Below are 71,456 nucleotides of genomic sequence, written 5' to 3'. Positions count from 1 at the left end.
CCTTACACCGGAATACCATACATCGGTGAAGATGAGGAGCCACCATTACATCTAAAGGGAATGAATCTCACCATAAAATGTGAGGAAGTAGCCAGAGACGAGCAGCAGACACGTGCGCTTGTTCATACAGCATGCAAAACCAGGGTCCGCCCTGCTATGCCATTAGAAGCCAAGACAGTGTCTGTCTTTGTGAGGGACAGCCTGGGGTGGCAGTGGAGCGGGGAGATGGACTGGGGAGAGGTGATTTGTTCCATTTCTGGGTTTGGGTTGTGGTTATTGTGAAAATTTTACTAAGCTGTGTGTGTGTGTGTGTGTGTGTGTGTGTGTGTGTGTGTGTTACTGGGGATAAAACCCAGGGGCCTTTTATCTCTGGGCTATACTCCCAGACTTATTTTATATTTTTTATTTGGAAACAGGGTCTCACTAAAGTGCTGAGAGCCTCACTAAGTAGCTGAGGCTGGCTTCGAACCCGTACAATCCTCCTGTCTCAGCCTCCCAAGTACCGGGATTACAAGCGTGCGCCACCACACCCGGCTTTAAGCTGTTGGGATTTATACATTTTTTTTTTTGTACGCAAGTTATATTTTAGTGTGGAGGATGAGGGATACTAGGGGTTGAACCTAGAGCATCTACTACTGAGTTGTGTCCCTTTTTTTTTTTTTCCATTTTTAAATAGGGTCTAGCTAAGTTGTTGAGGGTCTTGCTAAATTGCCGAGGCCGTCCTTGAACCAAGATCCTCCCGTCAGCCTTGCAAGTACTGGGGTTACAGGTACATGTCACGGCACCCGGCTTATATATGTATAATTTAAATGCCAGGGGGAGACAGTCTTGTGCTGTTGGCGCTCTGATCCAGGCTGGTGCGCCGCTGTGGATGCCATGAGAAGCTCCTCTGGTGCTAGCAGTGCCCGGGACCCTCACCCCAGCTCTCGCCATTGCAGCCCAGACAGTGTCCCAGTCTGCCAGGAAGCTGCTGTGCTAATTTGCTTAGCAAAGTCGGAGAGAGCTCCCCTCCGAGTGCACAACCCAGAAAAAGAAAACGGCTTCGGCATGGAAGCAGGCATGCACAGAAGGCATTAACCTGACGAATCCTACGAAGAGCTGTAAATTTGATAAGTGCTTATTAGAAATATGAAAATGAGGCTTCAGATTCGCTTGTTTGCCTGAAACGAAGGCTGAGGCTCCCTCGCCAACGAGGACATCCGAGCGGCCAACAGACGCACACAATTCTAATTGGCTCTAATTGGCTCAAAATTCAGCGAGATGTTCGAACGGAGGCAGACAAGAGACAGCGAGATGAGCCGGGCGTGGTGCTGCACACCGGTAACCTCAGTGCTTGGGAGGCTGAGACAGGAGGAGCCCAGGTTTGAGGCCAGCCTTGGCCACTTAGCGAGGTCCTCAGCAACTTAGCCAGACCCTGTTTCAAAATTTTAAGGGGGCGGAGACCGAGCCGGGCGTGGTGGCACAGGCTTGCAGTCCCAGTACTTGGGAAGCTGAGACAGGAGAATTGCAGGCTCACAGCCAGCCTCAGCTACTTAGTGAGGTCCTCTGCAACTTAGTGTGACCTTGTTTCAAAAGAATAAAATAGGGTTGGGGTGCAGCTTAGAGATAGAATGTCTCTGGGTTCCACCCCCAGTGAAAAGAGAGAGCAAAATTATGCAGATAACAAAATATCCAGAAGACTGTGACCTCCACCAAGGGGCACTGGAACATTCTCCCTAGACGGGAAGGAAAGCCGCTCATTCGTGCTAGGGCTCCTCGCCCCGCTGCTGTCCAGACAGCTCTCCCAGGAAGCCTCGGTCCTGGCCCCCGTCCAGCAGGACACCTGTGTCTCCTCCGCCTTCTACAACCCCTGAGCTGGTCTCAGTTCCAGCTCTGACAATGCCGTCTATGACGAGGGCCACAAGGGTTTAATGGAGCACTGACTACATTCCCAGCCGTATTTCTCCTCTCTCTACCCTCAAACCCCAGGCGTCTGCGGGGCGTGTCTGCAGACCCATTCCACAGGTGAGGAAGCTGGGCGCACTCGTGCCTGAGGGCAGCGCCTGGCCCCTGCTCCTGACCCCGTGATGCAGGCTGCCTCCCCATGGGGACGGAGCCTGCATCATGGGGAAGGAGCCCTCACGCTCCGCTCGGCTTCCCAGGCCCGACCTCGGTGAACAGCTGTTCAGGTTGCTGAACAAGCCCGGAGCGGCAGCGCCCGGCAGGGATAACGAAGCCGTATTCCCAGCAGCAGGAGCTGGAGACGGAAGGGGGCCGCCCTCGGAGAGGGCCTGAAATCATATCAGAAACGTGAGCTCTGATTTTCGCAGAGGCGCCCCCTGGTTACGCTGTTCCCATGAACTCCTGGGTGGATGGGAATGTGGTCCAGAGGTCCCCACGCTGCCCCGGCCTGCCCAGATGCTCCTGTACTCCTGGGTGGAGTCCACCCATAGGTGCCCTGACCCACCTCGGGGGGATCACAGAGGCCAAGAGAGGAGAAGGGGTAGCCTGGCACTTCCTGCAGGGCTCCCTTCTGCACGCACTCCTCCGACAGCCCAGACACCCCTGGAGGGGGACAGGGGGAGGAGGCGCCATCTGGGTGTCTTTGAAACCTGGGCCTGAGGACCCCGCTCCCCCATGCACACACACGCACACCCGCATGCACGGTCTCACTTGGCCTCTCTCCTGCTTGGAGGGTGGGGCTCCTCTCTACACTTGCCCAGGAGATATGACACCCCTTCCCATCTCCAGCATCATTGAAACCAGGGGCGGCTTTCTACCTCCAAGCTACACTCCCAAGCCCACCCCCCTTTTTTTAAAAAAATAGGGTCTTGCTAAGTCGCTGAGGGTCTCGATAAGTTACTAAGGCTGGCCTCAAATCTGTGATCCTTCTCTCTCAGCCTCCCAAGTACTGGGATTACAGGCATGTGCCACCGTGCCTGGCTTTAAACAAGTTTGGTTTCAAAAGCAGAGAACACTTGAAGGTGGATCGCAGGTTCGAGGCCAGTATGCCGAACTTTGGCAAGACCCTGTTTCAAAATAAAAAATAAAAAGGGCAAGCTGGATTACACACTTGTAACCCTAGCACTTGGGAGGCTAAAATAGGAGGATCGCAGGTTCAAGGACAGCCTCAGCAAGTAGTGAGACTCTCGTCAATGTAGCAAGACCCGGCTTCAAAATAAAAATAGAGTTAAGGGTATAGCTTGAAGGCAGAATGCCCCTGGTTCAATCTTCAGTAACAAACACACACACACACACACACACACACACACAGAGCTGGGATTGCAGTTCAGAGAACACCCCTGAGAGTTCAATCTCTAGTTACCCCCCCCCCACACACACACACACAAGCAGGAAAGGCTTTTGAGTTTCTCAGCAGGATTTGGCCCAGACTCCGGTCCAGGGACTGCACTGTGCTTCAGAAAGCGCCCTCCTCTGCAGCCTCTGAGCCAAAGGTGCTGCCCAGGAGCAGAGAGGCTGGCTGGGGAAGGGCAGGCAGAGGGCTTCCCCGGGCTCTGGGGCTGGGATGCCACGGCGCAGGGCTGGTTGGCACCCTGCTGCAGAGCTGTGTTGCAAAACCCTCCACGGCCCATCTTCCAGCAGCCTTGCCCAGAGATGCAAACCTGGAGCCACCTTATTAAGCCAAGGGGATGGAGATTCTAAGAGGACTCCTTGCTAGCCTGCGCCTTTACTCTGCAGAGAGTGGAGTCCGAAGGTGGAGTCTGTCCTGGTCTGTGGCTGCTGCTGTGGACGCCAGGGTCAGGGAGACCGAGGGTGACAGAGTCCCACCTGACAGCTCCTTTGTCCTGGAATTAAGCCGGTTCAAAAGAGACCAAGAAACTGGGATACAGGGGCTGATCCCAGTCGGCTGCCAAGTGATTGCAAATGGCGTGCTGAGGAGCCTGCCCAGCGGCCCTCACAGTCAAGGCCCAAGTTTGGCGGGAGAACTTGGGCCAGCCAGCCCCATAACAGTGACACCGGGTGTCTGAGGCTCCTGCCTCGGGTCCTTACTCCTGCGGACTCCTACGGACTCGCTCCTTGCTCGGCGCCTGGGCAAGCAGGTGTGTGTGTCCTGGGCAGGGGCTTCCTGTCCAGAAGGCAGGGCAGGCTCGGACCTGTTCCTGGTGTCCTCAGCCCATGCCTCTAGGGTGACTGGTGGCCAGAACTTCATCTTTCCGGAAGGCCTGTGAGCAGTCAGGAATCCCCTCCCCTCCTCACCCCAGCCTCCCTCCAGCCATCCTCCTCTAGCTCTTTGTGACGTCACTGCTGTTGCCATGGGAACCCTGCCAACCAAGCGGATGACTTCACAGCAGACCTGTGGACAGGAGGGGCTGGGCCCTGGGTCTTGCCGCAAAGGTTTCTGACAGTTAGCCAAATGGCGGGGGGAAGCTGGGAGCCACCTGAAGAGGTTGTAAGGGGATGGCGTGTCTCCTCTGCCCGAGCTTGGCAACTGGAGGTGTGCGTGTGGGGTCCCTCCTCTTTCTCTATGTAGGTGAGCGAGGGTGAGGGAGGGGCCTGTGTCTGTCCCAGCTGGCAGGAGCAGCTTCAAACCTCAGTCTCCCTTCCCAGAAAGTGGGATCCAGACCACACTGAGGCTCCCTGCTACTCAGTCTCCCAAGGCTGTTGAGCACCAAACACTGACACACGGCGGGGCCATACGGGAGTATGCAGCTCGTCCTGCGTGAACTGTGATCAGAGGGGGCTTTCAGAAGATTCCTTCCATCCTGGAGCCTCTGCCTAGAGGCCCCAATTGGCCCCACCACTCTAGGGAGCCCCTCACACGCCCCCTAGCGCCCACGGAGGTCTCCCAGACACCTGCTCTGCACCTCGCCTCGCCAGCACACTGCTGGGGTTGCCATGGGGACGAGCAGGGGGGGCCAATGTGGATGCACACAGCTGTCTGGAGGAGCGCACACATGTGGGTGTGCACCTTGGTGTGTGTTCACACAGGGCAGGGGCACCACCAGAGGCTTCCACACAAGTGTGTGCATGAATACACCCATGAGTGTGCACATGTTGGTGCATTCTACACCCACACGTGTGCCCACACAGCTGCATGTGTTCTCACACCAGGAGAGGGATGTCCCACTGCACGCACGCGCGTGCACGCGCACACACACAGACACACACACACATGCATGCATGCACAAAGCACATGCCACACACCATTGGGCACAGGAGGCCGTCCCAGCCCACGTTGCAGAATGTGTTCTCAGCCGCCCAGCTCCAGCAAGCAGAGTCCTGCCAGGACCCACGTTTCCTTCCGGGCCGGCACCCCTGCTTCCTGACTTTAGGCTTACTGGGCCCTGAATGAATATAGACCTCCATAGAAGCTACCAGAACCCAAGAAAGTGTGGAGGATTCCAGGGATGGTGGTGCATGCCTGTAATCTGAGCTACTCTGGAGTCTGAGGCAGGAGGATTGCAAGTCTGAAGCCAGCCTGAACGACTTAGAGAGACTCTGTCTCAAAATTAAAAAAAAAAAAAAAAGCCGGGCGTGGTGGTGCACGATTGTAATCCCCGCACTTGAGAGGCGGAGACAGGAGGATCGCGCAGGTTCGAAGCCAGCCTCGCTAGCTTAAGAGATTCTGTTTCCAAATATAAAAAATAGGTCTGGGAGTGTAGCCCAGAGGTAGAAGGGCTTCCAGGAACCCCAGTACCACACACACAAAAAAAATTAAAACAGTCAGGGATATAGTTTAGTGGTGAAGCATCCCTGAGTTTAATCCCCAGTGCAGAAGGAGTTGGAAGGGGAGGAGGAGAAAGAGGAGGAGGAGGAGGAGGAGGAGGAGGAGGAGGAGGAAGAGGAGGAGGAGGAGGAGGAGGTGGTGGTGGAGGAAGTGGTGGCGATAGAAAGAGAAGCTGCATCCACTTAGTTCCCAGGACCTTCCCCTGAGGGTGTTTCTTTTCCTGAGGCCTCTACCATTGAGGAGAGTCGAGATGGGCCTGCCAGTCTAGGGAAGAATTCTCAGAGACATGGTATCAGGGAGGGACTTGCCTGTACCCACCGTACAGATGACAAAACTGAGGCTCAGAGAGCCAGAGCGCAGGCGGCGGAGCAGGCTGCGGACCAAGCAGGCCCCGCCCCCACAGACAGCACCACCCCCTACAGGCACACGGAAGGAAGCCAAAGCTCTTCTCAGCCCCACACAGGCTGCGTTCCACTTCAATTCCACAACTCTGCGAGGTCTGTGGGAATTAAGGAAGCCTCTCCAGTTTCCAATTAAGGAAACAGAAGCTCAGAAAACGAAGGCAACTTGCCCAAGGTCACGGAGCCCTCGGAAAGTTCTAGAGCCGTTGAGGATCAAAAGGAAGGAGACCCTCCTGAGTCAGAACCCCCTGGCCCAGGCCCAGCCCCGCCCCTCTGGCCTCCCTGCAGCCAGAAGCAGCCACAGCCTCAGCCCGGCAGGCAGGAGGGCAGGTCGCAGCCCCCAGCGCCTTGCGATGGAGACCAGAAGCTCACGCAGAGCCATCGTCTGTGTTCCGCTGGAGCGCTACGCGGCAGTGGCCACCTCTAATGACCAACTTTGTATTTCTTGGCCGTCCTTTCCAAGCTCCACGCGGATGCGCCCCCACCCTGATGCGTGGCCGGGCTCCTAGCCCCACACCCTGTCCTCACCCCACCTACCCAGGCTTGTGGGGGTGCAGAGGCGCCCCCCACCAAGATGGATGCTAAGTGGACGTCCAGGGCCCGAGGGAGCCTACACAGCAGCCCAGCCTGTCCCTGCAGTCACACACGATGCTAAACAGTCCCTGGGAGTGTGGCCTTGGCCAGAAGACAGGACAAGGCTACCAGGCCCCAGCGACGCCCAGGAGGGCTGGAGGCTGGAGCCCCGCAGCCTGCTCTCCCATGATGCCCTGGGAGGCTACCGTGCCCCTTGGACACTTTTTAACCAGCCCCTACTTCCATAAAGGAAAGTGTCACTTGGAGTGGGGCATGGTGGCACACACCTGTAATCCCAGAACTTGAGAGGCTCAGACAGGAGGATTCATAGGTTCAAGGCCAGCCTCAGCAGCTTAGTAAAACCCTTCTTTTTCTTTTCTTTCATTCTTTTTCTTTTCTTTTTTTTTTTTTTTCTTTGTGGTACTGGGAATGGAACCCAGGGCACTCTACCTCCAAGCCCTATTTTTTTTAATCCTTTATTTTGAAGCAGTGTCTCACTAAGTTGCAGAGGGCCTCACAAAGTAGCTGAGGCTGTCCAGGAACCAAGATCCTCCTGTCTCAGCCTCCTAAATGCTGGGATTAAAAGCGTGTGCCAACGCCGGGCGTGGTGGCGCACGTTTGTAATCCCCGCACTTGGGAGGCGGAGACAGGAGGATCGCGCAGGTTCGAAGCCAGCCGCGCTGGCGTAAGAGACCCTGTTTCAAAAATATAAAATAGGTCTGGGAGTGTAGCCCGGAGGAAGAAGGGCTTCCAGGAACCCCAGTACCACCAAAAAAAAAAAAAAAAAAAAAAAAAAAGCGTGTGCCATCATACCTAGCTAAGACTCCTTTTCAAAAAAAAAAAAAAAAAAAAAAAAGCTGGGCATGGTCGTGCACGCTTGTAATTCTAGCATTTGGGAGGCAAAAACTGGAGGATAGTGGTTCGCAGACAGCCTCAGCTACTTAGCGAGGCCCTTCACAACTCAGTGAGGCCCTGTTTCAAAAAAAAGACTAGCCAGTGTGGTGGCGCACTCTTGTAATCCCTGCACTTGGGAGGCTGAGATAGGAGGATCGCACAGGTTCGAAGCCAGCCTCAGCTACTGAGTGAGGCTCTCAGCAACTCAGTGAGACCCTGTTTCCAAATAAAAATAGAAAATAGGTCTGGGAGTATAGCCCAGAGGTAGAAAAGCCCCTGGGCTCCACCCCCAGTACCACACACTAAATAAATAAATAAATAAATAAATAAATAAATAAATAGACCAAACCAAGCATGGTGGCACACACTTGTTATCCCAGCATCCAGGAGGCTGAGACTGGAGGATCATGGTTCGCAGACAGTTTCAGCTACTTAGTGAGGCCCTCCACAACTTAGACCCTGTTTCAAAATAAAGAGTAAAAAATAGGGCAGGGGGTGTAGCCCGGAGGTTAGATGCCCCTGGGTTCCATCCTCAGTACTGCAAAAAAAAAAAAAAAAAAAAAAAAAATAGAAAGGGCTGGGAGTGTAGTTTAAAAGTAAAATGGCCCTGGGTTCAATCCCTAGTCACACACACACACACACACACACACACACACACACACCACTTAGCATACAGACCACCACGCAAGTGGGTAATGTGAGGCCTGAATCAAGAAGCAATTATTTATCTGAGGTTGCAGAGCCAGGGAGTGGCGGCTGCCAGCAGGGTCCAACCTGGGGTCAGGTCACAGCCCTCAGGAGACAACAGCGGTACCCTGGAGCCCACCAGCCGCACCCTCGCTCTCCGCCCCAGGCTGGTGGACACAATGCACCAGCCCTGGCTGGAGCCTGGCACTGCCGGGCTCGGCAGGCAGACACCGCTGGTCAGGAATGCAGAATGGGCCTTTAAATACCTCAGCGATTTCATGCGCTGGCGTCTCCCTCTTCCCCGAGCCGCCAGAGGCGCCGGGCCGCGCCGCGCCGCTGAGCCTAATGAGCTGTGAAGGTCCATTTTTCAAAGTTAAACATTTCCTGGGCTCCCTGGCCCAGCCTTTAGACACAGCCTGGCAGCGTCCAGGGCACGGGGCTAAGACAGCCCCTTGGGGAGGCCGTCCTGCCCGCGAATATCCGCCGTGCCCTTGTGTCTCATCACCCGATGCCCAAGGAAAATCTCCCCGAGTGGCCAACCTGTGGGACCCAGAGCTGGGGCATGAGAGCTGGGTAGCAGGAACATCCCAGCACAACGGTGCTCAGGGGCGTGGAGTCCAACCCCTGCCCCCTTTTACAGATGAGAAAGCCCAGGAACCGTAAAACCCTCATGTTTTATGGGACTATCCACTAGAATCCCTCGGGGTCCAACCCAGGGCCAGGCACACGGAGTAACCCACCAAGGCTGAAGAGCCACCCGTGTCTGCCATTCAGGGAGACCCCAGATTCCTGCATCTGTGGCCCGGGCCTGGGAGGCTCAATCTGACCCCATCTGCTGGGGTGGTTGAGTGTTGAGGCTCAGATCCTGCCTCTCTGGGTGGGTGGGGTGGGAAGACCCAGGCAAAGTTGGATCCAGGGACAGCCTAGCTACCGCCTGGCCCTACGAGTTTGGTCAAGCCACTTCTCTGGGCCACAGGGTCTCCATATGCAATTTGGTGACACTGATTCGTCTCTTGATCTGGGGGCTTCTATACTCCTTTCTTCCTGGGTCCTATTATAGCATAGTGTCTTTTTCCAAGTCCCCATAGGGATCTCTACATTCACCATCATTTATCCTACATCTCCATCACTCAGCTATCCATAGATCTATTCACGCTTCACCCAGCTATCTACTCACCCACCCATGCATCCATGCATGCATGCATGCATGCATCCACCCATCTACTCAGCCATCCATCCATCCATCCACCCATCCATTCATTAACCCACCCATCCACCCACACATCCATCCATCCACTCAGCCATCCATCCACTCATCCATCCACCCACACATCCATCCATCCACTCATCCATCCATCCACTCATCCATCCATCCACTCATCCATTCACCCACACATCCATCCATCCACTCATCCATCCACCCACCCACACATCTACTCACACATGCATCCATCTGTCCATCCATCCACCCAGCCATCAACCTACCATTCATTCATTAACCATCCGTGTGTGTGTGTGTGTGTGTGTGTGTGTGTGTGTGTGTGTGTGTGTTGCTAGGTATTGAACCCAGGGGCATTCTACCTCTGAACTACACCCCAGTCCTATTTATTTTATATTAAAACAGGGTTTTGTTAAGTTGCTGAGACTGGCCTCAAACCTGTAATCATCCCGTTTCAGCTTCCCCATTACTGGGATTACAGACAGGTTTGCACCAGGGCACCTGGCCATCCATTCATTTATGAACTGTATGTGTCAAGAATGCAGTGTGCCAGGGCCAGAGCCCAGGTCTCCAACTGCTGACCAAGATCGTTTCCCAGGATGCCAGGTGTTCAGACGGCTCAGGGGCATATCCTATTACCGCAGTGGCTCTGATCTCTGCCTGCTCAGGGAGGAGCTCCTGGGCCTCACAGAGACCATCAGAGGCTAAGGGAATGCCAGGTACGATGGCACACACCTGTAATCCTAGTACTTGGGAGACTGAGACAGTAGGATGACAGGTTTGAGGTCACACTCAGCAACTTAGCGAAGGTTTGAGGTCACACTCAGCAACTTAGTGAGACCCTGTTTCAAAATAAGAAATAAAATGGAGCCGGGCGTGGTGGTGCACGCTTGTAATCCCAGCATTCAGGAGGCTGAGACCAGAGGATCGTGGTTCGCGGACAGCCTCAGCTACTTAGTGAGGCCCTCTGCAACTCAGTGAGACCCAGTTTCAAAATAAAGAATAAAAAATAGGGCAGGAGGTGTAGCTCAGAGGTTGAATGCCCCTGGGTTTCATCTCCAGACCTGCACAAAATAAATAAATAAGCAAACAATAAAATAAAATGGACTGGGGATGTAGCTCAGAGGTAGAACATCCCTGGGTTCAATCCCCAGCACCTCTGCCAAGAGAGAGAAAGAGAGAGAGAGAGGAGAGAGAGAGAGAGAGAGAGAGAGAGAGAGAGAGAGAGAGAGAGAGAGAGAGAGAATGGAGAGAGGGAGAATGCATTAACTATTGATGAACATAACTACTTGTATGAATCTCCAGAGAATTTTGCTGAGTGAAAACGAATCCAATTCCCCAAAGTTGCATACTAGATCATTCCATTTATATATCCTACTTGACATGACAAAATCATAGAAATGGAAAACAGATTGGTGGTGGCCAGGGGTCAGAGATGGGGTTGGATTCAGAGAGGTGGGTGTGTCAGTAAAGCAGGGGTGTTTGTGTAGTAGGAGGTGCTGTGCCCTGAGGGTGACATGATGCTATCACATACAAAATGCTACCACTGTGGGAAACTGGATAATGGGTACAAGGGATTTTTGTATTATTTCTCACAACTGCATGGGACTAGACAGTTACCTCAAAGGAATTACTTTTTTTTTTTTTTTTTTTTTTTTGCAGTACTGGGAATGACCCATGGACATTCTACCTCAGAGACATGCCCCCCCAACCCGTATTTTTTATTCTTTATTTTGAAACAGGGTCTCACTAAGTAGCTGAGGCTGTCCCTGAACCATGATCCTCCTATCTCAGCCTCCCAAATACTGGGATTACAAGTGTGCGGCACCACACCTGGGTAAGGGATTACTTTTAAGTAAGTAAAATAATGCTATTGCAAAGGATGACATTCCTCAGTAAAACATGTAAGATCAACTGGATTGCCAAAGGTGAGGTGAACTGAAACTTGATCCCTACCTCATACCATAGATAAGAATGAATTCCAGGTGGATTGAAGGTTCTGCCGTCAAGCATAAAACAACAAGGCTTCTAGGAAATCACATAGAAGGGCATCTTTGAGATCTTGAGGTAATAAAATATTTTTTAAAGCTAACAAAAAGCACTGGCCATGAAGGAGAACTTGTACTACATGAAAATGAAAGCATCATCTCATTAAAAGACAGGGTTGGCAGAGTGAAAAAGCAAACCTTATTGGGGGGAGATATTTGCAATGCATATAATCAAGAAAGGAAGAGTTGATAAGGAAGTCCTACAAATCCATATGATAAAGACAATTCAGCAGACAATGCATAAATGGCATTTTTAATTTTTCTAACACTAAGGATTGAACCCAGGAGCATTCTACCTCCGAGCTACGCCCCTAGCCCTTTTTATTTTTGATTCTGAAACAGAGTCTAACTTGATGACCGTCTTGCTGAGCTGCTGAGGCTGGCCTCGAACCTGTAATCCGCTTATCTCAGCCTCCCAAGCACTGGGATTATAGATGTGCACTACCATGCCCATCTAAGAGTTCTGAACCCATACTTTACAAAAGAGGATACCCAAATGACCGATAGACTTGTCAAAATGTGCTCACTAGAAAGGCTACAGTGGAAAGGACTGTTGGTAGCCCGTGTTGGCAAAGATGGAGAGCCGTCAGAACCTTCAGGTACTGCTTATGGGAGCGCACAGTCACTTTGGGAAGCCATTTCGCAATATCTACTAAAACCGAACATGGACATAACCTGTAACCCTGCTACGACAACCTCTAGGTGTCTGTCCAGGAGACATAATTGCACACATCCACGAAAAGGTCCAGGCGTGTCTATGCCAGGAAACCAAAACAACCCAAATGTCCAACAGCAGTAGAATAAATGCGTGGACTATATACTGCATTGAAAAAATGCCAGCCATATCTACAACATCATTTACATACACATAAATTGTGTTGAATAGAAGCCACCAGCCTCAGAAAAACACTAGTGCGTGATTCCGTTCAGAGTGATCCTAACACCGTAGCAATGAGCCACAGGGTCAAAATCAGGAGAGTTTCCAGCCGGGCGTGGTGGCGCACGCTTGTCATCCCCGCGCTTGGGAGGCTGAGACAGGAGGATCGCACAGGTTCGAAGCCAGCCTCAGCTACTTAGTGAGGCTCTCAGCAACTTAGTGAGACCCTGTTTCCAAATAAAGTATAAAATAGGTCTGGGAGTGTAGCCCGGAGGTAGAAGGCCCCTGAGTTCCTTCACCAGTAACACACACACACACACACACACACACACACACACACACACACACATCAGGAGGGTTTCCTACTGAAGAGGAAAAGGGTTGGACCATGAGGCGACAGGATGCAGGATTCTGAGATGCAAGCTATGTCTTATTTTCTTATTTCTTTTCTTTTTGTACATGGTTTTTGTTTTGTTTTGTTTTTGTAGTGGTGGTGGGTACTGAACCCAGGGGTATTCTATCTTCAAGTTACAGCCCCAGTTCTATTTTATTTTGCAAAAGGACCTCGCTAAGTTGCCAAGACTGTCCTTGAACCTGCAATCCTGCGGTCTCAGCTTCCCAAGTACTGGGATTACAGGTGTGCGCGGCCAGGTCATGTCTCATTTTTTGACCTGGGTGGTTCTTGTGTGGAACTCACCTTATGATACCTCATGGAGCTGCGTATGTTACTTCTTAACAAGTTTTGTTTTTCAAAAGATAATGCCACCAGCGTGGGACTTCCAGCAGAGCTTAGTAAAAGGTCTCCAAATCCTCTCTCCATAAAACAACTCTAAAACCGGCCAAAATTCTCAAAAACAATCATTGCAGTATCTAGAAACTGACCAAGGGTATTTATTTATAGAGAAATACTGCTGGGCGCTGTGGTGCACACTTTTGATCCCAGCACTTGGGAGGCTGAGACAGGAGGATCACAGGTTCAAGGTGAGCCTCGGCAACTTAGCAAGACCCTATCTCAAAATTAAACCAATAAAAATAAAAAGGGCTGGGGTGTAGCTCAATGGTAGAATGCCTCTGGGTTCAATCCCCAGTAGGAAGGAAGGAAGGAAGGAAGGAAGGGAGGGAGGGAGGGAGGGAGGGAGGAAGGAAGGAAGGAAGGAAGGAAGGAAGGAAGGAAGGAAGGAAAAAGAAAACCCAGGAATACCAGCAACACTTGGAGTTCATGGTCAGAATCCAGAGCCATTACAATAGAGTATCTGAAGCATCCTTTCAACCTAGAATTTTAACACACGCAAAGAAGCAGAAAAAGAGAGGCCCTTACTGAGAGAAAACAAAAATATCAGTCAACAGAAACTGCCATAGAAGACCCCCAGATGCTGATACAGCAGAGGCCCCAAAGCAATGAAAATCATTCCAAGAGCTGGGAGTGTTGTGCAGCCTGTTACCCGGGTAACTCGGTGAGATGGGGGGTGGACACTGAGACAGGAGGATTGCAGATTCGAGGCTATCCTTGACAACTTAGTGAGACCTTGACTCAAAATAAATAAAATAGGACTGGGGATATAGCTCAGAGGTAGAATGGCCTTGGGCTCAGTATCCAGTACCGCCACCACCAACAGCCACCAAAAAAAGGGGATAGTAACAACCTCAATGAAGAGAGAGGAATTATTATTATTATTATTATTATTATTATTATTATTATTATTGTGGTACTGGGGTTTCTGGAAGCCCTTCTATCTCCGGGGTACACCCCCAGACCTATTTTATATATATTTTTTGGAAACAGGATCTCTTAAGCCAGCGCGTCTGGCTTTGAACCTGCGCGATCCTCCTGTCTCCGCCTCCCAAGCTCGGGGATTACAAGTGTGAGCCACCACGCCCGGCTTGAGAAATATATATATATGTGTGTGTGTGTGTATACATATATATATATATATATATATTTTTTTTTTTTGGGTGGTACTGAGGTTCCTGGAAGCCCTTCTACCTCCGGGCTACACTCCCAGACCTATTATTACATTTTTTTTATTTGGGAACAGGGTCTCCTAAGCCAGCGCGTGCGGCTGGCTTCGAACCTGCGCGATCCCCCTGTCTCTGCCTCCCAAGCGCGGGGATTACAAGCGTGCGCCACCACGCCCGGCTTGAGAAATTATTTTTTAAATGGACAATTTGGAGTTAAAAAATAGTATATTCACTGAAATGAAAAATTCACAAGCAGGGCTCAACAGAATTAAAATGGCACTCTAAAAATATTTACCTACCACACAAAAGGGAGCACGGGAGAAAATGACATGAGACATAAAAACTAAGGAAATGGCAACCATATTAAATAAAAATATTAATATGAATGGGCTAAACAGCCCAATTAAAAGGCAAAAGCTGTCAGACTGGATGAAAAGAACAGGATCCAAAAACATACTGTCTAAAAAGACATATTTTCCTTCAAGTATACAAATGTGTTAAAAATAAAGGGACAGAAGAAGATATACATGCAAGTAAAACCAGGGCTGGGGGCGAGGCTCGGTGGTAGAGTGCCCGCCTAGCACCCTGGGCTTCATGCACACAGCACTGCAACAGAAACAAAGAATAACCGTAACAGAGCTGGAGGAGGTCATTTAACTTCAGATTAAACAGACCTGAAGACGAGCCAGGCGTGGTGGCTCATACCTGTAATACCAGTACATGGGAGGCTAAGACAGGAGGATTGCAGGTTTGAGGCCAATAATGTGTGTGTGTGTGTGTGTGTGTGTGTGTGTGTGTGTGTGTGTGCACGCGCACGGGCACGCGATACTGGAGATTAAACCCAGAGGCATTCTACCTCCAAGCTACACCGCCAGCCCTATTTTTTATTCTGTATTTTGAAACAGGGTCTCGCCAAGTTGCAGAGAGCCTCACTAAGTAGCTAAGGCCAGCTGCGAACCTATGATCCTCCTGTCTCAGCTTCCCAAGTGCTGGGATTACAAGCGTGCACCACCACGCCTAGATTGAGGACAGTAACATAACGAGACCCTGTTTCAAAATAAGAAATAAAATAGGGCTGGGGGTATATCTCAGAGGTAGAGCACCCCCATGGTTCAATTCCCAGTACCTACCCCCTCAAAAAAAAAAAAAAAGAAAAAAAGAAAAGCCAGGAAATAGGGCTGGGCATGTAGCTCAAAAGTAGAATGCCCCTGGGTTCAATCCCCAGTACCATTAAAACAAAGAAACAAACAAGCAATAGTACCAAAGATTAAAAAAAAGGTCATTTCATAATTAACCACATGCTGGTACCTCAGAAATATGCAACAATCATCAATGAATATGCCCTTAACAAGAGAGACCCAGAACAAAACACATGAAGCAGACACTGACAGGATGGGAAGGATAAACGGGCTCTTTAGCAATAGCAGCTGAGATTGCAACACTGCCCACTGGGTAACAGGAAGACCGACCAGACGGAAGCCAGCAAACGTGTGGCAGAGTCAGATGGCCCTCCACCAATACCACCCAACCCACACTACAGAGGTTCCACCCTGGCAGCCACACACGCCCTTCTAAAGCACGGAGAAATAGAAAAGACTATTATTACAACTTTCTGACAACAGATTAGACAATTAAAACGGAGTAGGCAAATTCCTAGAAAGACGCAATTACCAAAACGAATTCAATAAGGCACAAAAAATCTAAATAGACTTAAAATCAGAAAATAAAGACCAATTAATTTAAGATATCTGCATAAAGAAAAGCTCAGGCCCAGATGGTGTTAGTAGTAAATTCTGTTAAATGTGTAAAAAATATATATATATCAGCTGGATGTGGTGGTACATGCCTGTAATCCCAGTGTTTTGGAGGCTGAGACAGTAGGATTGCAGGTTTGAAGCCAGCCTCAGCAACTTAGCGAGACCTTCGGGAAATGAATGAGACTCTGTTTCTAAATAAAAAATAAAAAGGGCACAGGGTGTAGCTCAGAGGTAGAATTTCCCTGGGTCCAATTTCCTGTACCAAACAAAACAAAATAAAAATATAAAAAATTTTAAAATAGCTGGGGTGTGTTTCAAAGGTACAATGCCCCTGGGTTCAATTCCCAGTCACAATAAATAAATTAAATATCAAACCTTCAAAAAACCTTCAGAAAAACAAAAGAAGGAAAAAGGAAACGCAAAACCCAAACAAACAAATAACGCTTTGCTACATATTCTATGAGCTCGGTGTTTTCTCTGATACCGAAACTAGACACCACAAGAAAATAACAGACTTGTCTGTCTCATGGACGTTGATGCAAAAATCTTTAACAAATGTTAGCAAACCAAACCCAGCAACGTACAAAAAAGATTATATGGGTGAGAATTTCCCTAGGAATGCAAGGTTGGTTTGATATCTGAAAATCAACCCATGTAACATACCACAGTAGTAGATAAAAGGACAAAAGCCATATAATTTCCTCTATCCATACAAAAAAAGCGTTTGAGCTGGGTGTGGTGGTGCATGCTTATAATCCCAGTACTTGGGAGGCTGAGACAGAAGGATCTGGGTTTGCGGCCAGTCTCAGCTACTTAGTGAGGCCCTCTGCAACTTAGTGAGACCCTGTGTCAAAAATAAAGAATAAAAGCCATGCGTGGTGGCGCACGCTTGTAATCCCAGCACTTGGGAGGCTGAGACAGGAGGATCACACAGGTTCGAAGCCGGCCTCAGCTACTTTGTGAGGTTCTCAGCAACTTAGTGAGCCCTTGTTTCCAAATAAAATATAAGATAGGTATGGGGTATAGCCTGGAGATAGAGGCCCCTGGGTTCCATCCCCAGGACCACAGAAAGAAAGAAAGAAAGAAAGAAAGAAAGAAAGAAAGAAAGAAAGAAAGAAAGAAAGAAAGAAAGAAAGAAGGAAAGGAAGAAAGAAAGAAAGAGGGAGGAGGAAAGGAAGGAAGGAAGGAAGAAAGGAAGGAAGGAAGGAAGGAAGGAAGGAAGGAAGGAAGGAAGGAAGGAAGGAGAAAAATAGTTCTGGGGATGTAGCTCAGAGGTAGAATGCCCCTGGGTTCAATCCCCAGTATTGCAAAAAAAAAAAAAAGCATTTGAAAAATCTAACACTGACATCATCCGTGTGTGTGTGTGTGTGTGTGTGTGTGTGTGTGTGTGTGTGTGTGTGAGTGACTTGAAATTGAATCCAGAGGTGTTCTACATCTGAGCTACAGCCCTGTTTTTAATTTGAAGTGGTTCTCACTAAATTGCTAAAGCTGGTCTCTAACCTGGGATCCTCCTGTTTCGACCTCCCAAGTACTAGGTGGGATTATAGGCATATGCCACGGAGCCTGGCTTTGACTTAACGACTCCTTTCTATGGGGGCTTGAGCCTGGTGCATAAACAGGGTCTTGCTAAGCTGTTGAGGGTCTCATTAAACTGCCAAGGCTGAGCCGGGCGTGGTGGCGCACGCTTGTAATCCCCACGCTTGGGAGGCAGAGACAGGAAGATCGCGCAGGTTCGAAGCCGGCCACACGCACTGGCTTAGGAGACCCTGTTTCCAAATGAAAATGTAAAAATAGGTCCGGGAGTGTAGCCCGGAGGTAGAAGGGCTTCCAGGAACCCCAGTACCACCAAAAAAAAAAAAAAAAAAAAAATTGCCAAGGCTGGCGATCCTCCATTTTCAGCCTTCCAAATACAAGGATTACAGGTATGCCCTACTATGCCTGGCTTGACCTCATTCTGAACAGTGAAGAACTGAACAAGTTTGCCCAAGACCAGGAACAAATCACCATACCATTGGTACTCAACATTATCTCAGAGGCTCCAGTCAGTATAATAAAGCAGGAAAAAGAAATAAAATGCATCCAGTTTGAGAAAAAAATGCAAACCCATCCTTATTCGCAGATGGCATGGTTCTGTAGATAGTAAACCCTAAAATATCCTCAAAAGTCTACTAGAACTAGCTAGTTAATAATTGAATTAAGCCAAATGTGGTGATGCATGCCTGTAATCCCAGCACTTGAGAGGCTTAGGCAGGAGAATCACAGGTTCAAGGCCAGCCTCTGCAATTTAGCAAGACCTTGTCTCAAATTTTAAAAAATGAATAAAAAAAAAAGAGCTCGGGGTGTAGCTCGGAGGTAAAAAATGCCCCTGGGTCCAATAAAAAAAAAAAAAAAACTGCATTGGCAAGGTCAAAGGACAAAAGGGTCAATATACAAGACTTCAATTTTGTTCCTATGTACTGGTAACAAACAATCTAAAAGTGAAATCATGGGGGAAAATTCCATTCACAGTAGATTTTAAAAACCAAAATACAACCAGGGGAGGCAGCGCAAGCCAACACGCAGGAGGCTGAAACTAGAGGACTACAAGTTCAAGCCAGCCTCGGAAATTTAATGAGGCCTTCAGCAACTTAGTGAGATTCTATTTTAAAATGAAAAGTGAAAAGAGGGCTGGGGGAATAGCTTGAAGGTAGAACGCCCCTGGGTTCCATCCATACTAACACAAATAAATTTTTTAAGGGCTGGGGGTTGGGTATAGCTCGAAAGTAGAATGCCTCTGGTACAAAAAAAAAAAAAAAAAAGACATGTACATTGAGGAAATAGAAATAAGAATCTAAAAATAAACCCTTAAATTTATGGTTCCAAGAAAAGTTTAACATAAGGAACACAGTATTTATTTATTTATTTATTTATTTATTTATTTATTTATTTATTGCAGCACTAGGGATTGAACACAGGGGCATTCTACCTCCAAGCTATACTTCCAGCCCTATTTTTATTCTTTATTTTTGAAACAGGGTCTCACTAAGTTGCAGAGAGCCTCACTAAGTAACTGAGGCTGGCCTCAAACCTGCAATCCTTCTGTCTCAGTCTCCCAAGTACTGGGATTACAAGCCTGGGCCACCACACGCAGCAAAGACAGTCTTTTAAAAACAATATGTAGGCCGGGCGTGGTGGCGCACGCTTGTAATCCCAGCATTCGGGAGGCTGAGACCGGAGGATCGCGGTTCACGGACAGCCTCAGCTACTTAGGCTCTTCGCAACTCAGTGAGACCCTGTTTCAAAATAAAAAATAAAAAATAGGGCAGGGGGTGTATCTCGGAGGTTGGATGCCCCTGGGTTCCATCCCCAGAACTGAAAAAAAAAGTAGAAAAATGAACTTTGATCCTGATGTACTCTATACAGACATATCTGGAAATGGCCAGTAAATGCAAGTATAAGAGCTAAAATTATAAAACTCCTAGAAGAAAACAGGAAAATCTTTACAACCTTGGATTAGGCAAATAAATTAAAACATAACCCATAAAAGGAAACAACAGTCCTCCCTCTCTCTGTGTTGCCCGGAGGTAACCATACCGGGCCATACCCTTCTACCGTGATGTTTCTGCCTTGAAGCCAGCAGAGCATGGACTGATCTCTGAAACCGGGAGCCAGGATAAATCTTTCTGTCTTTCAAACTAGAAAGAAAGCAACATTTGGTAAGATGGACTTTATTATAAATAAGAATGTATGTGCTCTACAAAGATACCATTAGCATACAGAAAGATGAGCTACAGACTAGGATAAGATATTCGCAAATCATATTTCTGATAAAAGGACTTGTATCCAGACTACATACAGAACTCTCCCAATGATTTTGAAACTCAGTAACAAACCCATTAAAAATGGACAAAAGATTTGAATAGACATTTTTATCAAAGAAGAAATGCGAAGGCCTGATGGACATATGAAAAGAGGTCCAACCTCATTGGTCATTTGGAAAATGCAAATTAAAACCACCATAAGATACCACAACACACCAGATCTGCAATAATAATAATAATAATAATAATAATAATAATAATAATAATATGCAATAGCAAGTGTTGTGAGAACTTGGAGAGGCAGGAGCCTCATGTCTTGCTGATGGGAATGTACGATGGTCCAGGCCAGAGCTGGGTGTGGTGGCGCACGCTCACAAGTCCCAATACCTGAGGAGCTGAGACAGGAGGATCGCAGGTTCGAGGCCAGCCTCAGCAACTTAGCATGCTCTCATTTCAAAATAAAAAGGGCTGGTAGTGTGGCCCTGGAGGTAGAAGTCCCATGAGTTCAATCCCCAATATTATTAACACTTAATAATAAGAAAAAGAATGATATAAAGGACAGCGCCTGCTGAGCCTTCACATCTGGAGTGTGGAGCCCAGGCTCAGAGCATCCTAACCTGTGACTGTCTTCCTGGTCAAGAGCTGCCATGGGCAGGCTCCCAAATGCACCTGTTCCAGCCTCTGTCTACACACTTTCTCTCCCCTCCAGAGGCCGCTGAGGGCGGGGCCTGGTGTTTGTGGGAGTGGAGAGGAAGCCCAGGCTGGGGGCTGCACCTTTAGGGCTCCTGGGCCTCTCAGAGAGGTGGGAGCCACCCGTGTCCTGGGCACACAGACCCCTGCTCAGGAATGGAGAGAGTGGGGGCTGGAGGTGATCTTACCCCAGGCAGCCTGCACCCAGCCAAGCGGCTCCTCCCTCCAGCCCCTCTGGCAGGACAAACCTGTTCTGCGACCAGGACTTAGGGCCAGCTCCAGTGTTACCAAGAACTGGCTATTGCTTGGTTGGGTGGTGGTGCACACCTGTAATCCCAGTACTTGGGAGGCTGAGACGGGAGGAACGCAGGGTGTAGGCCAGCCTCGGCGACTTAGTGAGGTAGAATGCCCCTGAGTTCAATTCCCGGTACCATTTAAAACAAAAAACAACACCCAGCTATTTGGTTTTCCCTTCCCCTTTTAAGGCTCGGCTCTTATCAGTAAACTGGGGTTGGGGTTCAGAGAGGCGGAGCTGGGCTCTGGCCATGTGTGTGTGGACCCGGGACAAGTCGCTGCTCCAATCTTCAATCCAGTCCGTGAAATGGGTCGCGGCACCTCCCTCCCGGCTCTGCTGAGACACCAGGGCGCTGGGCCTGCCACTCGGGCGCAGGTGGGGTGGGCGTGAGCTTCTGTGGCTATGAGTGTCTCGGGTGACAGTGGAGGACCGGGTCAGAGGGGCCCGTCTGGCAGTGGGCTGCGCTGCAGGACAGCAGTGTATATTTGTGTGTACACCTTTGGCCATAGATGGCTATGTGCGTGTGCATGCCTCCTTGGGTGTGTGTCAGGGCGTGTGTGGCAAGCACACGCACACTCCAAGGATGTGCCCCTTCCTGTCTCAGGGCAGCTGCCCGGTGCTGGGAGCTGCCTGTTTTGGCCGCCTCCCGTTAGATCCCCAACTTGTATGGATTAGGCTGGCTGGCCACCCTGGATTTCTGGTGAGCTGTTTTTCTAAAACGCTGTCGCTGGCTGAGCACATCTTTCAGATCTAGCGTGTTCTTGCTCTGTGGGGACACCACAAGGAGGAAACCAAAATAAGCCTAGGTGCCTGTTAGACGGCAAACGCCTCAGAGGCCTGAGCCTCCTCCCCAAGTCCCTCCGGGACAGGGGAGCTGGCCAATTCCCAGACCCAACACCTTCATCTTATGACTTCTGTTCTCTCTATTGAATTTGAAAAGAAGAAAAAGGAAAGGAAAGGAAAAAAGCAAACCGGGTGCAGTGACACATGCCTGTAACCCCAGTAATTGTGAGGCTGAAACAGGAGGATCCCAGCCTCAGCAACTTAGTGAGACCCTGTTTCAAAAGAAGCAATTTTTTTTTTTAAAGGGCTGGGAGTGTAGCTTGGAGATAGAATACTCCTGTGTTTAATCCTCTGTACTAAGAAAAGAAAAAAGAAAAAGCAGACAACAAACTCATTTGGCAGAACTGAAGCCCTCAAGCCAAAGACATTTCACCTCTGCCAGGACTGTTCAGAGGTCACATCCACTACCTGCTCTGGTCTCAGCAGTGGAAAGCAGGTGTGCACTAGGGAGGTGTGCACATGCAAGCATCCATGAACGCATGCACCTGTACGTGCACGTCCTATATTCACCCAGACGCTGATCTACACTCACAGCCACTGGCAGCTAAGATCTGACAGCCACGTCCCCGGAAGGGAGCCGGGACGCCAGGATTCCCAGGAGGTGGGCCCTGAGCGCCACCTTCACGGCACCCCCAGGGGTCCCTGGGGTCTCATCTCCCCCAGAAACACATCTATGAAACGTTAGAGGATGTCAAAGGGGAAATAGAATTTGCTTTATGAAATCTTACTCCCCACAGCTGTATCGCTCATTTCCTAATGGAAATAAATGGGAAAATGGGTTTTGCTTTACCGAATATTTCTCTCCATAGGAGTGTAGTTCCGTTTTTTTTTTTTTTTTCTTTTTTCTTTCAAGCAATGTCAAAATAGGAGTTTCACGCCCTCTGCCTCTCCATCCCCAGCCTTGTCAACCCAGTTCGGGCCACCTTCCTAGACGCCAGCAATCCCCTAATCAGGCCCTTGGGCCCACCACCTATGGCCAGGGGGATCTTTCAGCCATGTACGTCGCCTTCCCGCTGCTGCAGACCCCCACAGCTTCCCCCAGGTGATTAGAAAACAGGCCCAACTTGCCAAGCACCGCTGCGCATGCCTGTAATCCCAGCACTTGGGAAGCTGAGACAGGAAGATCACAGGTTGGAGATCAGCCTTGGCGACCTAGCAAGACCCTGTTTCAAAATAAAAAATAAAATAGGGCTGGGGTGTAGCTTAGAGATAGAATGCTCCTGGATTCACATCTCAGGACCACAAAACAAAAACAAAAAGAGAAAAAAGAAAAAGACCACTGTCTCCACAAACTCTGACACCCAGGCAGCCCTGACCGCATGGCCTCTCCCAATGGCCTCTCAGCCCGGTGTTTCTCAGCTTTGTCTTCCTCCAGCAGGCCAGCCTGCTGCGCCGCTGGGCCTCCACACCTGCGCTTCCTTTCCCAGGGTCCTCTTTTCCTGCCTCCTTGCTCCACAGGGGAAAAGAGGCGCTCCCCCTGCTCGGACCCCAGGGCTGCAGGGCTGAGTGAGGGTCCCACAGGGCAAAATCCAAAACACCAGGAATTCTGCAAGTAGCTTTTTCTAGAACTTTTGTTGATTTTTTTTAATGGTGCTGAGGATTAAACCCAGCTCCTTGTCCACGGTGAGTAAGTGATTTTCCACTAAGCAAAATCCTTCTAGCTCTCAGGGTACAGAAGGGAGGCCAAGGCTCAGGGAGGGGAAGGGATGGGCCCCAGGCACACCTCACATCAGAGACTCCAGGAACTGGGCTTCCTTGCCCATCCTCATTCAGGATCAGGGTACCCGCCTAGCCCAGCACTGACTTAGACCCATCTGACGGATGAAAATACCAAGGCACAGAAAGGAACGGGCCTGCTCCCAGGTCACATGGCTGTTGAGAGACAGTGCGGCCACTGGGCCTCCCTGACCTGCAGCTTCCCCCACCCCCAGAGACTCCCGTGGGGTCGTCAGACCTGAGGGACACACGGGGGGGGGGGGTGATTAAGGCCCTGGTGTAAGCTTTCAACAGGAAGAGCCAATAAATGGGTGTTAGGGCTCCCATCTCCTGGAGCCACAGCAAACCAGGAAGTCAGAGATTCCTGGGGACACTGGACGGGATCCAGGATGCCCTGGCCCTGCCGGAGATGTCCCCTGGAAAGGCAAACACTTGACAAACAGTGACCTCCCCCGGGATGGTCAGAAACCAATGCCCACTTCTCCAGACCTGTCCAGGGGCCCCTAAGTGCTTCTCATGGTCAATGTTCTGAATTCCCAGACAGGGGCCTCAAGACAGGAACACCAGCTCGGGGGTCCAGCTCCCTGGAGGGACGTCTGCCTTGGCCATGCCCAGGTCACTGGTGGGGGCCCCTCCCTGGCAGATGGGGTACAGCAGGGCACAGGCCCATTTCTCCATCACATGCCCCACAGAGCCTCTCTTCAGCACCCCTGGGTGTCCTTGGCAGGGTGGCGTGGCCCCTTCCTTACCCAGTTCTCCTCCGGCCCCAAGGCCATCAGAAGCCGTCCTGCTCCCCACGTGTGGGGTGGGCATGTGGCTGCCTGGGTGTGTGTCTCTGTGTTTATTAAACTAGAGGAAGTTAATGACTAAGAGGTGCCTGAGTTTGATCCTGCTGAAAATAAAACTCGGATCTGTCGGTAAACACGAGGGATCCTCAGCTGTCAGTCATCTCCCGGGGTTCCCAGCACAGGCGGGGGTTGGATCCGGCTATATCTGGCTGCTTCCAAAGGTGGGGTGGCATTGGCCAGGTGTGCGCCCCTCACAGGGACAGACCCCCCCCCCAGCCTCGTTAGCCCTCCCTTATCTTCATCCCCTGCACGGGTGGAAAGCTCTCAACTCAGCCCCGCTCCGTGGCACGTGCCTTCATCCCAGTGCTTGGGAGGTTGTGACAGGAGGATCACAGGTTTGAGGCCACCCTCGGCAACTTAGCAAGACCCTGTCTCAAATTTAAAAATAAAAAAAGCTGGGAATGTAGCTCAAAGGTACAGTGCCCAAACCAAACAAACAAATAAAAATAAATTTAGCTCAGTCAATACTCCATAAATACTTATGATCCCACCACACTTTCTAAAAATAACATGGGAAGGGACAGACAGCAGAGAGAAATGCCTCTGAAGCCTGGGCTTGTACAGGGGCTGGGCCTGGGGGCTGCACACGCTCACTTCTATGCTAAACGTTGTGGGCAGGGGCTGCCATCCCCATCAAGAAGCAGGGGGGTCTGAAAGGACCCTGGATCTTTCCAAATAGAGACAAGAGGCCAAGTGCAGGGGCGGAGGTGGCCTTGGAACGGGACTAAGCCTGGGTACTTGCCATTGCTCTGCCCCTAGCTCAAAGCCACTGGGTCTAGCTTTGCACAATGGTGTACACTTGTAATCCCAGCACTTAGGAGGCTGAGACAGGAGGATCGCAGGTTCAGGGCCAGCTTCTGGAACTTAGTGATAGCCTCAGCAACGTAGTGAGACTCTGTTTCAAAATAAAAAATAAAAAGGCTGAGGGAGTAGCTTGGAGGCAGAATGCTTCTGGGTTCGATTCCCAGTACCAAACAAACAAAACAGAAGGCCTCAGTTTTCCCGTTTGTCGAACAGAGGTTCTATCAGCCCAAACACCCGGAGCTGCTGGGCTGGGCTGACAGGTATTGCTCAGCCTAGCCAACCCCGTCCTTCTCAATCCCAGCCTTGGGATGCTGAGCACTGTAGAGAGGCCAGGCCCTGCTCCCACCTCAGTCCCTGAACCTCCCCGCAGCTGCCAGAGTCTATCCTGGGGGCTGGTCCAGGGAGCTGCCTGGAGCAGAGCCCCCCCACCACACACACACACATGTACCCAGGGCAACAGCTAGTACCCTCCAGCCCCAGTGGCTGGCCAGGTTGCCTCCTCCACCCCTCCTGTTTCTGCCTTAAGGGCAGGGAGACCCCCTCCTCATTAAGCCCCCACATTTGGGGCAGAGGAATGTGGGGTCAGCTCACAGGGTTAGGAAGCCCTGAACACATAAGCTAGACATGGTGGCGCACACCTGGAATCCTAGTACCTGGGAGGCTGGGACAGAAGGGTCGCAGGTTGGAGGTCAGTCTCAGCAACTTAGCAAGACACTCAGGAACTTGCAAGACCCGGTTTCAAAGCAAAACATAAATAAATAAAAAGAGCTGGGGGGATAGCTCAGAGCTAGAACGAACCTGGGTTCAATCCCCAGGAGAGGGATGGAGGATGAGCGAGGCGGGGGGGGGGGAATATAGAAAGAGATAGAGATAGAGGGAGGGCAGCCATAAGTTCTAGGGGAGCTCAGGGCCAGAAGAGAGGCTGAGTCATCAAGACTCTGCCCCCCCCCCAGAACAGAACGGCCCTGAAGTCCTGGCCAACCCAGCAGTGGAAGGGCTGCTTGGAGGGGCCTGTATGCTCAGATGCCAGGCCAGACTCTGTGACTCAGTTTCCCCACCCACTCCTGCTCATCCTCCAGGGCATAGAGGAAGCAGGGAGGCATGGCCCATTCCACATCCTGCCTAAAAAGACCCATCAGGCCCTGCTGGGCCTCCTGCCCCACTCCATCTTGTTCTAGAGCTCCAGCAGTCACCTGGGGAAGGACCTGTGGGGAGGGGGCGAGGCCTGTCCGGGCCACCAGGAGGCTTGAAGTCCGAGCAGCAGCTCCCCTTCTCACCTGCCCTGTGAGTTCCATCGGCAAGGAGCAGGTGTGCCTGTGTCTGTGGCCTCCCATCTCGGCTCTGGACTTGTTCCCAGGCTCACAGCTCCCATCACTCTCCCAGCCCCAAGCTGGTCTCCCCAGCTCCTGCCCTGCCCACCCCTCCCAGGGGTCAGAGCTCGGCTGAGCCTCGGGTGCCTGAAGCAGGATGTCCAGGCGGGACTCTAGACAGGCGCCCTGCGGCCACAGCTGCCGTCTCTCTTCCCGTTCTCTTGGCCATCAAAGAGTACACGGTAGAAACAGGTGTCCCCGCAGCCCAGACAGGCAGCCACTGCCCTGCTCAATCCCCCAACCTCACAGAGCGGAGCAAGACACGGCCACACCACCACGGCCAGCTCTCTGCCCCAGCTCACTGTGCACCCCCAGACAATACCCTACCCCACTCTGGCCTCAGTCTCCCCATCAGTACCTTGGGATAGACAACACCCAAGTACCGCGGCGACTCCACCACTAGTCACCCAACGGAGAGCCACCCAAGGCCAGTTGACACCCGAGGCTCCTTTAGAAGAAACTGAATCCACAGAGGAGAATAAAAAGAAAAGGGCGGGGGGGGGGGGATGACGAATGGATCCGGTGTCCGACACGACACCACCACCCGCTCCAGGTTCACGCCCGGAAATTTATGGCCCCGTCACCCGGCCCTGGAGATCTATCTCCTACCTGTCACTCACTGGTATTTCTCATCCTGCCGTCCTCTCTCTCGGTACACATTTAAATACCACCCACCCGGACATCTTATGGGGTCTGCCTGTTTGTTTCTGCAGAGAAATATGAACATTCCTGGCCCGTGTATTTCTGCTCGTAAATTTCTCTTGAAGCTACGGTATCCTAGTCTGGCCTCTCAGAAACAGAGTCCCCCCTTCCTACTAATGGGGACTGGGGATATAGACTGTTAAGCTGGGGGCGGTGGACCAGGGAGACCTGAGGAAGAAGTTTTCCTGGGTTAAGTGAGGATATTTTATGGGCATCTGAAGCTGGCGCAAGTACCCACGTGTGCGTTGGAGACAGACCGAGACAGACGCGGGCCTCAGGCGGGGCAGAGGCTCTGACTGCGTCCCACTGTCTAAGTCTGTGGTAGTCTCAGATGCACTGCTTTCTCGCTCTCAGACTCGGGTCCAAAGATTTCAGGGTTCAAAGACTTAGGCCCAATGGTTCCAATGCCAAAGTCCAAGACTGAGATCAGTCCGAGATCTCTCTCAGCCAGGGTCCAAGCCCTGGTCTCTCCCGGGGACCTCAGCCACCTGTTTCCTGGCGGGGATAGGGAAGTGGGGGCCCGGGTAGGAGCAGCCGGCTTCCCGGGCACTTTGGGAAATCACTTGTGTTTTCCAGAGAGATAGATAGATAGATAGAGCGCGTGCCCTGTGGGTACGGTGGGGAAGGCTGGGGAAGGGACTCCACCTTCTCTCCCCTCCTCTGGCCCCAAGTTCGGAGCCCCCACACCTCTGTCCCCTCCCCAGGTCTCTCAGCCTCAGGAACGTGACTCTGGTTAAAGTGCCCATCCCAGTTTTCCTCAGAGTCACGAACTGCCTGCCTGCGCTTGGCCAGCTGTATCATCCTGAAAGACACGCAAGCAGCAGGCCTGCTCCCGGGGCCGGGGGACTGTGCTGCCACCCGAGGGGGGTGAAGAGGTGGACGAAGGGGCGGACACGGCGGCCAGCCTTCCTGACCCAGGGACCCGGAGGTCTTTGCCCAACCCAGGGGTGGTCAGACCTCCTTTGCCTACAGAAGGGACCAAAGTGCTGGGATCCTGGCCAGGCTCCAACTCCCTCAAATCCAAGGGGCAAAGGGGTGTTGTCCCCCCCAAAACCACTAAGCCATCTGGAGTTTGATGGAATGAGGGACAAGGGCTTATTCAGTGAAAAGCAAGAGGCTAACAGAGGAGGCCAGGGGCTTGAAGCTTGGCAGAAAAGATGAGATTGTTTGTGATTTAAAGAGGCATAAACCCCATTCAGTCAGTTTCCTCTCAGTGCTAGGTAGAGGCTAGGGGCCTCTGTGGAGGCTCCGAACCATCTCTAGGAGGCAGCTCCCAACGGAGACAGAGGTTCATCCGAGAGATATATATATATCCATCTGCTTCTAGCTGCCTGCCCACCTAGAGCTCTCGTCCCCAATCTCCCAAGAGCTCCTGGAAACTTCCGGCATAGCACCCTGTCCAGCATAGCTGTCAGGAGGCAGGAGCAACCAACTGGCTCTGCTCCAGACAGGCAAGAAGACAAGATGCACACACCTGAGGCTTGGCTGAGAGGGGCTCACCTGGGCTGCCCCCCCACACCTGAAGGAAAGGCCTCAGGTTGCTCAGTCTTCTTCTCGAAGGGCATTATCATTATATTCCCATTTTACAGATGTGGAAACTGAGGCTCGGATGTCACCTACCCCGAGTTTGCGTAGCCATACCAGGAAGAACCCGATTTTGATCTCAGAGGCTGTGGGTCATTATTTTTTTTAATTTAAAGGGGGGGGGCTGCAGACAGGGCTCCAGGGTGCCACCTTGAGCGACAAGCTCATTGTCTGCAGGTGAGGACCGCCTCTCTCCACCCCACGGGGACGGGTCCCAAGGGAGTGTCAGTCCACAAAGTTCCCAGGGAAGCCCCCCGACTCCCAGGCCAGGGATTCAACCCTTTGGTCTCCAGTGCGGAGTGCCGTCCCTCCGGGAATGTGGCTGGTCAATCCCCGCTGCCCAGCGAGAGGCTCTCCAAGTCGTGGGGGAGGGCAGGGGGGGCAGGGATGGTGAAGCAGGCAGGGTGGGGTTAGGGCTTCAGGGTTCCCGGGAAGCCCGGGGGCTTCGGGGGTCGACGGCAGGTGGCTGTGGCTCCGGGGCGAAGCAGGGCGGCAGAAGAGGGTAGGGGTGCTGGGGAAGGGGCAGCTCCGGGCTGCGGCGGCGACTCAGGGCGACGGTGGGGCCGGGCCAGCGCCGGCTCTGCCGCCGCCACCGCCAAGTTCCTCCAACTTTGCCCGCTGCGCTGGATGGATCGCACGCGGGGTCCCGGCACGGGGTCTGGGGGCGCACGCGGGGGCGGGGGCGGGGGCGCGCGCAGCCCCGGAGCGGCCCGAGCCCCGCGACCCCCGGGCTCGGCGCCCCGCGGAGCCCCCCAGGCGGGCTCGGCGAGCTCCGCGCTTACCTGCCCGGCCCCGCCGCGGTTCCCGCTGCGCCCGCCGCCGCCGTCCTTCAGCCTGCAACTTCGCTCCGGGATTGAAATTCCTCCCCAGCTTCGCCCATCGATCCGCGCGCGCCCCGCCCCTCGCCGCGCGGCCGGGGGGGGGGGTTCGTCCTCCCGCCCTCCCCCCGCCTCGCCGCCCGCGCTCCTCGCCCGCGCTCCTCCACCCTCCGCCGCGGAGTCCGGCTCTCCCGCCTCCCGAGCCCCTCTCCTCCGCCGCCCCCCCCCCCGCCGCGGGCCGGCTCGCGCTCCACGCCCAGCTGCGGGGTGGGGGTCAGGAAGCGCGGGGGGGGGCACCCCCGCCGTCCCTCCCACCCGTACCTAAGTGGCGGGGGCCAGCCGTTGCCGCGACGAACCGCGCACGACCCCCACCACGTTCAGTAACACCCAGGGCGCGCTCGGGACCCGGTTCCTCGGGTGGGTCGGGAGGAAATCCTGGAGGGCTGGGACCTGGGGGTGGGGATGCCCAGCGCCGGCCTCCTCCTTCACACACTCACCCCAACCTCTGGGGTGACTTTTGGGGCACTCGTCTGGCTTAGTCTGACACTCACAACCTGCTTGTGCGGAAGCCCCTGGTCTTCACGTTACGGGCGAGGAAACTGAGTCAGGAGAGGCCCGGAGGGTTTCCCAGGCGCGCAACCCGGTAGAGACGGAGCCCGAAGGGCAGTCCGAGGCACGCCGGACTCCTCTTCGTCCAGCGCAAACGCGGTTTCTTTGCGGGCCTGCCCGAGCCTCGGGGCTCCTGTCCCCCCCGCCCCCGGCTGTCCCCAGCAGACGCCCCCTCCCCGTTTCCTGTCCCCCGCCCGCCTAAGCTTCCCGGCCTCAGTACCCCCGGCACGCTCTCGCTCCTCGCCAGCAGCTGGGCAATTCACCGAGCATACAAAAGAGTTGCCTCAATTCAAAGGCAGCAAATCAAGATAAATCCAAACGTGTGTGGGGACCGGAGAGGGAATGTGAATGAACGCCACAGCACCAGCCACTCCCACGGGGACCGGCCGGAGGAGCAGGGCTCCACCTGGCCTGGAGGGCCTGCTCAGAGCCCGGCCAGAAGACAGGAGGGGCTTTGGGCCGCCGTCCAGAGTCCTGGAAGGAATTTAGGAATTTGGGGCTTTGTGACCCAACTGGGTGGGGCTCCTCCGAGGGTGCCGGGCAGTGTGCCTGCAGGATTAAGTCTCGGGGGAGGGGGCGTCTTGAGAATACACGCAGATCCAGGGCCTGATGAGGCGTAGGGAGGGCCGCTGGGCCTTCCAGGGCATCTGAGCTGTGGCCTTTCTCCTTCAGCTGCCCAGAACCTGGGCTCCAGTCTCAGCCAGGCGCCAGGCCAAGGGCAGGCCCTTGCTCGTCCACCAAATAGAACTGGAAGGTTGGGCTGGGCCAGCCCTGGGCCGCTGGACCCTGGGATGGGAGGAGACAGGGCATCCTTTCCTTCCTGCTAAGAGGCCTCAAAACTGCAGGTCCACCTAGGGAAAGGGGGGTCACCCCCAAGAGCATACCTGGCCTCTCGTGTAAGGTCCGCTGGTCTGTGCAGCCCTGCGCGGAGAACGGATAGTAGGGACCTGAAGCACCAGCCCACCACCACCCCGAGAGGGGTGGCTGGCTCCCCCGTTCTGGCGCACCCCCAGGCTGGCGCTGGCAAAGCACAGTTGGGGTTCTGGAAGGAGCCCTGGACATTTGATGGGCGTCTCCTGTGTGCCAGGGACTATGCTCGGTGCCAGGCTGGAGCTACACCACGACCTCCTGCGACACAACGTCGGCGCAGGGCTCTGAGCCCCTTTCTACTGAGTAAAATCCGAGATGGACGTCCAGAGCCCTCTTGGCCGGTTCTGCGGCCCCGTAGGCAATTGCGTGGCCACTCGGGGTCAAGGATCCGCGGGGGAGGGGGGCAGAGGTCAGCCAGAGGGGCAGGTAGGGTCCCCCGCGGGAAGGTTCCCAAGCCCACACGGGTGCCCAGCGCCCAGCTCTGGGGGGGGGGGGAGGGATTGGAGGCGGGGCCGACAGCCGGGGGGTCGGATCCTCGGGATGGCGCCCCCACCCCGGCGGAGGCTGTGACCGAATCCCGGGAGTGCCGCCCGGCCGCCCCTCCCCCGTGGCCGCGCGGATCGGCGGCCTGCGTGTAAGTCATTAATTCTGTTACAGAGGCGCCGGCGCCGCCGCCCGGAGGACATCTGTCAGGGACCCAACGCCGCTCTCCACGCCCCCTTCCCCTCCCCCAGACCCAGAGCCTCGGAAAGGACGCCTGGCTCACCGAGCTCAGATTGCCCGAGCCGGCTCGGGAGCGCTGGGGGGCGTCGGGGTCCCGGAGTTAACCGGGAGGGGGGCGGGGCCGGCGGCCCGCCCCAGGGACAAGGATCCCCAAGCTGTAGAGAGGCTGGTCTCTGCAGACTCGGAGACGGAAAGAAGCACCCCGTATACGTCTCCCAAATCCTAGAACCCCCTGGATCGCTGACCTGAGGGGTGGGGTGGGGTGGGGGCGGGAGCATCGGGACCTTCCTGGGCCCTCTGGGTGCGCAAAGGCGACGCTGGACAGGGCGACACCAGGACACCGCCTCCTTCCCACACAGACAGCTGTAGCTACACCCCCCCCCAAAAAAAAAAAAACCTCCAGGAGCTTCGCAGGTCCCCTCTGCTCTCCGCGTCCCCGCCGTGCCCCCAAGCGCCTTAGATGGGGGGGCACGGGCCTCAGGGGGTGAGTGGGTGGCGCGGGGGCGGCGGGTGAGAGGCCCCGAGGCAGGTTGCGGACGATCCCGGCTCATCCCCGGCAGGCTGGCCCCAGGGCCCTCACACCCGTCCCGTGCAGGAGGACTCGGCTGGGAACGGTGCTCAGAGTCCGCGAGTCCGGGCCCCGGCCCCTGACCGGTGGCCACAGGCCAGACCGTGCAGTTTGGGATGAGAAAAAGTTAAGGGGCGAGGAGACACCCCAAGATCGGATAGGAGCGAGTGTGGGGAGGGAGAGCAGAGGGCGGGAGGAAGGAGCGACAGAGTGGGGGATGTGAGCGCTGGGGAGGGGTCCCTCCGCCTGGGGTCCCCCCCAGCCCGCCGCGAAGCGGTCCGCGCAGGCTTCCGGGCCGGAGAGGCTCGGGTCACCGGCGCCTATTAATAGCCGCTGGCCGGGTCCTTCGCGCGAGCTCGGCCGCGGCTGGCAAACCCGGGCAACCGGGCTGGGGCTGGAGTGCGGGTCCTGAAACACCCTTGCCAGGGCTCGGGCGGCGCGGGGCTCCTCCACACCCACTGCGCGAGGGCAAGACCCCACCCCCAGAGCCCACTCCCTCTCCGCCTCCGGGTTTCAGACCCGGGGACGGTCCCTGGGCCAACTCGGGGCTCCGCGGCTACCCCAGTGCACTCGGAGGCAAGGCAACCCCTTCTCCGCTCGCTACCCCGCCCACCCATCGCTCTCAGCACGCTCCGCAAAGTTTCGGGGTCCCTGCGGTGCCTCCTAGTCCGAGGGGGTCCCCGGCCCCGGCCCCGGGAGCCGCGGCGTCGGGGAGGGAAGTTTGTCCGGCCAGAGCTCGGCGGCCGAGAACTTCGGGCGCGCCCGCCTCCGAACCCGGGAAGGTGGGTGGGTGGGGGGCGCCCGCGAGCCGCAGACTCGACGCACCGCATCCACAGCCCCGCGGGCGGGGGGACCCGGGGCAGGGCGCAGGCTGGAGCGCCCGGGGCGGCCAGAGCCGCTGGGGATCCCGCGCCGCCCCCGCCGCCACCCAGAAAGCATCCTCCCCGCCCCCCCCGGGGGGGGCCTGCCGACCCCGCAGCTGCAGCAGGGGTCCCCGCCCTTGGGCCCCCTCCCCCGCGGGCCCCTTCCTACCTGGGCCGGGTGCGGGCCCGGGGCGAGGGGCACGGTGGCCGGGGAGCCCCGCGCGCGCTCCCTGCTCCCCGGGCGCGGCGGCGGCGGCGGCGGCGGCTTCCTCCTCCTCTTCCTCCTCGGGGTTCGCTGGCTCCAGACAGACCTCCTCCCCCTCCCGCCCTGCCCGCCCCTCCCGGAGCCCGCCCGGCCGGGCTCGGCCTGCGCCCGGGAGCCGAGCGGGGCCGGCGGGAGCCGGGCTGCGGCGCTCACTGCGTCAAGCGCGGGCCGGGCGCTCGGGGCCCGGGGCCGGCGGGGCGGCGGCGCGGCGGGGCCGGGCGGCTCGGGCTCGGGCTCCCGCTCCGGCGCGGGCGCGGTGGCGGCGGCCGCGGCAGCGCCGAGGTTGTGGCACATTCTTTCCGAGGAAGGTTTCATGTGGGAGCCCGCGCGGGGAGGGCCGGGGAGGGGGCAGGGGCGGCGGCGGGTGTCGCTGGGCGCACGTCGGTGGACCTGGGCGGGCGGTGTCCGGAGGGGCACGCGCGAGGGAAGTTGCTGCGAGCCCTGGGGGTCGTGTGGGGAGCCGAGAGGCAGCCGAGCCCCCTCCTCCAGACCCTGCCCGCGGCCCCCGCCCCCGCCCCAGGCCGCCGAGCTGCCGGGGTGGGGGGGCCCTCTGCGCCCCCGATGATCTAGGGGTTGGGACCCTCGGTGGCGGTGGCGGTGGCGGTGGCGATGCGAGGTGGATGAGCCGGGGACGTGCACGCGCGTGCGGACAGGGCTGTGCACACACACACGCGCGTGCACACACACACACACACACACGCGCTGAGGATCCGCGTGGAAGTTGACCCGAAGTCAGCCCCCGTGTGGGCGCGCGTCCGCCAGTGCCAGTGCACGGCTCGCAGGGGCGCGCGTTTCGTGGGGTGGAGCGGGCTGGGCATGTGCAGGGGGTGGGGAGGTGGGCGAGACGATGGTCAGGCCCTCAGGGCCCAACGTCCGCGGGGACCAGCTCCTCCGTAAAGTCGCCCGCACCCCCCCCCCCCCGTCTGCCCTTCCCCTCGCCTCGCCTCCCCATCGCTCGTCCCCACCCCCTTTCATCTGGGAGAAGCGGGAGCGTGAGATCAGCCTGGCACTTTCCGATTCCCGGAAGGTTCGGTTCAGCGGATTTCCCTCCCACCAAACCTCTCTCCCTCTCTCTCCCTCCTTTTTCTTTCTCCTCGGGTTCCCCGGGGATCCGGTGCGGGCCCCCTGGGTCTCTGAGCCGAAGTGCCCCCCGCAGCTCCCCGATGCCCGGTCTCCTCGGGCTTCCAGGGCGGCGCCCACTCCCCACCTCCCCTTCCCCAGCCGGCAGCTTTTGCGTTGGGTAAAAATTCCAAATGAGGCTCGGGAGCGCCCTCGCGGGGTGCGGCCTGCGCGCAGCGTGCCGGGCGTTGCGAGGGAAGCTGCGGAGCCGGGGACCCCGGCCGAGCTGGCGCCACTCTCTGGACTCGGTTCCCAGCGCCGCTGGGCCGGGCTGCCCGGAATGGCCCGGAGAAGGCCGGGAGAGGCGGCCGGCCAGGCTGCGCGCGCGGGAGTGCGCACGGCAGCCGGGAGGGGGCTGCTGGGTGGTGGAGGGCGCTACCCTCTTGGGTGTCTCTCCTGCGAGAGGGCTCCCGGACAGGCGTGGGAGCGGCGCAGGAGACTTCCAGCAGCGCGGCCACAGGGCAGGGAGAGGTGCTCCTGGGAGCCCCAGTCCCGGAGCCGCTCCAGCCACTGCTCCGCAGCCCATAAACCCCATCCTGCGGCTCCAGGCTGCCCAAGCTCCTCTCCCCAGGCCCTGCACCTTGCCAAACTTCTCGCTGGGGCGAGACTAGGGGAATGAGACCCCAGTCGGGGGGCCGGGGTGGAAAAGGGCGCGCCACGGTTCCCTACTCCAGGACCGAAGGGTGATGGTCAAGGACGGAGCCACTGCCTGCGGGCTGTGCGGGCCTTATATGTGCGCAGGGAGCGCAGATCTCCAGGGAAGAGAACTGAATCCGGGAGGACGCAGAGCTGGCCTTGGGGTCTCAGTGGCCAGGTCCCTTAGGGAGGGGGCTGTAGGAGCCCAGGCCTTCATGTGGCCCCTTTCTCTTCCCACTTCCTGACACTCCGGGCCCAGCTTCCCAGGAGGAAGCCCTCCTGGATGCCCAGGTTCCTGTATTTCACCCCCAAACTCCCTTTGAGGTCTTAGATGTTGAAATATGCCCTTGTTTCTTTTGAGAGGACAGGGACTGTTGCACCTGGAGGGCTAGGCTGCGCCCCCCACAGAAGGCCCCACACCCCTCAAGCTGGAGATAGAAGACCCCCAGCAAAGCCCAAGGGTTGGAGGGCAGGGAGGAGACCACCTCTCTCTTGGCTTTGTCCCAGCCCTCCCTTCCTCCCTCTTTGTCTGGCCAAGGGCTCTAGTGCAAATAGGGTCTCTCTCTCTCTCTCTCTCTCTCTCTCTCTCTCTCTCTCTCTCTCTTCCCCTCCCTCCCTCTCTCCCTCCCCCAGATGTGGTGGCACACACTAGTAATCCCAGTATTTGAGGTGCTGAAACAGGAGGATTGAAACAGTTTTGAGGCCAGTGTCAGCAATTTAGTGATAACCTCAGCAACTTAGCCAGACCCTGTTTCAAAAAAAAAAAAAAAAATAGCCGGGCCTGGTGGCATACACTTGTAATCCCAGCATTTGGGAGGCTGAGACAGGAGAATTCGGGTTCGCAGACTACTTAGTGAGGCCCTTTGCAACTCAGTGAGACCGTGTTTCAAAATATAGAATAAAAAATAAGGCTGGGGATATAGCTCAGATGTAGAATGCTCCTGGGACCCATCCCTGGTAACACAAAAAATAAAAATAAAATTTAAAAAATGAAATAGGATTAAGTCGGGCGTGGTGGCGCACACTTATAATCCCAGCATTCAGGAAGCTGAGACAGGAGGATCACAGTTCACAGCCAGCCTCTGCTACTTAGTGAGGCCCTTTGCAACTTAGTGAGACCCTGTTTCAAAATAAGGAATAAAAAATAGGGCTGGGAGTGTAGCTTGGAGGTAGAATGCCCCTGGGTTCCATCCCCAGTACTGCAAAAATAAATAAATTAATTTAATTAAATGGGATTAAGTTGCATTACAAAAATGCACCAATAAAATATAAAAATAAAAAATAAGGCTGAGGGTATAGTTCAGAGGTAGAATGCTCCTGAGTTTAACCACACACACACACACACACACACACACACACACCACAAAATGCAGAGAGCCAAGCTCCAAAGCCTACTGCACTTGTGTTTGCTCACAGATCACATGCAGTACACACCCGTGCTCAGGCTCCTTTTTGAGGGTGTCTCCTGGGAGGGGCCCAGATGTTGGAATCATAGCTGTTTTCTGGGAAGCATTCCCAGTACAGACCTAGAAGGTTGGGCTACAGGGCTCACCCTGCCCTCTGGACATGCAGAAACTTCCAAGGCCCAGCGAGCTCCACCAGGCTTTCTGATGCCCACAAGCTCCTCGATTCAGAATTTTAGGACAGAGACCCCACGTGAGAGTTGAGGCAGGGTCGGGGGTGGACCGGGATTCTCTCACACTCACCTGAGCCCTCTCTTGGCAGATGATGGTTAGCACCACCCCGGTGTCTCTGCCCCTAGGGTGTCCTGAGATTCCTTGCCAAGTTCTTGCCATGTTAGACTCTCAGCATCTGTGGCTGTCTAGACCTCTTTCCCCAGAGAGTGGGTTTGAGAGATCAGGATGGTCCCAGTGTCCACTCCAGACCAACAAAAGACTGACCTGGTGACTTCACTTTCTCTGCACCTCCACAGGTGGCTCCTATGTCCTCTGTCCACTAAAGATGGCCTGGTTAGGAGTAAATGACCCAAGCAGGGCAGTTGCCAGAGGGCATTTGTAGAAAGGAGAGGAGGAACACAAGTGTGGGGGAATAATGTGGAGAAGACTCCATGGGACTCAGCCTGAGAAAATGGTACCCAGAGAAAAATGATGACAATCTCTTCCTATACCCAGAACTTCACAGTGACAGCAACGTGCGCCCATAAATCTCAAAAGCAGTAAAAAAAAGTACCATGTCCAACTTATATCCTGGGCAAAAAGCCAAATTTCCCCATATATAAAGAGTTCTTACAAATCAATAAGAAAAATAGCCAAGAGAAAGAAATGAGCGGAGGTTGCAGAACAATGTCCAAGCAAATTAAAAAGCGACCCACTCTTAACAGAAATGCAAATTCAAGCTACCCTAAGATGCTTCTCCACTCACCAGACGGGCAGATTAGAAAGTTTAATGACAGGTCCTGAGGCAAGAGTGTCAGGCAGCAGACATTCCGGGAACCATTAAAACCAATGTAGAAATTCCAAATGCACACGCCTTTTGGCCCAGCATTTCCTTCTAGGAATGTGTCCTCCGGATACAGGTCAGGAATGTGAAAAGTGATATATTACCGCGTACAAGGTTATAGGCCGAAGCACTCTGTAATGGCAGCAGTTTAAGAAGTGTCCTAAATTCCTAAGTGCACAGACAAGGGAGGGCTCAGATGTGTCATGGCACAGCCAGCCATAGAAAAGTAGGCTGATTTGAGTCTGTGTCCAAGATTTTCTTTAGGGAGAGAAAAGCAAGGGAGAGACCAGGGTATATGGTAGTCCCCGTACCCCCCCACCCCGCCTGTGTACAGAACTGGGATAGCAAAATAACATTTGATTTGCTGCGTGTGCATAGATGGACATCTGGAGGATACCCAAAGAACTAGACATGGCAGGTGCCTCCTATGGGGAGCTGCCGGGAGAGGGTCTAAGAGAGACCCTTGGAAGGGGGGGTTGCTTTTTCATGTTTAGTACTAGGGATTGAATCTGGGGGTGCTCTACCTCTGATCTACAGGGGGTTCATTGGGGAAGGTAATAGGGATTGGATCAGAGGCACTCTACCTCTGAGATATATCCATCCCCAACTCTATTTTGATGGTTTGTTTGTTTTGAAAACAGTATCTCACTAAATTACTATACCTGTGATTCTCCTGTCTCAGCCTTCCAGGTACTGAGATTATAGGCATGTGCCACCATACAAGGCTCCAAGCTCTTTCTTTTCTTTTCTTTCTTTCTTTCTTTCTTTCTTTCTTTCTTTCTTTCTTTCTTTCTTTCTTTCTTTTTTTCTTTGTAGCACTAAGGATGGAACTCGTGGGCCTTTATATCCAGACTACATTCTCAGACCTATTTTAGTTTTTATTTGGAAACAGAGTCTTATTAAATTGCTGAGAGCCTCACTAAGTTGCGGAGGCTGGCTTTGAACCTGTGATCCTCCTGTCTCAGCCTCCCAAGTACTGGGATTACAAGTGTGTGCCACCATACCCAGCTCTATGTTCACTTTATTATTATTTTATTATTATTTCTTTGGCAGTACTGGGGTTGGAACCCAGGGTCATTCTACCTCCGAGCTATGCCCTAGTCCTATTTTTTATTCTTTATTTTGAAACAAGGTCTCACTGAGTTGCAAAGAGCCTCACTAAGTAGCTGAGGCTGTCCGTGAACTCAGATCCTCCTGTCTCAGCCTCCTGGTACTGGGATTACAAGCATATGCCACCACGCCTGGCTAGGTTCACTTTTTTCAATATTATGTATTAAGCCAGGCGAGGTGGCTCACATCTATAATCCCAGTACTTGGGAGGCTAAGACAGGAGGATCACAGGTTGGCCGCCAGCCTCAGCAATTTAGTGAGGACCTCCGCAACTTAGTGAGACCCTCTTTTGTGTGTGTGTGGTACTGGGGGTGGAACCCAGGGGCTTTTCTACCTCTGGCTACACTCCCAGACCTATTTTATACTTTATTTGGAAACGGTCTCACTAAGTTGCTGAGAGCCTCACTAAGTAGCTGAGGCTGGCTTCGAACCTGTGCAATCCTCCTGTCTCAGCCTCCCAAGAGGATTACAAGCGTGCACCACCATGCCGGGCGTGAGACCCTCTTTTAAAATAAAAAAGCAAGCCAGGCGTGGTGGCGCAGGCTTGTAATCCCCAGGCTTGGGGGGCGGAGACAGGAGGATCGTGCAGGTTCGAAGCCAACCGCGCGTGCTGGCTTAAGAGACCCTGTTTCCAAATTAAAAAGTATAAAAATAGGTCTGGGAATGTAGCCCGTAGGTAGAAGGGTTTCCAGAAACCCCAGTACCACCAATAAATAAATAAATAAATAAATAAATAAATAAATAAATAAATAAATAAAAAATAAATAAAAATAAAATAAAAAAATAAAACAGCCGGGTGTGGTGACGCACGCTTGTAATCCCTGTGCTTGGGAGGCGGGAGACAGGAGGATCGCGCTGGTTCGGAGCCAGCCTTGCTGGCTTAAGAGACCCTGTTTCCACATTTAAAAAAAAAAGGTAAAAAAATAGGTCTGGGAGTGTAGTCCATGGGAGTGTACCCCAGAGGTAGAAGGGCTTCCAGGAACCCCAGTACCACCAAAAAATAAATAAATAAAATAAAATAAATAAAATAAGGCTGGGGTTGTAGCTCAGAGGTAGAATGTCCCTGAGTTCAATGCCCAGTATCTCACACACACACACACACACACACACACACACACACACACACGCATGCATAATTATGTATTATTTATGGAAGGCAAAATGCAGAGCTCTTATATGCTATACAGTTCTATATATAGTTGTTTACACATCTTGTGAGTTTTAACAAATGTATACATTCGTTGTAATCACCACCTTGGTCAAAATATCGAGTCCTGCCATCACCCCCAGAAAATGAGACTGACCTTTCCCCGCATGCCCATACGCGCCCTTTATGTTTTGTGCAATGTACAGACATTTCCCCTTACAATAAATTTGAACACAAGAATGGAAATGAAAAATCGTTTCCCAGCTGTCATTTAATCTCATGCCTACGGTAACCCAGGAAGGCGTATCTTTTTCTTCCCAGCTTTACAGGTGATGAGGCTGCGTTTCATGGGGTGATCGTGACGAGATTAGGGGACCTCACAGAGGAGTCAGGGCTTGAACTCACAACTGGTGTGTGTGTGTGTGTGTGTGTGTGTGTGTGTGTGTGTGCGTTAATGGGAATCGAATCCAAGAACATTCTACCACTGAGCTACACCCTTCGATCCTTTTCATTGTTTATTTGGAAACAGGGTCTCGCTAAGTTACTGAGGGCCTCTCAGTCAGTGGCCAAGGCTGACCTTCAACCTGCAAGCCTCCTGTCTCGGCCTCCTCAGTACTAGGATTACAAGTGTGTGCTACTGCACCCGGCTTCATCAACCACCCCGACATAGGCTGCAGATGCCAGTGCCCTTCTCTACCTGTGAAGCTGGTAGAACTGAGGCCACCATCTCTGTCTGACCCGTGTGTGTCCGCTGCATGATGGGAGGGAAGAGGAGCCGGAAGGCAGAGTGGCAGGTGGGTCCAGGCCTGCGCTGGGCCCATCCCCCTCTGGTGCTCCCAGCGAGGGCCTCCTGCCTGGCACTGGGGGTGGGTGGGGCGGGGTCGGCTGGGTACCCTCTTCCTTTCCCCTGACTCTTGAAGGCCGGGCTATTCTCCTTGGTGTGGAAGGCGAATGGCCCAGAGCCCAGGCCTGCTCCCCTGTGCCCTGTGATTCATTCTGCTTGAATCTGACTAAAATGGGGCTTAATGAGGAGATAACAAAAATGACATTTTGCAAGCTTTTAAGTGGGCCGTGCCCAGAGGTACTTTATTTCTTAAAAATTGTGTCAGCCACGAGAATGTTTCACTTGGAAAGAGATTCGCGATGTCCGGGAGCTCCCTCCGAGGCAGCAGAGGAGGTTCCCAGCCTCGTGGCCCTCAGGGTCCCTTAGTCCTTCCGGAGGAAGAGGGGCTGCGGCCACCAGCCGTGAGCATGGCTCCTTCTGCCCCTTCTGACGACAGAGGGCCTGGATGTCTATTTCCCCAACTGCTCGCAGGGAGCCTCTCAGGTCCCACCGTTCTGAACATTTTTGCTCTTGCATACAGTAGGTGCTCACAGTCAGCACATCAGAGCTGAGCTGCAGGCATGCCCTTCCTCAAAGGCCCGCAGCCAGCCGCCTCTGCGCACAGGCGGGGCCCGACTTCCCAGTCCTCTGGCCCTCTCCCAGAGCTCAGCAGAACAGATTGACCCAGGTCTGGCTCGCTGCAGCCAGGTGCTGGGCACAGAGGTCCCTGGCTCCAGGAGCTGGAATGGGCCGACAGGGTGGGGTCTGGTGGGAAATGGACCCATCTCTAGGATGGGGCTAAACCGAGCCCACGTACAAATGTATGTAAGCCTGTATGTATGCACACATGTGCTGTGCATGCCTGAGTGCATGTGTGTGCCTGCATGCATGTCCTTGTGAGCATATGTGAACCTGCACTCATGTGAGCGTGCGTGTGCCAACATGTGTTTCCATGTGCATATCTTTACACATATCTGTCTGGTGTATGCATGAATGCACATGCATGCATGTGTGCATGTGTACCCTTGTGTGTACATGTGAGTCTGCATATGCACACATGTGCATGCATGTGTGCATGTGGGTGAATGTGTGCATGCCTGGATGCATATGTTCATGTGTATAAGCACATGTGTGTCCGCATGCATATACATGTGTATGTCCACACTTGTACACATGTGCATACATACCATATGTGTTTGTGCATGCACATTTGCATATAATACATGTATGTGCAATGCCCGAGTGCATATGTATCTGCATGTATGCATGCACATGCATGTATATACCCTTGTGTATGCACATTAGTACTTGAACGTGTGCGTGCATGTATATGTACATATGTGTACATGCATATCTATATTCATGTGTAAATATATGCTCTTTTGTCATGTGTGTGCATATGTAGGTACGGGGAACCATGTATGTCTGCATCTATGTGTGCACTTATATGTACATGTGCATGCTGTATGCATATTCACTATTGTGCATGTTTGTATGTGCATGTCTGAGTACATGTGTGCATACTTGTAGGGATGCATGCATGTGCATGTATGTGTGCCCACATTCATTCCTGTGTGTACATGTTCCTGGGTGCATGTGTATGCATGTGTGTATGCATGCACACATTTGTGCATGTTTGTGTATGCATATGCCTGGATTCATGCATGTTTCTGTGTGTATGCCTATGCGTGCATGTTCGTTACCTATGTTGCATTGCATGCATGTGTGTGCATATATATATATATGTGAGTGCTCCTGTCCATGGGCACTCGGTTTTACTATCACCTACCAGCACCTCCAGGCAGCACCGAGGGCCAGCGGCAGGACTGGTTGGCATGTGTTCCAGGGCTCCGGGCGGGATGGAGGGAGGCCGTGCAGGCAAGCTGCTAGGATGCCGCCACGGGAGCTCACAGCCTGGTCTTTCCCCAGTGAGCCACACTGACCCCCGCTTCAGCCTCCTGGGGCCCCGGAGCAAAGCCCCACACACTGGGGATAGGGCTCAGAACCACGCAGGCTTATCACTCCTAGCTCTGGAGTCTGAAGTTAAGATCCAGGTGTGGCCAGGGCCAGCCATCCAGGGCTGGGTGGGGGTAAGGCCGTCCTGCCTCTCCACCCGCTGCCTCCCAGCAGCTCACTGTGTCCATGGCTTTTAGACTTATCGGCCCACCTTCTCTCTGCCTGTTCTCCTGGGTCCAGATTCCCCCTGTGATATGGACACAGTCGTCTGGACTAAAGGGCTGCCCCATCGACCTCATTTTACCTTGACCTTCTCTGTAAAGACCATCTTTCCAAGTTAAGTCTCATTCTGAGGTTCTGGGCATTAAGGAACCCAAGTGTCTTTGGGAGACTCCATTAAGCACACGAGAATCCCCCTTTTGGTTACTTTAGCAGACCTGGCTAGTCCCATTTTATAAAGAGGGAGGTGAGGCCAGGTGAGACTCAGAGGCGCCACACCCTTTCCCCAAGGTCACCAGCCTATTTCCTATAGCAAGCAGGTGCCGCAAATGCCAAGGAGGAGATGAAGTTTGTCCTGGGCAACCCGAGTGGCTTCCTGGAGGAGGCAGCATTTGTTTTGGGCATTGTCTAGTGCAAGTTTGTTTGTTTGTTTGTTTGTTTTTACTGGGGATTGAATCCAGGAGGATTCTACCTCTGAGATACACCCTCATCCCTATTTTATTTCATTTTATTTTAACTTGGAAACGGGGTGTCACTAAGTTGCAGAGAGCTTCACTAAGTTTTTGAAGCTGGCTTCGAACCTGTGATCCTCCTGTCTCAGCCTCCCAAGTACAGGGATTACAAGCGTGCGCCACCATGCCCGGCCCAGGCTAGGATTTGTGTTGCCTGAGAAAAGTGCTGAGAATCAGCTTTCCAGAAAAGTCCTCCCCAGTCTTGGGGTGCCCCTCCAGCCTTCCCTCCCAGTCTCTGAGCAGGGCCTCCCACATCCAGAGCAGGCCAGTGCCCTTGCTTGGGCACAGAGCAGACCTCCGGCCAACCCTTCTCTGTTCCTGGGGCTGCAAAGCCACTTCCCTTCTCCCTCCCGTCTGTGTCCTCTAAAAGCTGGTCCCTCCTCCACCTGGACGATGAACGAGCCTGTCTCAGCCCTGAATGTGCCCCAGTCTGCCTGCCTTCCTCCATCTGCACAGTCCTTGCGCTCGCCTGGCCTGAGGACAAGAGCTCAAACTCCCTTCAGATGATTAGAGTACATTTGACATTTGGAAATTTCAGGTGGTTGCTACAGACACCCAATACCCCTGGGCACACCATTCCCACCTCCAGCGTGGGGCCCTCCTTAGGAAATTAGGCACCACATGGGACTACCACCGTCTGTGGACCTCTGGGACCCCCGCGCCCTGGAGACACCGCACACATAGATCCAGCCAGACTGGGCAACCCCAGTGGTTTCCTGGAGGAGGCAGCATTGGTTTTGGGCGCCGTTTGTTGCAAGGTTTTGTTTTGTTCTGTTTTGTTTCAGGTCTGGGGATGGAACCCAGAGGCATCTGACCTCCGAGCCACATCCCCTGCCCTATTTTTTTATTCTTTATTTTGAAACAGGGTCTCACTAAGTTGCAGTGGGCTTCACTAAGTAGCTGAGGCTGTCCCTGAACTGCTATCCTCTGGTCTCAGCCTCCTGAATGCTGTGGGATTACAAGCATGTGCCACCACGCCCAGCTTTGTTTTGTTTTTGTACTAGGGATTGCTTCTAGAGAGCCTCTGGGGAAGAGAGAGGAGGTGGGGTGGCCAGTGTGCCTGGGATATCAGCTGCCTGGCCCCTTCTCCTGCTGGGCCATGAAGCCCCTCTGGACCTCCAGTCCTGCTGGTTCTCATCAAGCCTCTCATGATGTGGCTGGAGGGAGCCTCCCAAAGTTCCACATCTTAGCACCCTCATTGTCCCCAAAAGGAGCCCTGGTTTCCAAGGCCCCAGTCCTCTCTGCAGCCTCCAGCCACCACCCCACCCACACTTTGCCCCAGGTGGTCCAGTATGACCCCCCAAGGCCTTCGCTCAGGCTGGCACCTCTGCGAGCGGGCCTTCCCCATCCCGAGATGGCTTCCTGCCCTTTGTCCTCAAGTTCAGCCTCCTCGGGGCTGGCTGAGGCTCCTGCACAAGATACCACTATGGGGGCAGTCCCCGGGATTAGCATTGCATGCCTGTCATCCTAGTACTTGGGAGGCTGAGACAGGGGGATCACAAAGTTGAGGCCACTCTCAGCAACTCAGCAAGACCCTGTTTCAAAATAAAAAGGGTTGGGATTGTGGCTCAGAGGAAGAACACCCTTAGGTTTACTCCCCAGTACCAAAAGAAAGGAAAGGAAATTAAGAGAGGAGAGGAGAAGAGAGAAGAGGAGGGGAGGGGAGGGGAGAGGAGAAGAAGGAAAAGAAGTTACCTGGCTGGGGCTGAGCAGGTGGAGGAGGGCCGGCAGGTATGTTGGGAGGGGCCCTGGGAGAGCATCTTTGCAGCCTGGAGGACCTGCCTCCTTCTGCCTCTGTGCCTCTCTTCCTCTGAACAGAAAGGCTGCTCACCCCAGACCCTAATGCTGGACCTCCAGGCTTAAGCAGAAAATGACTGATCGCCCCCCCCCACCCCAATACTGGAGCCAGCACCTCCCCTCCTTGGTGGTCAGGCCTGATCCCTGCATCAAGGGCTTGCTCAGGAGAGTCCAGGCAATGGTCTATACCCACAGTATCTAATCCACCCGGCTCCAGACACATTGGCCCGAGGACCACCCCAGGGTTGGCACAGTTGGGCTTTCAGGGCGGGGCTCCAGCCTCTGGGGTCAGGATCTACCGGGGCAAAACTCCACCTTCCAGGACCCAACTCCAGACAATTCACTTCCTCCAGAGCTGCAGGCCTGTGGCCCCGGCGCCCACCTGTCCAACCCCAGGGCCATCTCCATTCCTCCCTTCAGGACCCTACCCCCAACTGCCTGTGGTAAACATGAAGTCCTCCACCCATGGCGTCAGCTCTTCTGCATCCCCTACCCCAGTCTCTTCCCCCAGAGGGCACCGTATGTACTCGATTTCCTCTAATGACCGGAGGCTCACTACTGCTCGCCACAGCTACTGCTGGCCTGAGGCACCTTAACGTGTCCACCAGGTGAGCTACGCACCCGCTTCCTGCCCCAAACAGTGTGGCTCGCTCTCGGGGAAGCCTGTGTGGGTCCCCCTCACCACTGTCCCCCAACCTCATCCCCTCTGCAGTATCTCTGTGAAGCCCCGCCGCGCCCTGGCCACACAGCCACCAGCATCACCCTGCTGGGGCTGATCTCTCAGGGTGTCCCTGTGGGGCAAGCTTCCTGACAGCCCCTTGCTGCCCACAGAATTAAACACAAACGTTTCCCTCCAATCAGCACCGCCCCCTCCTTCAGCCCACACAGCGCTCTCCAGGGGCACACAGCTCCCTCCCATTGGTCCAAACCCTGCATAAGCCAGGCCAGAGAGGTTAAGTAACTCATCCTCAGTCGCACAGGTCCAGGGCTGGGATCTGAGTGCAGGCATCAGACCCCTCCAGCCTTCGAGACCACCAAATCTCCGCTGAGCTGATCCCTCTTCAGTGCTGTTCCACGACAGCCTCAGCCGTGGTGCCTCCTCGGCCGGCTCTGCTCTCCATCTCTCTTCTCTCTTCTCATTCACGGTTTGCACAAAAATGGTCCTGACTCTTCCGGGCGCGGTCCCCAGTGTCCTTGAGGGTCACGGGTGGGTGCTTGGGGAGGGAAGGGGCTGGCTCAAGTCACTTGGCAAGCAGTCCGGGTGATACTGGGAAGAGGACTTCCCAGGAAGAGAATCAGGTTATGGGCCCAGCTGTGCTCCCCAAATTCATGTGCTGAATGAAGCCCGAGTCCCCAGAACCTTACAACCTGACTTTTAAAGAAGTGATATGGTAAAAATGAAGTCACTGGGGTGGGCCCTAGTCCAGTACAGGTGGAGTTGTTTTGTTTTGACGCTGGGGATTGAACTCAGGGTCATTTTACCCCTGAGCTACACCCTCAGCTCTGTTTTATTTTTTATTTTGAATTTTATTTTATTTTATGTGGTACTGGGGTCCCTGGAAACCCTTTTACCTCTGGGCTACACTCCCAGACCTATTTTTTTTTTATATTTTTATTTGGAAACAAGGTCTCTTAAGCCAGCGAGGCTGGCTTCGAACCAGTGCGATTCCTCCTGTCTCTGCCTCCCAAGCGCGGGGATTACAAGTGTGCGCCACCACACCCGGCTTATTTTTTATTTTGAAGCTAGGCGTGATGGCACACACTTGTAATCCCAACATTCGGGAGGCTGAGAACGGAGGATCACGGATCTCAGACAGCCTCAGGTACTTAGTGAGGCCCTTTACAACTCAGTGAAAGCTTGTTTCAAAAATAAGGACTAAAAAATAGTGCTGGGGGTGTAACTTGGAGGTACAATACCCTTGGGTTCCATCCTTAGTACCAAAAAAAAAAAAAAAAATTAAAAGGCTGGTGGCAGAGTAGCTCAGAGGTAGAATACCCCCAGGTTCAACCCCCAGTACCATATGATGATAGGTAGATACAATGATAAATAAATAGATGATAGATAGATAGATAGATAGATAGATAGATAGATAGATAGGGATAGATAGGGATAGATAAGCTGAGGGTATAGCTTGGATATACCTGGGGAAAGAAGGAAAGGAGTATCTTTCTAAATTAACATGTGCTAGCCTCAAACCTGTGATTCTCCTGTCTCGGCCTCCCAAGTATTGAGACTACAGGCATATGCCATTGTGCCCTATTTAGCTGGGTCCTTATAAAAGAGAGCAGGACACAGATGTACACACAGGGCTGGCCCTGTGAGGATGCAGAGAGAGGATGGCCACAGGCAGGAGAGAGGCCTCAGGAGGAGCCAGCCTTGTGCCTCTCCATCTCAGGCTTTCAGCTCCAGCACCCAGAGAGAACAAACTCCTTCTCTTTAACCCCTCAGGCTGTGGCTTGTTGCTTCTAGGGCCCGGGCAGACTGTCACAGGCAGGGTCTTTCCCACCGCATGCCAGGACGCTGGAATCACAGCTTGCGATGAAGCTGGGCCGGAGGGATCCCCTTGGTCCTGTGCCAGGCGCTCCCCTCGCAGACTGGCCAGCTCCAAAGAGCTTGGCCGGCCAGCTGAGATGGCTGAGCCCCACTATATGGCAAGCTGTCAAATGAGCAGCAGATAAGATGCCCATCCCACGTAACAGGCTTGAGATATAAAAGCCTCCAAGACGCTCTTTATCGACTGGAAATCTTGTGTTCACATGCCACTATTTCCCTGCTGACCAACCACACATTCAAGCCAGGAACTCCATCCTGTCTGGCAGGGACACGCAGCCCAGGGCATATCGGTCCTTCCAGGTGCCCTCCACCCTGGTCCATCTGACCAGGCGCCCCTTTTACCCCAGTGCAGGTTTGGTTTTGTTGTTTGGGGTACTGTGGATTGAACGTAGGGGCATTCTACCTCCAAGCTACACCTCAAGCTCTTTTAATTTTTTTTTTTTTTTTTGCAGGTCTGGGGATGGAACCCAGGGGCATTCGACCTCCGAGCTACAGCCCCTGCCCTATTTTTTATTCTTTATTTTGAAACCGGGTCTCATTGAGTTGCAGAGGGCCTCACTAGTAGCTGAGGCTGTCTGCAAACCGCGATCCTCCGGTCTCAGCCTCTCGAATGCTGGGATTACAAGCGTGTGCCACCACACCCGGCCTCAAACCCTTTTAATTTTGAAACAGAGTCTTGTTAAGTTGCTGGGGGTCTTGCTAAGATGCGGGGGCAGGCCTCCAGCCTGCAATCTTCCCGTCTTAGCCTCCCAAGTGCCAGGAATTCAGGCATGTGCCACCACATCCAGCTTCCCAGCGCCCTTTCTGCTCCCCTCTTAGAGGGCAGGCAGGACACAGTTACTCCTTAGGGTGGACCTAGAGTCCACAGAGGACCAGCCACAGACCGAGCTTGGAGCAGTGGTGCCGAGCTCTGGGTGCGTGCACAGACAGCAGGCCCCGGGCAGCGGTCCCTGCCCACAGTCTGCAGATGGGAACATGAAGCTGGAGATGGGAAGAGACCGACCCATCCTCCATGCAAGTTGGAGCAGGTCTGGGCCTAGGACCCAGGTGTGTGGGCACTAGGGCACCCCAGGACAGGGTGCCTCTCCCCGCCAGCCCCTCCGCCCAGTCTCCTCAGGCAGCGGCAGCTGTTGCTTCTTCTTGCCCTAGCCCGGTCCCCCAGGGACCTCACTGAGCCAAAAACGTCCGTGACCTCAAAGGAAGCCGGGAGGAAAGACACGTTGTGCTAAATGAGGGGCCGCTTCCTCCTTCCCGAAGAGCTGGGACCTCGCGCGTCCGAAGAGGCTGAGCTCGGGAGCCAATCGCGGCTCGGGAGCCAGTAATTAATAAAAATGGGTAATGATAGACCATCTGTCCCAGCCTGTGCTCCGCGGCAGGGCCACACGAGCCCTCATTAGCATTCCTCTGCCGTTGTCCCCACAGATGTTGGCGGTGGCCGCGCCAGTCCCGTGGGAAGACGAGGTTGAACGCGTTTAGGCAAACAGCACCGAGCAGGCTGGGTCTCAGCCATGCAGGCCCAGCCTATGCAGGGGTCCCACCAGGCAGGGACCTCTATCCGTCCTCCACCCTGGGAGGGGGCTCCAAGCACAGGCTGAGTGAGATGGGCGGGGCCTGGCGGCCTCCCTTCCCGCACTGTGTGACCTTGGGCCAGCAACAGACCTCTCTGAACCTCCACACCCACAGGGGTGAGGTCCCAGTGGAGCACCCCAGAGAGTCACTGCCAGCTGGAGGAGACAGGAAGAGAAGTCAGGACTTATCAGAGCCTTTAGTTTACTAGGGAGCAGGGAGGAGCCCAGGTTTACATGGATGCCCTGGCCGTGCAGAGGACCTGACCACACTCCCCGCATGTGGTGCTTACTGGACAGGAAGGACATGTGGGAACAGTGTGCCAAGGGGCCCAAGTGCCTTGGAACTTTCTAGAAGGTATTGAACAGGCCCTGTTCTCCTTGACAACAAGTTGGCTCCTGCTGGGTCCCTCTGGACAGGACCTACAGCCCTTCCTATGGAGGAGGGTCCATCCTGTAGGGAGGTGGGGCTGGGCTTATCTGACAGCTCGCAGGCCCATAAGTCAGATAAGCAAGGTGAGATTTGGGACTCTGGGACAGAGGAAAGCAGAGGGGTGCTCTTGAGCAGCTCTGGGGGCAGCAGCGGGGTTGGCCTCCCCACAGCACCCACAGCTTTGGGCGCTGGGAGGGGGTCCCTTCTGGACGAATGGCTACATGTTCTCAGAGCAGGGTTCCTGGCCGCTGAGCAGCCACACAGGCACCGGGCTTTGAATGTGGCAGGTGAAGGATCCACTGAGAGGCACCCTGAGGCGGGAGCTGAGGTCTCCCCCCAAGGACACACGGGCACGAGCAGCGGACCTCGCCCCTTCTGTGCAGTCGGGTCCCAGTGCGCTGAGGTCCTGGCTCATCCCGACCCTGAAGGAGGAAGGTGCCCCAACTCAGGGCTCCCCAGTCCAAAAATACTCTCTGCCGTACCTATAGCCTGTGTGCCCTACCCCTGTGAGTGACCTCAGCCCACCCTGGCCTTGCGGGTCCCAGGGGACGGTCTCTGGGCAGCCTGGCTGTGGCCAGGAAGGCAACAGGGACACCTGACCCCAGGCATCTCCGGTTACTCAGTTACTCTCTTGAAGTCCCACCCGGCACGAGTGGGAACCCAAGCTTCCCGGCTTTGTCCCAGCACAATGGAGCGCTTGGAAAGCAGAATTGGAGAGGACCTGTCTGTTCCTGGAGCCGCCAGCCTAGCCAATCCACCCCCACCCCAGGGTGGGGGGGGCAAAAGGGTCCGTGAAGGTCAGAAGGGAAACCGAGGCCCCGTGAAGATTCCCACTTCCCCAGGAATCAGGGTCAGAGCTGAGGTGGAAGCCGGGGCCTCCCGAGCCTGGGGCCAGCGATCTTCCCACCCTGGGGGGCTCTGCAAGGTGGGGCCTCCAGCAATCCCCTGTCCACTGAAGGAGACACCTCGCCGACTCACACGCAGGGGTCAACAGAGACATGCGGGTGTGGGGGCCTAGCAAGCTATGGAGGTGCCCAAGGGCAAGAGGATAGCAGCATTCATATGGTGAATATTCATGTGAGGATTATGAATATTCATGGTAACCTCTTCTGCCACTGACAGGGAGAGGCCGGGCTTTGAGGGAGGACAGATCATTCCTCCTGGGCCAGCGTGAAGGCCAGAACCGGCCGTGGCCCTGGGCTTTGGCGTCCCCCCGCCCAGATGACCTAGTGGAGGCCCCTCTTCAAGGATCGCTCAGGGAGGGCTGGACCAGAGCCAGGAGGACATGCGGCCTCTCCCTGACCTGGACAGAGAGCTTAGAGCCCAGCTGGCTAGACACCTGGGCCCAGCAGGCCGAGGGAAGAGCCCGGAGGGCCTGGCTTCTCCTGGTGACTGGCAGGCAGCCGCTGAGGAGCTGGGCCAGGCTACAGCTGCTCAGAACGGCATCACCTGGGGATGGCGGGGAAGGCAACTGTGCAGCCAGGAGCAGAGATGCCCGGCGCCCATCCTTTTTTCTCATAGATGGAGAGAGAGGAAGGTTCAGAGAGGGTCAGGACTCTGGCATGTAGGTAGGTAAGGTTACACCTGAACAGCTGAACAGGTTCCAACCCTAGGACTGGTATGTGGTTTTTCCTGGAACATAGAGACCTTTGCATAGTAATTTGTTGTATGAATAAATGACGCGCCCAAGTTTGTTTCTGTGTGGGGTGGGGATGGGGGCATTCTACCACTGAGCTGCATCCCCAGCCCTTTTTATTTGTTATTTTGAGAAAGGATCTCAATATGTTGCCGAAGCTGACCTCAAACCTGCAATCCTCCTGTCTCAGTCTCCCAAGTAATAGAAGTACAAGTGTGTGCCAACCGGCTTCACCGTCTTTAAATAGAAACAAATTTGCTGGGTGCAGTGGTGCATGCCTGTAATACCAGTGCTGGGGGGGTGGTGGGAGGGCTGAGACAGGAGGATCGCAGGTTCGAGATCAGCCTCAGCAACTTAGTAAGACTCTCAGCAACTTAGGGAGACCCTGTTTCAAAATAAAATAAAAATAAAAAGGGATGGGGGGTGTAACTTAGAGGTAGGATGCCCCTGGGTTCAATCCCCAATGCCAATAAATAAATGAGTTAATGAAACTGAGGCTCGGAGATGAAGGGGCCTGACCCAGATCTGGCAGGAAGAGTGTGCTAAGAAGGCAGGGCTGGAGAGATTCACCCAGAGGTGGAGAAAGCCCAGCACGCCAAGGCCACCTGAGCATAGAACATGGGGGCTGATGGAGAGGCCTGGAGGAAGGCATGGCAGGGTCCTGGGTCAGGGGCTGGGGGCTTGTGGCTCCAGAGCAAACCCTCAGAAGAGGCGCCCAGATCCTCCCCATCTGTGTCAGGGACACGGGAGAAGGGAAGTTGCATGGATAAGAGACCAAATGAGGACGCTGACAGTGAGTGGGGAGGGAAAATAATCATAAATGATGGCTTTTATTAAAAAATATCACCAGAAAAATGTATGCTTATTCCAGAAGCCCCAAAAAAAAGCCCAAAATGCAATAAGGGGAAAGAGAGGAGATGGGGAATGGAAAATTAAAATCATGAAAATAGCCCACGAAAACCCTCCTGATATCTACTGGGAGGCCATTGCACAGGAGAGAGGGAGGGGAGGCGGGAGGGAGGGTGTCACTGTCGCGTGAAGCGATAAACATTATTCTGAAATAGCAGGAGCGGCGGGCAGGAGGAGGGATGGACAATCCATCATGGAGCTGTGATGGATTGTTCCTGCCGTGGCCAAGGAGACCAGGCCAGCCCGGCCCCGGGGACCAGAGCCCCAGGGATCGTGAGGGTGGGTGGGCTCTCTGCCTGAGACAGGGGTCGTCTCTGGTGGCCCTCGCTGGAGGTGGCCATCCACCTAAGGTTCCCCATGTCTGTGCCAGCACAGCCCTTGGATGCATGGGATCCCACCCCAAGATGAGAGAAGGGAAACCGAGCCCCAGAGAGGCGAGGCCTGTAACCACTTCGCACTGTAGGCGACCCCTCAACCGGGCTTCCCCTACCCAGAGGAGGCAGGAAGAGCTGCCTCGCGGCTTCTCCTTGCCATACCTGGACGGCCACAGCAGCACCCCCTCCCCGGGGTGGGGGCTGGGGGGTCAGTCTGGCTCTGAACCCCACGTCTGCTCCTTACCAGCTGCAGGGACCTGGGCAGGCTCCCAGCTCAGGGATCCAGCCCCAGGTGGAGGGAGCTGAGTGCCTGGTGCCTGGCAGGTCCCCAGTGTACCCACAGCTGACAGGGAGTGCCAGGAGCCTGCTGTGGTACCTCCGGGGTCTCATGGGGATGCTAAACCTTGACCAGCACAAAGGACCCAGAGTAAGAGACCCTTAGAATCTCTTCAGCAATGAGGTCAATGACAGATGCTCTGACTGGCTGGGAAGCAGAAACAGATGACTTCCAGCTGTGGCTGAGGCTGGAGAGGCCACAGGATGGAGAGTGAGGCTGGGGCCTGTCCTCAGGGAGCCAGGGACTGTGCCTCTTGGGACTCCGGGGAACTCGGTGACAGCGCCCATGGCTGGAACATCAGGCTCCTTGGCGGGAAGAAGCAGCTGGACCAGCTCCCTCCCTGACAGGTGGCCACGGGGCACCTGCCCAGTACACCATGATGGGCAGGTGGTCGAGCATCCCAGCCAGACCCTGGCCTGGCCTCCATCACAAAGGGCCCACCAGCTCCCTCCAGCCCAGCTATATGCCCTCAGGGGCCCCGGCTGCTGCTGCTCAGTTGAGACCCCGAGGGAGCAGATGGGGACAGATGGAGAGATGAGGAATCAGTGATAGACAGAAAAGCAAACAAAAATCACAGAGACAGCCAAGCGCCAAGGCGCACACCTGTAATCCCAGTACCTAGAGGTTGAGACAGGAGGATCCCAGGTACAAGGCCAGCCTCAGCAACTTAGCAAGACCCTGTTACAAAATTAAAAAAAAAAAGGAATGGGGGAGTAGCTCAGAGGTAGAACACTCCTGGGATCAATCCCAAGAAAGAAAGAAGGAAAGAAGGATGGAAGGAAGGAAAGAAGTTAGACAGAGGGCAGACAAAGATGGTGTGGCACAGAGAGAATCCCCAGCCCCACCTGCCCAAGACGCTCACCCTCCCTCCCTAGGAAGCCCCGGGCTTGCCTCTCAGGGACCCAGCTAGCTTAGCGCCCCCTCCCCCAAGCCACCCTCTTCCCAGGACTCTACCTCCTGAAGCCTCTTCCAGGCGCTGGAGTTTCATTGTTGAAAGAGGAATTTTTCATCCCATGCAAATGATTTCCTTCAGAAGAAAGGACCAAGTCCTTCTACCTGCAGACGCCAAGAACACCGGGCAGGAATCCTGAGCTTTCCAGCCCCCCTTAACCTGCAAGTCAGCCCCACATCTGGGGCCACCCCAGAGCCGGCCCCCAGCTGTGACCCTTCATCTAACCTGATGCCTTAGAGGCGGGCAGGTGGGGTGAGGCCAGAGCCCAGGGCCTGCCCTCCAGGCCGTCACTGACTAAATTAGGGCGCTCTGTGGCTGAGCTCCTCCTCCCGGCCTGCCAGCCCCTTCCCCAGACCAGGGCAGCTCGGTACCCAGGACCCCGGCTCCCAGCTCCCAGCCCCCTTCAAAATGACACCAAAGCCTTCCCCGTTCCTAGCATTTCCCGAGGGTCAATTAAGATGTCTGGAGTTGATTAGACTCTGACACTGATGAAACCCAGAGGTAATTAGCAAAAGAAAAAAAAAAAGTTTTGATTAGTCCTCAGCATAATTCTCTCCAATTATTCAAAGTTCATGCCTGCAGGGGGTGGAATATCTCCAGGAATATTTATTTATATCTCGATTTTTTTTTCATCAACTTTGTGAATCTAGTTAATCATCAGCCCCTGAACTTGTTAACTTGGAGAATTTGGCCGAGGGCTAGGCCTGTCTGAGACTGAGGCTCAGCTGAGGATCACAGGGTCCCCTTCTTTCTCCCCTAGAAGAGAGCCTAGGGTCCCTGCCAGCACTCCACTGGGGGACCCAGGGGCTTTGTGGAGATGCATTCCAGCCCCTGCCTATTTTCACCATCACATGTGTCTATACATCCCTTGGGAGGTAGAGGAGGGGGTGTCATTTTTTTTTTACAGTACTGGAGATGGCACCTAGGGGCATTGTATCTCCGAGCTATACCCCAGCCCTATATTTTAGTCTTTTTATTATTTATTTATTTATTTGCAGGTCTGGGGGTGGAACACAGGGGCATTCGAACTCCGAGATACACCCCCTGCCCTATTTTTTAGTCTTTATTTTGAAACCAGGTCTCACTGAGTTGCAGAGGGCCTCATTAAGTAGCTGAGGCTGTCTGTGAACCATGATCCTCCAGTCTCAGCCTCCCGAATGCTGGGATTACAAGCCTGCGCCACCACGCCCAGCCCAAGTGTTTTTATTTTTGAAACAAGGTCTCACTGAGTTGCAGAGGGCCTCACTAAGTAGCTGAGGCTTTCCGGGAACCACAATCCTCCAGTCTCAACCTCCTGAATGCTGAGATTACAAGTGTGTGCCACCACTCCTGGCTGGGGGTATCTTTTTTTAAAATTTATTTTGGTTTTCCGGGCGTGGTGGTGCATGCTTGTAATTCCAGCATTTGGGAGGCTGAGACAGAGGGATCAAAGTTCGTGGACAGCCTCAGCTACTACTTAGTGAGGCCCTTTGTAACTCAGTGAGACCCTGTTTCAAAATAAAGAATAAAAAATAGGGATGGTGGTGTAGCTTGAAGGTAGAATGCCTCTGGGTTCCATCCCCAGTACCATAAAATTAAAAAATCATCTTGATTCTGGGGATTGAACCAAGGGGCATTCTACTTCTGAGTTACATCCCCTGGCCTGTTTGTTTGTTTGTTTGTTTGTTTATTTGGTGGTACTGGGGTTCCTGGAAGCCCTTCTACCTCCGGGCTACACTCCCAGACTAATTTTTACATTTTTATTTGGAAACAGGGTCTCCTAAGCCAGCGCGAGCGGCTGGCTTCAAATCTGCGCGATCCTCCTGTCTCTGCTTCCCAAGCGCGGGGATTACAAGCGTGCGCCACCACGCCCGGCCTTATTTATTTATTTTTGAAATAAGGTCTTGCAGCCAGGTGTGGTAGAACATGCCTGTAATACCAATGTTTAAGAGGCTGAAACAGGAGGATTGCTAGTTTGAGGCTAACTTTGGCAACTTAACAACACCCTCTGCAATTTAGAAAGACCCTATTTCAAAATACAGTCTATAAGGGGCTGGTTGTAGTTTAGAGGGAGAATGCCCTGGGTTCAATTCCCACCACCAATAAATAAATAAATAAATAAATAAATAAATAAATAAATAAATAAATAAATCAATCCTAGGTTTTTCTAAGTTGCTGAAGCTGGCTTTGAACCTGTGATCCTCCTGTTTCAGCCTCCCAAGAATTAGGATTACAGGTTCAGATCATGTGTCCTTTTTATAGGTAAGGAAAACAAGAAGGAGGAGACTAAGGTCAGTAGGGCTGGCCTGGGCTGACCCTCTGGGTGGAGTCTCCTCTGGAGTCAGCACAGGGGCAGCCACACTGACCCTCAGATCCACTGGGCCCTGCCTGGGCCTCCCTGCTCTGCTCAGGTGCCCAGGACCGGGATCCTCCCCTCTTCTCCAAGGTCCACAGGCACCTGCAGACCATACCTCCCTCCAGTGGTACAGAAACCCCTGCTGTGGCCTGAGGCCCTGCCGGGCCACTCCTACCAGAAGCTTTGATGGTCTGCAGAGTCAGGGAGAACCACAGTGGACAAGTGATGTGTCCAGGGCTCAGCTGCATGTTACAGACAAATCTGTCTCCCACTCTGAGCCTCAGCGACTCTACCATAGGATATGGAACTCTTTGCCATGGGGGTATGGTGGGATCCTGGTAGGTCCTGATGTTTTGGAAAAACCCCAGGGCATGGGGGACACCATGGTGACCTCAGCTGACAGTGACATTTAGGGGCCATTTCAGCCCCAGGCACCTCCCAGCCTGGACCACAGACAATCAGGAACGTTGTGGGGTGAAGAAATGAATGAGAGAGGGTGGGAGGAAGTTAGTGAAAGAAGAAATCAAAGCCGAAGGGAGGTTTCCCACAGTCAGAAAGGTGCTGCAGTTCCCCCCTCCTCCCCTCCTCCTCCCCTCCTTCTCCCCTCCTCCTCCTCCTCCTCCTCTTCCTCCTCCCCTCCTCCTCCTCCTCCTCCCCTCCTCCTCCTCCTCCTCTTCCTCCTCCCCCTCCTCCTCCTCCTCCTCCTCTTCCTCCTCCCCTCCTCCTCCTCCTTTTCCCTCCTCCTCCTCCTCCTCCTCTTCCTCCTCCCCTCCTCCTCCTCCTCCTCCTCCTCCTCCTCTTCCTCCTCCCCTCCTCCTCCTCCTCTTCCTCCTCCTCCTCTTCCTTTCCTCCTCCTCCTCCTCCTCCTCCTCCTCCTCCTCCTCCTCCTCTTCCTTCTTTTGTGTTGGGGATTAAACCCAGGAGCATTCTACCTCTGAGCTACACCCCCAGCTCGATTTTTATTCTTTATTTTGAAACAGGGTCTCACTAAGTTGCAGAGGGCCTCGCTAAGTAGCTGAGGCTGCCCGAGAACCTGTGATCCTCCTGTCTCAGCCTCCCAAGTACTGAAAGTACAAGCCGGCACCACCATGTCCAGCTTGCAGTTTCTGATCAGGAGGCACAAAACCCCTTTGCTGGACCAGCTGCCATCCCCTCCTCTTACCACCTCTCTGGGAAATTCAGGGCTGGACCAGCCAGGACCCTTTCTGATTTCAGCATCCGCGGTCCATGCACATGGCAGATTATCTCTCTCAACATGGCTACAAAGCTATCGCCATCCCACATGCCCTTTCAAAACTAGACCACTTCCTTATCAGCAGGCAGAGCCGATGTCCCTGTCCCTTGAATCTGAGCAGGTGTTTGCAACAGCCTGGACCAAAGCAGTATGGTGGACATGATGCCGCGTGACGAGGAGTCAGGTCGCAGAAGATGACGTGATGGCCACCTGGCTCTCGCAGGGCAGGGTCCCTGGGGACCCAGACACACTCTTCTGAGGATGCCCAGACCACAGAGAAGGCCCAGAGCCAGCACTGGCCTGCTGGCAAGTGCAGAGTGAACGAATCATGGGGAATGGGGGTAACTTAGCCCCCCAGGGAGCTGCCTCCCGTGAGGACACACGGAGCAGAGTCAAGACTTCCCTGCTCAGGAGGAATAGATGGCTGAGTTGGGGATGGTTTGTTAGACCATAATATACTCTGCAAATGAGAGGGAAACCTGTTCAAACAGGCAGCCAAAGCTGTTCACCTCCCAGCCCTGCCCAACCCGCAGCCACGCCCACCTCAGTCCTGCCCACCTTCCAGCCACGCCCACCACCCCTGGTCCCCAACCCTGCCCACCTCCCAGCCACTCCCACCATCTCTGGTGCCCAAACCCGTCCGCCTCCAGGCCACGCCCACTTCAGCCCTGCCCACCTCCCGGCCACACCTACCATCCCAGCCCTGCCCACCTCTTCGCCACGCCCACCCCCGCCGCGTCGTGCCACGCCCACTGTCCGGTCACGCCCACCTCCACAGCCACACCTGTCTGAGTCTTCCACCTCTCCTAGCTCTGTCCAGATCCCAGATCTGATTTGGGAAAGGCAGTGATGGAGGCATGGAGCCAGAATGGAGAGTCCAAGGAGAAGAGAGTTTATTAAGCTACACGGGGCTGGGGTAACAGACGCAGAGATGGGGATGAGGATGGGGATAGGGATGGCGTCTAAAGAGAACTTCAGCTGCCCACTGTTGGAGGAGTGCAGTCTTTATAGGGCAATACTGGAACAACTAACAGCTATGCAGGGATGCGGGGAAGCAGACATTATTAGAACATCCGAAGGTTAGAAAACAAGAAACATTCCCAGCATGTGGGTGGGGTGGTCCCGTCAAGGCTGCAAATATCTGTGGGCAGAAGGTCCCCACCAGGGTTGTAATGGGCCGGGAAGGGTCAAGCATGAAAGGGTGGGAGAAGAGGCTGGCATTACACTTCCTTACACTGCCCACCGCCCAGCCCCAGGCCTGAGTGGCCCCAGGGAAGGCAAGACAGGATGGGCCTGTGCCTCCTCGTAGCTGGAGCGAGGCTGTGCCTAACCGCCCTGGCTGGGGAACTCAAGGCCTCAAGTTTTCAAAGCAGGTGGATGCTCAAAGCACTCCCTGCTCCTCTGCCACCGTCTTGGCCTTCTATCAAGGCTGGGCTCGGCATCTGCTGACTCTTTTTGGATTAATTTAGCCCAGCCCAGCAAGGGCTCTCGGGCAGTGCTCCTACTCGCGTTTTAATGGTGTGCTTATTAGCTGGGTGGTTCAGGGAGGGGAAATTCCTCCCGATTCTGCCCAATTAGTGCTGCCATAAGCCAGCTCAGAGGGAGGCCTGGAGACAACCCTGTCCCCCGAGATGGAGGTTCAGTAGCAGACTTGGCTCTCCAGGCAGAAGGAAGGAAGAAAGGAAGGGAGGGAGGAAGGGAACTGGATATCTGCAGGCTGGGGGTGGGGCAGGCCCATAAAGAGGCCTGGTGCTGAGTCCAGCTTGGACACTGACCTATTGGCCAGGCCTTGTCCACACCCCACGCCAGCCTCTGTTTTCCCATCTGTAGACTGAAGTGGGATGAAGGCAACACAGAGAGGCATAAAAGTACTGGCACCATGGTGGCACCTGGGACCTGGGGGCTTGGATAGGAGGATCACAGGTTTGAGGCTAGCCTCAGCAACTAAGTGAGACTCTGTTTCAAAAGTAAAGAATAAAAAATAGGGCTGGGGGTGTAGCTCGGAGGTAGAATGCCACTGGGTTCCATCCCCAGTACCGCAAAAAAAAAAAAAAAAAAAAAAAAAGGAAAAAAAAGAAAAGAAAAAGAAAAAGAAAAAGAAAGAAAGAAATAGAGCTGGGCATGTAACTTGGAGGTAGAATGCCCCATGGTAGGCCAGGCATGGTGGCGCATGCTTGTAATCCTAGTACTTGGGAGGCTGAGACAGGAGGATCGCACAGGTTCGAAGCCAGCCTCAGCTACTTAGTGAGGCTCTCAGCAACTTAGTGAGACCCTGTTTCCAGATAAAATAGAAAATAGGTCTGGGAGTGTAGACTGAAGGTAGAAAAACCCCTAAGTTCCATCCCCAGTACCCTCCCCCAAAAGAATGCCCCATGGTTCAGTCCCCAATACCAAATAAATAAATAAAACCAGCATCAATCATTCAGTGTGTCACGTGTGCCAGACCATACCAAAACCTGGCCTCTATCACCTGAATGAGTCCCGAGAGGTGGGCACTGTGTGGGCAGGTTCCTCCTCTGTGTCCGTGGGGTGGCCTGGAGTGTTGGCCCGGGCTGGTCTTAGGCAATATTTAACTCTTTGAGAAACTGTCAAGCTCCCCAAAGTGGACAGACCGTCTGACATTCCCTCCCAACCCCAGCAGTCAACACATGCGGATTCCAGTTGACCCTTGTCCTTGCTATACTTGCTGTGGTCAGTCCTTTTAATTTTAGCCTTTCTGAGAAGTGTGAAAGACCGCTCATGGTGATTTTATTTTATTTTATTTTATTTATTTATTTTTGGTGGTACTGGGGGTGGAACCCAGAGGCTTTCTACCTCCGGGCTATACTCCCAGACCTATTTTATATTTTATTTGAAAACAGGGTCTCACTAAGTTGCTGAGAGCCTCACTAAGTAGCTGAGGCTGGCTTCGAACCCGTGCGATCCTCCTGTCTCAGCCTCCCAAGCGCGGGGATTACAAGCGTGTGCCACCACGCCCGGCTTCTCATGGTAATTTTAAATTTGCAATTTCCTAATGATAAAGGATGCTGAGCATCTTTTTGTATGTTTGTTTTTTTGTTGCTGTTGTTGTTGTTGCTGTTGTTGTTGTTGTTGTTTGTTTTTAGTGAAGTGTCTGTTTAGGTATTTGGCCCATTCTTCAAATCAGGGTGTTTGTCTATCTGTATTGAATTGTGAAAGATCTTCATATATTCTGAAGGTAAGTCCTTTGTCAGATAAATGGGGTTTTTTTTGTTGTTGTTGTTTTGGTGGTACTAGGGTTCCTGGAAGCCCTTCTACCTTTGGGCTACACTCCCAGACCTATTTTATACTTTTTTATTTTTTGGAAACAGGGTCTCTTAAGCCAGCGCGGTTGGCTTCGAACCTGCATGATCCTCCTGTCTCCACCTCCCAAGCGCGGGGGATTACAAGCGTGCAGCACCACGCCCAGCCTAAGTGAGACCCATTTTAAAGTTAAAAGGTGGGGGCAGGAGTGTAGCTTGGAGGTAGAATGCCCCTGGGTTCCATCCCCAGTATATAAAAAAAAAATCTTTAGGGATGCCAGGTCTGGCAAACAGGCCCTTCCAAGCACCCCGCTGGTGGATCGGCAGCCTGGCCCAGGCCCTCCCCAACAGATTCCTGGCACATTTCCAGTTCTGCCAGCTCTGCTTCTCAGAGACCCAGCGCGGACCTTTCATTCTTATCCCTGAACCAGAACCACACGGCACAGACACTCCAAACACTCACCCCAGAACTTATATGAGATAATATGTGGTTATGGTTTTAACTTGCTACGTTTGGGGGTAATTTGTTATGCAGCGATAGATAACGAATACACAAACCATCTGCTTTGAGAACCAAAATAAAATTACAACAATAAATAAAACAATAACACACCCAGATAAATTTGTAAACGAGCACTTTGTCAGACTTAAAGATGTTCTTAAACCATTACCACACTTTGTGTGTGGAAGGCAGAGCCAGCCACAGCTCGCCCCCAGATGTGAGGGGGGTGGACGTGATGGGGCTGGGCTGCCAGGTCCCTGTGACCGCCCTCCTGGGCCACTCCAGGCCCTCTTCTCACTTTTGGGGGCCCCAAAGTGAGGGTCAGGGCCTCTGGCTGGGCTCAACACTCACGGCGGGGCCCAGAGAGCTGGCCCAACCCAACCTCTCTGGAGCATGTGGCAGGTTGGATTTTTCAAAGACAGACACAGTGACATGTCCGACTGGACAGGCTCTTTTTGCAACATGACTTTGACCCTCCTCCCTCCAAGTCCCTTTCCCTCTGGGCCTGAGGTAGGATAGAAGAAAAAAAAGAATTGTGGATATACATATCTGGGCGTGGTGACGCACACCTGTAATTCCAGTACTTGGGAAGTGGAGACAGGAGGATTGCAGATTCAAGGCCAGCCTCAGCAACATAGCGAGACTCTTAGCAACCTAATGAGTCTCTCTCTCTCTCTCTCTCTCTCTCTCTCTCTCTCTCTCTCTCTCTCTCTCTCTCTCCTTCCCAGCCAAGATGAGATGAACAATCCTCCCTCCCTCATATCCTGTGATGCCTCCGGCCAAAAGGCACAGGGCCAAGTGACCATGGACTGAAACCCCAGAGACCATGAGCCAACATGGACCTCTATTCCCTCATCAAGCGGATGGTTTCAGGTGTTTTGTCACAGGGAAGGAAAACCCACCAGGCAGCCAGTAACTGCATTTAAGTGTTTAAACTATTACACATGGCCGGGCGTGGTGGCGCACGCTTGTAATCCCCATGCTTGGGAGGCTGAGACAGGAGGATCGCGCAGGTTCGAAGCCAGCTTCAGCTGCTTAGTGAGGCTCTCAGCAACTTAGTGAGACCTTGATTCCAAATTAAATATAAAATAGGTCTGGAAGTGTAGTGTAGAGGTAGATAAGCCCCTGGGTTCCACCCCCAGGACCACAAAATACATAACTAAATAAATACACTGTTACACATGGATATACACTTTAAATCATCTTTAAAAAAAATCTATCTACCGCCTTATTTACTTGGCACACACTAGTATTCTCAGTATTGGGGAGGCTGAGACAGGAGGATCACAGGTTCTCAGCCAGCCTCAGCTACTTAAGGAGGCTCTCCACAACTTTGTGAGCCCCCGTTTCAAAACAAAGAATAAAAAAGTTAGGGGTATAGCCCAGAGATAGACATCTCTCTCAGTACTGGGTCCAATCGCCAGTACTCCAAAAATAAAAAACTGAGGGTGGGGGTGGAAACACGCCTGTAATCCCAGTCCTTGGGAGGCTGAGACAGGAGGATCATAGGTTTGAGGACAGCTTCAACAAGTAGCGAGACTCTCATCAACCTGGTGAGACCATGTTTCAAAATTAAAAAATAAAATAGAATAGGGCTGGGGGTGTAGCTCGGAGGTAGAATGCTGCTGATGGGTTCGACCCCCAGTAAAATACACACACACACGCATCTATAAGTAAGTCACTATAAACATTATATCCACTCCCAGCAAGAATGCTCTTCATGAAAAGGCTTGAAAACTGAACTCTAAGAGGCTTCTTTAAAGAAGTTTGTTCAGGTACTTCCGTGTGTACTTTACAATTTGGTAAACACTTAAATCCTCGAGTTTACACAGTTACCAACATACGTAATGAACAACATTCTTTTTTTTTTTTTTTTTTTTTTTTTTGGTGGTACTGGGGTTCCTGGAAGCCCTTCTATCTCCGAGCTACGCTCCCAGACCTATTTTTACATTTTTTTAAATTTGGAAACAGGGTCTCCTAAGCCAGTGCGCGCGGCTGGCTTCGAACCTGCGCGATCCTCCTGTCTCTGCCTCCCAAGCGCGGGGATTACAAGCGTGCGCCACCACGCCCGGCAACAACATTCTTAACATCATTTTTTTTTTCTGTGCTGGAGATTGAACTCAGGGGCACCCTACCACTGAGCTACACCCCCCACCCTTTTTATTTTTTATTTTGAAGCAGTCTAGCTGAGTTGCTGAAGTGGGCCTCGACCCTGTCCTCCTCCTGCCTCAGCCTCCCAAGTACTGGGATTTCTTCGCATCATCTTGAAAGGCAGGTCCATAAACACTATACCACGTTCCTTAAACCCACTCACAAAAATCACTGAAAGGGCAATTGTTTAGCCCCGGGATGCTGGGGAGGGGCGAGCAGGCACATCGGCAGCCTGGAGGCTGGAGCCAAGCCGCTGCGCTGGGTGATTCTGCAAGCCGCCAAGAACCTCTGACCTCTGTCAGGAGCTGTTAACTGGCTTTGGAAGGGGCCCCTAGCAATTGGGTATTTGTCATTTGGCATCCTTTTTCTTTTCTTTCTTTTTTCATATATATAAAAAACATATATATGTGTATATATACACATATAACTCTCTCTCTCTCTCTCTCTCTCTTCGGGATTGAGCCCATAGGTATTTTACCTCTGAGCAACACCCCAGCCCTATTTTATGTTTATTTTTTTTATTTATTTATTTATTTATTTATTTATTTATTTATTTATTTTAGTACTAAGGATTAAACTCAGGGCATTCTACCTCTGGACTCCACCCCTACCTTTTTATTTTATTTTTTATTTATTTTTTACTATTTATTTATTTATTTATTTATTTATTTATTTTTGCAGGTCTTGGGATGAAACCCAGGGGCATTCGACCTCTGAGCTACACCCCCTGCCCTGTTTTTTATTCTTTTTTGAAACAGGGTCTCACTAAGTTACAGAGTGCCTCACTAAGTAGCTGAGGCTGTCCACGAACCACGATCCTCCAGTCTCAGCCTCCCAAATGCTGGGATTACAAGCGTGTGCCACCACGCCTGGAATATTTTTTTATTTTGAAACACAATCTCACTAAGTTGCTGAGGCTGGCCTTAGACCTGCAATCCTCCTGTTTCAGCCTCCCAGGTACTGGGATTACAGGTGTGTACCACCAGGCCTGGCTAGAATGGAAGGGGGCTTTGAAAGTTCCTGAGGAGCCTTGAGTAGGGGCAGACGGGTCCCCAAGGCCCAGGGTACCTACACCCTACCCCACCCTTCCCAGATCCTGCCATGGCAGCGCCCACCCAGCTGCAGAGCTAGCCTGAGAGAGACCAGAGACACACAGAGAAGAGAAGGCAAACACAGAGAAAAGCCAGGCGTGGTGCCACACACCTACAATCAGTACTTAAGCAGCTGAGACAGGAAGATTGCAGGTTAAAGGCCAGCCTCAGCAACCTAAAGAGAGCCTGTTTCAAAAAAATGAATCATCAATCAATCCATCAATCAATCAATAAAAGCTGGGAGTATAGCTCAGCAATAGAACTTCCAATACCAAAAAGAGAAAGAAAGGAAAGGAAGGAAGGAAGGAAGGAAGGAAGGAAGGAAGGAAGGAAGGGAGGGAGGAAGGACTGCCTGGGTAGCCTCAAACCAAGCAGGTGAGGGCTGGAGGGGACTGTGTGGGTGGAAGGGACTCTGTTTGTCCTGCATCCTTCAAGAGAAGGTAGGACCCTGTCCAGATCTCTTTGCAGGAATGAGAAAAGAACCCAAAGCCCCTTCCAGGCCCCTGTGGGGCCACTGCTGCAAAAGGCCCCTCCAGTGCTGCGGAAGCCCAGGTGGGGGAGGGCTGTTCTCCTGTCCATAAAATGCCACCGGAGCGTGGTAGCACTCTGGATGCACTCACTGAGAAGCCCCAGTCCCTCCCCTTGCATGGATGCCAGCTTCCCCTGTCCCTGCTGGTGGCCCAGAGGGAGGGGAGCTTGGCCCCTGCTTGTCATTGGACAGGAGTGACTGGGCTTATCTGTGTCCTCTCCTAGCCACGGTGACCTTCATGGAGGGCGGTGTCCTGAGGTGGAGATGCTTAGAAACCCCACAGAAGGGCGCTTACTGCAAGGCGGCAAGGCTGAAAGACAGGCTCAGAATGCTGGCCATCCGTGTCCAGTTTGCAGCACTGGCCCATCTGGAGGGAGAACTCTGCTCCTCCCGGGGTCTCCCAACCCCAGCACCCCCTGCTCTCTCAGCCCCTGGGGCCACCAGTGACTGCCGCTGATTCTCCCACCCTCACCTCCTCAACTCTCTGAACCTCCCAGGGAAGACCCCCTCCTGCCTCTTGCCAGCTGCAGCCCAGCTTCCCTGGATCCCGCCCTCATGACCAGCTGCTCTGGATTCCTTCTGCTGACCTCCAGGCCCTCCTGCTGGCTGGTCTGGCTACCCTGTAGGGCTACCAACACCTGAGATGTCCCCCAGGCTTGCCGGACCTGTGGTTGTGGGCTCCTCTTCCCAGGGCTCCTGCTGGTGTTGGCTGGGGCCTTTCTTAGGCTCCCCACACTATGGCTTATGCCAATGAGTCTGTGTTCTCGCCCCAAACCCTTGTCTCTCTCAAAAGCCCTGCTCTTGCAAAAGAAACTCTACGCTGTCGGAATATTGCCTCTGCTGTGCATTTTTAAAACTCATCCAGAGACTCAATTGATTTATTTGTTCTTAGCGCTGTCCACCTCCCCACCCCATATCCCCCCAAGGCGGCAGGGGCCACTGATTCAATGGGAAGAGGCCACAGAGCAACGAGAAAATGGTAGAGAAGATTTTCAAGACTGTCTTAGGGCTCCGAACTGAATCATGTCAGAACTGTACTGGCTCCTGAAGAGGTCAAGATGGCCCAGGTGTCCAGTGTGGCAGAGGGGAGGGTAGAAGGGAAGGCGCCAGCTGCCCCCAGTGGCCTGCCTTCCCTCCACCCTGGGGCAGATATGGTCTAGGAAGCTGGCCTACCTGCCTGGCACACCCTGCACACCAGAGAGTTCATCTGGGCAAGACAGGGTGCCGGTGTTAGCCGCATGCAGCTCTTATGCACAGGTGAGGTGGATGAATAGATGAGTATTTGGATAAAGGAATGGATGGGTGAGTGGGTGGGTGGATGAATGGATGGATGGATATATGAATGGATAGATGAGTGGATGGATAGCTGATATATAGATGAATGATTTGGTGGATGGAAGGATATTTGTATGCAAGGATGGATGGATGGATGGATGGATGGATGGATGGATGGATGGATAGGTGACTAGGTGGGTGGATGGATGGATGGATGGATGGATGGATGGATGGATGGATGGATGGATGCAAAGGCGAATAGGTGGCTGGATGGATGGATGGATGGATGGATGGATGGATGGATGGATATATGAATGAATGGATGAATAGATAAATACATGGAGGGGTAGATGGGTACATGGGTGGCTGGTTGGGTGGATGGAAATGCAGAGATGGATGGACAGGTGGATGACAGGTGGGAGCTCACAGTATTAGATAGCCCCACTAGCATCCTAATTTTTTTTTTTTTTGGTGTGTGTGTGTGTGTGTGTGTGTGTGTGTGTGTGTGTGTGTGTTGTAATGAGGATGGAACCTAGGGGTATTCTACCTCTGAGCTACATCCTCAGTCCTATTTTTGATCTTTTTATTTTTTAAAACAGGCTCTCACTGAGTTGCAAAGGGCCTTGCTAAGTAGCTGAGGCTGTCTGTGAATCAGGATCCCTCCTCGTCTCAGCCTCCCAAATGCTGGGATTACAAGCGTGTGCTGCCACACCCAGCCCTAGCATCCTAATGTGTGTGTGTGTGTGTGTGTGTGTGTGTGTGTGTGTGTGTGTGTGTGGTACTGGGGTTCCTGGAAGCCCTTCTACCTCCGGGATACATCCCCAGACCTATTTTATACTTTTTTATTTTTGGAAACAGGGTCTCTTAAGCCAGCGTGGCTGGCTTCGAACCTGCGCGATCCTCCTGTCTCTGCCTCCCAAGCGCAGGGATTAAAAGCATGCGCCCACCGCGCCCAGCAGCATCCTGATTTTTTTTTTTTTTTTGGTGCTACTGGGGTTCCTGGAAGCCCTTCTTCCTCCGGGCTACACTCCCAGACCTATTTTTACATTTTTATTTGGAAACAGGGTCTCCTAAGCCAGCGCGCGCGGCTGGCTTCGAACCTGCGCGATCCTTCTGTCTCTGCCTCCCAAGCACGGGGATTACAAGCATGCGCCACCGCGCCCAGCAGCATCCTGATTTTAATCGTGTGTGTGTGTGTGTGTGTGTGTGTGTGTGTGTGTGTGTGTATGTGTGTTACTAGAGATTGAACAAACCTAGGGCATTCTACCTCTGAGCTATGCCTTCAGCCCTTTTTTACTTTTTATTTTGAAAGAGAGTCTCACTCGGTTGCTGGAAGTCTCACTAAGTTCCTAGAGGCTGGTCTCGAACCTTCAATCTTGCTGTCTCAGCTTCCCAAGTACTGGGTAGTCCATAATATACAGGACCAGTCTGAATATACGATCAAACCCTAAGGATGAACTCCTCCCCATACTCAGCCCTCCTGGCTCTGGACTGTGATGGAAAAGTGACAGCCCCAGCCCTGAGGATCTCAGCAGGTTACCCAAGGGCCCGGTGTCCCTGTGTGAGAGAAGAGAAGTATGAACAAAGGAACGGGATGGCAGAGGAACATATCAGGGCAGAGAGGGACCCTAGAAGTACCAGCTTGCAGGAGAGAAAACACATATAAACCATAATAACTGGCAGCTGTCACAGGCCGAGTACAAGCCAAGTGAGAATTGACAAGACAATTGTCAGACTCATATGGAATGCAAAACAGACAGATGGGCCCAAACGACTTTGAAAAAGAGCAAAGTTGGCACAGTGGTGCTGCCGAATTTCAAGACATATTATAAAACATAGTGATCAAGACGGTGGAGTAGATTGGTCAAATATAGACGAGTAGATCAATGAGCCAATGAGAGCATCCAGAAGGAGACACACACACAGATATGGATGATCAATTTCTGTCAAAGATGCAAAGTCAGCCTGGCACGGGAGTGCGCGACTGTCATCCCAGTACTTGAGAGGCTGAGACGGGAGGATCACAGGTTCGAAGCCAGCCTCAGCAACTTAGACCTTTTTCCAAAATAAAAAATGGAAAGTTTTGAGGGTGTAGTTTGGAGGTAGAATGCCCCTAGGTTTGATTTCCAGTACCAAATCGATCAATTAATTAAAATGATAATTTTTTTTTGTATGTGTGATACTGGTGATTGAATCCAGGGGGATTCTACCTCTGAGTTACATCCCCAGCCCTATTTTATTTTTTATTATTATTTTGTGTGTGAGTGTGTGTGTGTGTGTGTGTGTGTGTGTGTGTGGTACTGAGAATGGAACCCTTCTCCCTCCAAGCTACACTCCCTGACCTATTTTATATTTTTTATTTGGAAATAGGGTCTCTTAAGCCAGCGAGGCTTCGAACCTGTGCGATCCTCCTGTCTCCGCCTCCCAAGCTTGGGGATTACAAGCGTGCGCCACCATGCCAAGCTATTTTTTATTTTTGAAACAGGATCTCACTAAGTTGCAAAAGGCCTTAACTAAGTTTCTAAGGCTGGCTTTAAACCTGTGATCCTCCTGTCTCAGCCTCCCAAGTACAGTGATTACAAGCTTGCACCACCACGCCCGGCCAAATAATTTGTGTGTGTGTGGTACTGGGGTTCCTGGAAGCCCTTCTACCTCCAGGCTACACTCCAAGACCTATTTTATCTTTCTTTTATTTGGAAACAGGGTCTCTTAAGCCAGTGATGCTGGCTCCGAACCAGCGCAATCCTCCTGTCTCTGCCTCCCAAGGGCGGGGATTACAAAGTGCGCCACCACGCCTGGCCCAAATAAAAATTTTTAAAAGGGACTGAGGGTGGAGCTTAAAGGTAAAACACCCAACGGTTCAAACCCCAGTACAAAAAAAAAAAAAAAGCCAAGACAATTTAATGATGTTGGAATATGTGGATATCCATGTACACAAAGAATAAACTTGGAGCCACAGTGCATTGTGACTATATACATTCACACTATATACAAAATTAATTTCAAACAAATTATAATTGACTTAAATGTAAAACCTACTATTATAAAATTTCCATAAGAAACAAGAGAAAATCTCTATGACCTTTTCTTAGGTAAACATATTTTAAAGATGAAATCGAAAGCATGATTTATTTAAAAATCAACAGACTAGCTGGGCGTGGTGGCACATGCTTGTATTCCCAGCGCTTGGGAGGCTGAGACAGGAGGATTCCACAGATTCAAAGCCAGCCTCAGCTACTGAGTGAGGCTCTCAGGAACTTAGTGAGACCCTGTTTTCAAATAAAGTATAAAGCCGGGTGTGGTGGCGCACGCTTGTAATCCCCGTGCTTGGGAGGCGGAGACAGGAGGATCGTGCTGGTTCGAAGCCAGCCTCGCTGGCTTAAGAGACCCTGTTTCCAAATAAAAATATAAAATAGGTCTGGGAGCATAGCCCAGAGGCAGAAGGGCTTCCAGGAACCTCAGTACCACAAAAAAAAAAAATAAAAAATAAAAAAAATAAAGTATAAAATAGGTCTGGGAGTATAGCCCGGAGGTAGAAAAGCCCCTGGACTCCACCCCCAGTACCACAAAAAATAAATAAATAAAATAAAAATCAATAGACTAAATATGATTAAAATTAGCTGGGAAGCCGGGCGTGATGTTGCACGCTTGTAATCTCAGCATTTGGGAGGCTGAGACAGGAGGATCGTGGTTCGTGGACAGCCTCAGCCACCTAGTGAGGCCCTTTGCAACTCAGTGAGACCCTATTTCAAAATAAAGAATAAAAAAGAGGGCTGGGGGTATAGCTTGGAGGTAGACTGCCCCTGGGTTCCATCCCCAGTACCAAAAAAAAAAAAAAAATTAGCTGGACATGGTGGCTCATGCTTGCAATCCCAGTATTTGGGAGACTCAGACAGTAGGATCGAGGTTTGGGGACAGCCTCAGCAAGTAGTGAGACTCTCATCAACCTAGCGAGACTCTGTTTCCAAATAATCCCAGTACTTGGGAGGCCCAGACAAGAGGGTCACAAGTTCCATGCTAGCCTCAGCAACTTAGAGAGACCATCAGTGACTTAGATGCTGTTTTAAAATAAAAATCAGGCCAGGCATGGTGGCACACACTTGTAATCCCAATACTTGGAAGGCTGAGACAGGGGATTGCAGGTTCACGGCCAGCCTCAACTACTTAGCGAGGCCCTATGCAACTTAGTGAGACCCTGTTTCAAACTAAAGAATAAAAGATAGGGCAGGGGGTGTAGCTCAGATGTAGAATGCCCCTGAAGTCAATCCCCAGTTCTGTAAAAATAAATAAATAGATAAATAAATTAAAATTTTAAAGGGCAGGGAATGTAACTCAGAGACAGGAAGCCCCTGGGTTCAATCATCAGTATAATAAATAAATAAACAAATAAATAATAAATATCTCTGCTCTTTAAAAGTGACCAAGAAAATATTTGCAAATCATATATTTTATATATTTGGTGAGGGTCTAGTACCCAGAAGACATAAAGAATGCTTACAACTCGAGAACAAAAGAAACAAACAGCTCCTACTGGTCGTGTGGACCTGTCATTCCAGTACTTGGGAGGTTGCAACAGGAGGATCGCAGGTTCAAGGTCAGCCTTAGCAACCTAGTGAGACCCTGTTTAAAAAAAAAAAAAAGAAGAAGAAGAAGAACCAAGGATGTAGTTCAAAGGTAGAATGCCCCTGGGTTCAGTTTCCAGTACCACAATTAATTAATTAATTAATTAAAAGACACACAGAAATGATGCTACAGCCCTGAAGGGAGCAAGGCGGCAGGATGTGGGGAGGCAGGAGCCCCTGCGTGCTGGGCCTGGGCTAAGCAGCCCCCTCCTCCCGAGGGCCCCCCTGCCCACCCTGGCTTGGATCCTCTCAAGGTCAGTAAGAGATGCCTAGCCGGGCTCAGCTGGCCTCAGATGGCCCTGCCCCTCAGCTAATCCAGCAGTGGGAGAGCGGGAGGCCCTGGCCAGCATGGAGCTGAGAGGTGGGCGCCAGGAGCAGGCCGTGTGGGCCGAGGCACAGGGGACAGACGGGGCCACTGAGCCTGAGCCGCGTGAGGGTTCTTGGTGTCTGTGCCCACCTGCCCTCCA

The sequence above is a fragment of the Muscardinus avellanarius genome (genome assembly GCF_963383645.1).
Source record: "Muscardinus avellanarius genome assembly, chromosome: 10".
NCBI classification, from domain to species: Eukaryota; Metazoa; Chordata; class Mammalia; order Rodentia; family Gliridae; genus Muscardinus; species Muscardinus avellanarius.
The sequence above is the reverse complement of the archived record's forward strand: the minus strand, read 5'-3'. Positions refer to the sequence as shown.